Source organism: Aphis gossypii, chromosome X, assembly GCF_020184175.1.
Source record: "Aphis gossypii isolate Hap1 chromosome X, ASM2018417v2, whole genome shotgun sequence".
Taxonomy (NCBI): domain Eukaryota; kingdom Metazoa; phylum Arthropoda; class Insecta; order Hemiptera; family Aphididae; genus Aphis; species Aphis gossypii.
In genome coordinates, this window is record NC_065533.1 from 23,515,119 (window position 1) to 23,587,207 (window position 72,089).

The window sequence follows — 72,089 nt, forward strand, 5'->3', positions numbered from 1 at the left end:
ACTTAACCTTTTTCAGAATGGTATTTAGAGAATTATTTTTTTTTCTGAAAATTATGATGCTGAATTTATGATGTAGGTATAATTGTATTCACATACAATATACATACATGTGTGCAGTGATAATACTTCTAAAGAAATAAGTGCACTATTGTATTTAATTTCTTGTACACAACATTTGATATTTGAAATATGTAGTTTATATACAGCTTATTGAAAAATTGTTAAAGATGATTTTACAGACAATTGTGGATTGGTATGATAAAAAAAGTACTCGTCTATTTTATACCAGAATACAACAATAATTATAAAAATACTAATAATAAATAAATTTAGATCAATGTTTAATTTGCATTTTTTTTTTTTTGTGTAAAATACTTTCCTAAAAACGTTTTGAACACATTATAATAGTATAATATTTTACTATATATATAATAATATATACACAAACATATATATGTAATTCATTTTAACATTTATACTAAATCTTAAAATAATATTTATACACTTTACACTAAAGAAATAGAGAAAAGTTTTTGATTTTATACGCTTGAAGTTATCAAAATGCTAGATTATTAATTATACAAATACAGATAAATGCAACAATACAATTTGTTCATATGGACACATAATTGAATAGACATAAGTTAGTGAGATCTAAGAGATTTTAATATAACTAAGACAAGTAGGTGTACAGTATTTTAACAGTAAAGTTTTACTGCAAGGGTAAGTTTATGAAAGTATTGATACGAAAAAAAAATGTAATGCTTAAAATATTTTTAACATTGTCATAAGTTATAACTCAATGCGAGAAATGTACATTATTACTCTATCACTAAAATATAATTATTGTGCAACTGTTAAAATACTGTACATACATTATTGATTACTAATCGACAGAAATGTGAGGGATATATAAAATGAAACCATTAGTGTACATTAATCAGACCATAAATACATTAATAGATTAAATAGTTATCTAAAATGAATATTATACAAGTATAAATGCAATGTAAAATTATTGGGAAACAATTATAAAAAAAAAGCTGGACTATGCCAACATACATGAATTGAAGATACACAAGCAGATTCATATGTATTAAACGGGAACTGAACTTATTTAACACAATCATCTAAACATCAAAAATAATTGAAAAAAAAACATATACATATACTTAACTCAAATAAATTTTAATCAAAAATTATAAATAGTAACTTAAAATTAAACATTTATGTCAATACAATTTAAAAATTCACTTACAGACGGAGCAATGACAAAATGTTCATAAAGATTTAGCGTGTTTGAAAACACAATTTTTTTTAGAATATAATCTTTTATAATGTTTTTGCACTGTTTTCACATACTTTTAGCATGTTTATCAGGACGGAATCAGAAAAAAAAACTTATTACAATGTCATGTAAATTCTATTTGACCACACAAAAACATATTTTAACTTAATTATTAAATTATTATTTAGTTTATATAAGTAGTACAAAAGTAAGAAGCAAAAAATTATTTCAGTGTTTAATTAATGAATAATTAAAAAAAAATAATATTAAAAAGTAGTAATTATAGTAACAAAATTATGTTTACTAATTTGTACTTCCCTTATTTACAATTTGTTTTTAATAAATAAATTAAAATGTTTGAAAAAGTTTATTGAATTTATTACCAAAAAAATGTTTTTGATCAGAAAAATTACATTTATTTAACTGTTATATTTCATAAAGTATTTATTAGAAAAATTAAAAGTAATATAAAATAAATACATTTCTTGGTTGTGTTTCTAAAAAGTAATATTCAAAAAATAAGGGAATGTTAAAAAAAGAAGTTGCGTTAAGTTTTCATTATAATGATTCAATTATGTACATAAGCCAAGTCCGGTCTTTAGTGTTTTAGTGAAATAAAATTGTTTTGATCAGCTCAACAATAAAACAACTACAATATTAATTTAACAACCTAACAAGTATTAAGTCGTATAGATTTTGGTGGTCAATCATAAACTTAGGTTTGCCTAAATAGCAATTAATATTAAAAACATAATGTCTATATATATATATATATATGTGTATAATGTATATAAATATTATTAAAAAAGTCAATATAATTTCTACGTAATCTGTACACATTAAAACATCTTTATCACAGGATAGAGTCGCAAGTAAATAATCAGTCTACTGTCAGCATATGGCCGCTTCATCACCTTCAAGTGTCCCAGCCACCTTATTTAACTTATGACTGAGATTAATCTTTTGACAATAAGGATCTAATTCTAATGAATCCAAAATCTAGAAAATAATAAAATAAATTAATAACATTAAGATATAGTTTAAATTGATTAATTAAATTTCTCCATCAAAATAATAATAATAATAAGCAGTAAATTAATATTAATAATTAAGAATACAATCCAGTATATTCTTTTTTTGATATGTTTTAATTTGATGATAAAAAATAAAACATATTCATCTTTATTAAATTATAGGGAGTTGGTATTGGATATTTTGTAGGGTAATTAATTTAGTTATAATTTAATTACCCCAATTATAAAATAAAAAATTGAAAAATGATGTAACCTGAAAAAGCACGTATATTTCATAGCTATAAAAGTTTTATGAAAAGCAATTTTTATTTTGAATGAATGAAAACTTACCGCATCATTATATTTAGAAGCATAAATATACAGTTCTTTCAAAGCAGAAACTATGTGGAATTGGCCAAAATGAGAAACAGATAACTGTTGCATAGTTGTGCTTAGTTCTTGATCAGTTATTTGAGGTAATTTTTGAATATCACTATAGAATCTGAGTACAAAAAAAAATATATATATATATAAATACTTAGTATTAATTTGAAATATTATGTAAGTACTATTTATTTTTTAGTTAAAATTAGAAGTTATATCATCTAACTTATAACATAATATAAATACAATTAAACTATTAACATATATTTTTAAAATATTAGGTACATAATAAAATACATTATATTATAACATTAAAAATTATTATTACCTTAATACAGTCTCTCTGTACTGAGGTATATCTTTTGCAAAAAGTAGTTTATTTGATGGTGAATCTTTTCCTAATCTATGATCAGAAGTTGAACATGAATCCATAAATGTTTGAGCAATAACTGATAAACAAGAGTCTACAGTAGGAGTTTTGTCAATATCAAATATGAAATCTGGATTTTTGATGAAATTCACCCAAAACCTCAATGGAAGACTGTAAATTAAACATTTATCTAATTTAGTAAAACAATCATAAAAACTAAATTGAAATTTTAAGCATTCACATTATTTTGAAATAAAAATTGTTGCAATAACTCTTAAATAATATACAGGATTTTTAGTACCTATTGGACTTCCAAGAATGAACAACTTCTGGATCAATAATATTGTATTTTTTAGCAGCATCGTCAAATAAATCAAATAACCATTTCACAGCTGGCGGGAGAGTTTCATTAGCTGCTAAAATTGTTGAAAAAAAGTCATCAACAAATTTCTGAATTGTTCCTTTTGTAGACAATAATCTAGTTAGGAATATCTCTGGAATCGCCTTATGCGTTCTTTCTGGCATCTTATTTGTATGATATTGTTGCTGTGTATCAGTAGATCTAACAAGGTGATATACAGTACCAGTGGAACTAGAACCAGTCTCAATGCCTCCATTAGTTGTTGATATAATGGCACCAGAATAGTATCCAGATGTACCTAAATGTTTTAATTAATTATTTAAATGAATTTTTTAAAATTATAAGCAGATTATTTCTAAGTAATTACAATTATGGCACGATTGTAAACAAGATTTATTGTATGTGTCATGTTGGCGTGGAATAAGGGTCATTACAGCAGATTCTTTTACGCCATAATGTGCAAGGGTATTTAACTTTTTCCATCCACACAAATTTTTAGTAGTAACATCATAATCTTGAAGTGTAAGGTGACCTCCCCGTCCATGGCGCCATTCTAAAAAATTTACATTTGATGTTATTATTGATCAATTTATAAACAAGTTAAATTTTAATTATTCTTACCTAAATCTACATCATAAACAGATGGTCTAAGGGAGAAAGCAGTATTTTTATAAACAGCATCAAGAATTTTAGATTTAACTTGACTAATTGTATCACAGTCTAAGACTTTACATTGCACTTTATCATCTAATTCATCTTGCATAACATATAAATTCTGAAATATAAATCAAAGAAGTTAATATTAATAAAATATTAAACAAATATTATTTATTATATTGTTGAAATTATACTCACAACAACTCGATGATCTATTTGTTCTCGAAGTAAACGGTCTTCAGATAAACTATATCTAGCATCATATGTCAATGCATCAACTGGGCCTTTTTCTACTTGATGTTTAATGGCTTTATAAAGTAAAAACAATGATGACCCAGCATAATCTTTAAGATACTTATACATGTTTAGTGCCATCCAATTAGTTAACATTTTTTCAACAACAGATTCAGTTCTTCGAAGCATTAAATGAGGATGTTTAGACATAACTGATTTATCAATTAGTCTAAGCAATAAACTTCTTAACACATCAGTCGCATATTCCATTTTATTCATTAAAACAACCATAAGTAATGAAGCAACATTGACTCTAAAAATCAAAAATCAAAGTTATGTAAAATATAAAAATGTGTAGAAAGATCAGCTAAATTATAAGTACTCACTTGTCACGAATACTAAAAGTTTTTTGAGATTCAAGAGTATCAATGAATGATAATACAAAATGTTTATTATTTATAAGCTGCTCAAATTGCATCATAGCAGCATCATAATTTGTTGTTGATCCAGCAATAACAACCTATAATTACAATACATAGATAAATAAATAATAGTGTTTCTTTTAGGGTTAAATGTTATAATTACTCACTTTGGATTCATTCAAAATAGGATGATCTCGAACACCAGGGAAAAATACTTTTAAAATATATTCATTGTGATCTAATGTAGGTATACCAGAAGATTCTAAATCTGCAGTCAAGTCAGTCATATCAGTTTGTAATTCAGCAAAAGCTAAAATTCAAGAAACACAATTATTGTAAAAAAACCATAAAAATCAAATTTTTATTAAGAAAAAAAGCATTTAAATTCTTGGTATTAAGTTGTAATTGATAAAAATTCATCATTAAATACAAAATGCACCCAAATAAAAAATAAATACATATATATTATCAAAGATTAAAACAAAATAAAGAAATGTAATAGAACCTTGTTTACACTCAGAGCGGACATTGCTTTCTAATGTATCCATTTGAATTTGAATACGTTTATATTCTCTTTCAGCTTGTGTGGATTTTCTTCGGTATAAAAATAATATGATGAAAAATATTATAATTATACATAAGGCGCTTGTAACAGCACCAGCAATTGCTTCAGGCGAAAATGAATAAGTCGATAGCACATCGTATTGCAAGTATCCCACATTGAATCTTAGTTTTTTACCAACACGAACCTAAATATATAAATCATAAAAATAAATTTATGTGTGTAATATTATTAATATTATTCTATTTAGTTAAATAAATAATTAAAACTACACAATTAATATTAGTAATTTTATAACTATGTATACAAAATTATTACATTATGTAAATTGCATTTAGTTTTAAAGGATTACATTTCAAGCTTAGAATAATTATTTTATATGTATACATAATCATTCAAAATTTGATATACTATACTTAATTAAATATTTTGGATATGATATGTATGACATAATGACTGTTCTAAATTAATTTTAAATAATAAATTACTTAATTAACATGATATTTAACTAATGCATGAGAATTCTGAGCTTTGACTATTATAATGTATCTTATTATATTCAAAAAAATTTAAAATAATACTCACCACAACTAAAGGTAATCCTGTTTTGGTAGGCGAGCCAAAATCATCAATTGATTGTGGTTGATATTGAGGGGGGATACAAACTAGTTGTGTATTAGCCAAAGAAGTTACATTGCATACTTCCATTCCAATTGTTACATTAACATCAGATTCGTCACAAGCCAAATTTAAGTTTTCACCCTAATTAATAATTAAAATAAAGAATAAATATACTTCCATAAAATAATACAGATTAAAATATTGTAATAAAGAAAAAAATATAAAAAATAGTTCAATGGGTTGGTATAGATGATAAAATATTCAGGAATGAGTAATTTAAAGGAATCATATTAGGAAGTAAAATACATTTAACACTGTTAAATGAATAATATTACTTTTGTAATCTGTTTACTAACCTCTATAACTAATGTATCGCCTTTGTATGACTTAATAGTATTTGGGAACTGGAAATATTTTGGATCTTGCACATACACAATTTGTGACTGTAAAACTTTCAAATGTTTCTCTAAATCTTTGACAGCAGCAACATTGTCCATGATAAAACCAATTTTCAAAGTCAAATAAGAATCTAAGTATTTTCCATTAGTAGTGTGTCTTCTTCGCTTTCGATAACTCTTTATACTTTTTAAAAATTGGCCATTGGCGGAAGGAGATGGACATTCCATTTGAGCTGAATTAAGAACTATACATTCCTGTAAAAAAAAAAAAAATATTAGCTTTGTAGAGTATATCCATTTTTCTATTTTTATAAAATTATTAAAAATACACTTACAGTTTTATTAATGGGATGGATGAAATCAGAATCAACATAGATAACCATTTCTGGCTTTTGGATAATATCAAAATTTGTACCATGAACTGTTATCATTCTCCCTCCAGACAAAAAGCTGATTAATGGTTTAATTTCAGCAACAGTTGGATCACTTCGATAGGTAAAAGGTTTGGCTAATGTTCTATTAGAACCATCAATAATTAAATGCATTGAATTCACAGTCAATGGTCTATTGGCTGCCGAAGTTACACAAGTAAGTCTTGTGCTAGAAGCATGAGTTGTATTGACTGTGCATGGAAAATTATCAAGGAATGCAGTCACTGAGCTTCCAATGTTTAAATTATGTCCACTAATGGCTAAAAGTGTACCACCACTTTGGGGTCCCATGCCAGGAGTTACTTTATCAAGCTTAACACTCTGCAAAATATATGCAATTAATATTGAACAGATTTAAATATATTATATTGATTAAATATTATACCTTATAATTAAAATGTACAGATGATTCAGTCAAGCCAGCATTATTTCCAACAACAATAGAAGCAATCTTTTCAGTATTTGATGGCCCAGTTCTACAAACTATTTTTACAGATACTTCATAATCAACTAAATGGCACAAAATACCACCTATATGAATTTTTCCCCAAACATCTTCTCTATTTAGACCTAAATTACTTCCTTCAATAGTGACCATAGTACCGCCTTCAATTGGTCCACTAAGAGGTTTTATCTAAAAAAATAATTTAAAATTAATACTCATATAAAAAATAACTCTGACATTTTTTAATACCATGTCTATTCTTGGTTTTGGACATTCATTGCTAGATGTTTCTAAGCAGGTTTCTGCATACACGCAAGTACTTAAGCACCAAGTACATTGATATTTACGGTTGCGTGTAACACATAATGAACAATCAGGGTGTTCTCTATGAGATCCAAGAATATCACATTTATATAATGTCACATTTATTGTATCAACATGATGGTTTCTGTTCCAAACCATACTGACCATAGCATCATACTCTCCAGAATTAGTTTCATATGAGTACTAAAATATATAACAATAATATATATGATAAAAAATATTTTCTAATAAAATAGTATCTTAAATTATAAAAATATATAAATTTACAGTAGTTTTATCACAGACGATATATTTTTCTTCTACCCTCGCAGGAACCATGAGTTTAGCTCCTTCAATATTAATTATACATTGAAAACCTGTATGTCCAACTTGAGGATTTGGTAAATTTTCTACTTGTAAAACTATTTCTTTAGGAACACCATTAGGTAGTAATATTTTTTGAGCTGGTTGTACAAACCGTGGACAAAACATTGCGCCATGGCTTTTAAGACGAGTGGGGTTCTAAAGAAAAAAATGTGATTAATTAAATATAAATAAATATAATGCTGAAAATTTTAACTTACATTTTCACCGCTGATAATAATACGCTGACAACTGGATACGTTATTGGTACATTTATTTTCGTAGACACACCAATTACAAGCCCATTGGGATTTAACACACTCCATACATCTGGTATGAGCTGAACAATCATAGTAAGCAAAATTTCTGCTTACAAAGTCCTTATTTGTTTCAGAAGACCTCACTGACAAAGATACATATATATGATCTTGGTTTTTTGGAATTTTTGGACGTGACTGAATTGAAGGAGTTGAGCACTGTAATCCAAATTGTGTAACAACTGCATCTAATGGATCACTTTTGCCAAAAACACAACGATATTTTGCTCCAGCAGGTAATTCTGGTAGTGTTTTGATTACAAGTTGTAACTGAAAGAAAAATATAAAATAAAATAAATCTATATTTCATTCCACCACACATGTTACTATTTAGTGTATTTACATAAATAATGTGATTATAAAATACAAAACATTTTATTTTTAATAACAAATACAACCATTACCTTTGACATTTGATGAATTGGAATCCGATCTGGACTTATTTGTTCAAAATCAATACATTGTTGACCAGTACCAAGAGATAACCATCGTGGTGAACTATGGCTTGCTTTTTGACATGTACTTCTAACAGTACACCTAATATTTGGATTCATAAAATATAAATAATTAGTTTCAAGTTAACAGCACAATTATAAATATATATTTATACATGTATTTTTTGTTCAAGATATAATATATTAGTTATAAATTTATTGAACCAGTGAAATTAATTCCATATAGACATTTTAATTATTTATAATTGACTTATTTCTTTAAAAATAAATACTAAATAAACAGTAAATATATATAAATAATCAATGTTTAATATGTTTGTAAATTTAACTGTTAATTTTTCATCAATTAATTGACATTAATCATACATTTTTTTTTAACTGTTTTCAAACCATAAATTTTTAAAATAAAATAACTATGTCAAAAAAAATATATAATAATACAACTATACCTTCTTTCAAGAGAACACCAACCACAGTAAGGATCATTTGCTTCCAAACATGAGGAACAATTAGTAAAACTATAGCAATGCTCTACTCTTACTTTCATTACCTTAAAATAAACAATAAGAATTATTATATTATTATTCTTCTATTTAAACTATGAAAATATGTAAAAAAAAAAAGTAAATAAACTAAGTATATCAAAACTTACATTGCTTCGAGTTAACACATATAAATGTTCTCCATTAGTAGTAAGTGATGTATCTGGTAATATGGCATTTCCATTGTCCAAGACCAATTCTTCATAATTTACAGCATGTGTTGCAGATGATAATAATACCTATTAATCATAAATAGTAAAATATAATTTAATATACTTAAGTCCTAGCTAGTTAATTGTTAAATAAAAATAATTTGCTTATACTTTTTTCAGAATTCCTGTAGAAGTTCCTAAAAAAATAATGGTATTTCTTTCTGTTGTTGCTAATGTTATTGAAGAAATAAGATGATCGGGAAAACTTATTGCAGCTTGTGTAGTAATTGGCTCTGTTCCTGATATTTTTAAGCCAATTTCACAAAAGTTTAAAATATTTCCAGTTGACTATATAAAAATAATAATAATAGTTTAATTTAAATTGTTTAATTGATTTTTAATTTATAAGTACTCACCCCTGCAGTAGGACAATTTCCTTGCAATATTAACCCGGAAACATATGGCATATTACGATATTTGATTGTACCATTAAAACACATATGAATGTTTTCATTAAATTTAGATTCAATGTATTGCATACTAAATGCACATATTGCTGATTTAGGCATTGGTTCATTAGTAATACCTTGGCTTGGTGAAAAAGATCCAACTAAAACCTGGTCATTGGTATCAATACCAAGACTAGCTGCTAAGTCTTCACCGGCATTACTTAGCTTTAAGTCTTGAGCAAGTTTATAATTTACCAAATCATCAGAGTTGGATGTTTCTTTTACCATACATTGCAATGTAACTTCAGTGTAACTATCATAATTGGCATCATCTATACAAACTCTGGCTAATCTAGTAACATATCCTAATTCTTCTTGTCCTGGCAGTGGAGAATGTTTTTGAACAACAACAAAATATGCATAATCACTTGAATTGAATCCATAAATATATTTAACAAGAAAACGATCACGATAATTAACGTTAATGTTGAGTGAAGATTGTTTTAAAAATGAGGTTTCTGCTAAATTCAAAGTATAAAGACTACGACTTGAAATTGCTGGTACAGCATGTCTATAATCTCCATTGTTAGTAAAAGTGGTTCCAACATACAATACATTTGAATATCCCCAATTATTATAGTGTTCTGGTCCAATGAAAGCATACGTAGAAGCTTGTTCTGTATTAGCAGCAATACTCATAGGAATGAATTGTGCTGGTAATGACACATTAGACATTTTATACTTGTTACAAGCTCCTTGAAAAATAGAACCACATACTATTAACATTCGAGATTCTAAGTCGATGATTAGAATTTTGTTATAGTTGTCAGTAAGTGATGTTTCAATGGGTGGAGATGTCGGACAACCATTTGCTGGACATTGTGGACTATCTGAGAGTGGACCAGTATTGGCACATGTTTCTACAGTTAAATTAGACCCTTCTAGTTGTATTAATTTGTTTACTGCACCAATGTAAACTCGACCCCCTAAACTCTTGTCTACAGCCATGTGAAGTAGATGGTTTGAAAAACATTCTGACTGAGTATTCTGTGGGTATTTAGCTATAACTGACATCGCTAAACTGCATTTTAATGTTGTAGTTATTAGCAATAACACCAACACAAAACATAGTTTGGAATTCGGCATCACCAATTTTCCTAAAACAATACAATTATAATACATTTTTAATTTAATTAATATAGGTACTTTATAATACTAACTCTATTTTCAACTAATTTATTCATGACTTACCCACAGTAATAAATTTCCAATCCATTTAAATGATATCGGCATTTTCAAGAAATCAACAACAATAATTTTATGTTTTTAAACATGATCCTAAATGGAAAGCATTCATTTATCTATTAGTAGACGATCCATATTGTCTGTATCTATACATTCTAAAACAAATAAAAAATATTTTCAATAAATAATAATATAATACTAATGTAAATACAAAGTTTCCTTTAAAATAATAATTATAATAATAATAATATATTAGCAACAATAATACCTATAAAATCCATTTTTGATTATTTGATTGGTATACAATATTGTAGCACCCATTTAAATGTAAATTATGTTCAATAATATTATATTGAGAATGATGTCATTAATAATGTATTATTGTTATATTTACTATTTATTATTATATTAAATTAGTAATTAATATTTTGATACATTTTAACATTATCAACTCTTTATTTTATGTTATACAAATAGCAAAAAAAAAAAAAAAATGGCCTTATCCAACAGATCGAAAAAATGATAGAATTATACAGTCATTAAAGAAAAAGTTAATGCATACAAATTAATTTAATTATCTAATAATTTATTTCTCACAGTAAAAATAATAAATCATAAGCATAAAGAATACATGAGCATATTGTAATAAATATATTTGAAAAATAAGTATGAGGAATGAGTGGAAATATTCAATATTGAATTTAAATAATATTTAAGTGATAAAGAGAATAAATACAGGATGCTAATTATGTGTCATATCTATTAAAAGTTCATGCAATCATCGCATGATATTATCCTACTGAGAAAATTAAGTAAACCACGCACATAGAACATATATGTAAATATAATATAATGTTAAGTAGTATAATAGCATAAAACATGGATATCAAATTAATAAATGAATACCTACTACAAAGCCAAAATAAGTTGTAATAAGGGTTTTGTCTGTAGGCACCTAAAGATTGTATATTAGGAGTTTTCCGGAGTTCTATGAGTTTTCTAAATATAAGAATTTCATTAATGTCTAATGTTTAAAATATCATGGAAATTTTAGATCATTTAAATTACAGTAGATATAAATACCTAATAAAATAATTTAAGTAATTTGTATTCAAATATTTTTTTCGTTATAACTATTTATTATGTAGGTATTACCTATTTATTTATTTATTTACATACCTATATTATACAAGTTTTTAATTAAATTCAAATTCAAATAAATATTATCCTGAAAATTTTCTTTTATACAGTTTAGGTTTTTTATCTGTAATAATGTCAATCTTACTTTTTAAGAATAGGATTACATCTACATGAAAAATAAACATATACAAAGGCATGCAAGATATGTCCATCCGGGCATTTCTTATGAATTTTGGTAGGCCAAGAGGCCAATATTAAAATTATTAAGTTATTTATATTTATCCAACCAATTAATTATCATCATATGCTCCTTTAAAAATCTTTAAGTTAATTAAGAAAAGTACCAATTTTTAATTTTTACATTTTTAAATTTGATATATTTTTTTCTAAATTATAAGTATATAATATTTAAATATTGATACATTGATAAATAATAACAAACACATTATTTACCTAGATTACAGCATGTAATATTATTTATTACAAAACTACATTTATTATTTTTATTATCTTAATTTTAAATTATTTGATTATAATATCTAATAAGGTAGGTAAATATTTTAAAAAGATAAATCAATGAACCATAGTTGCAGCATGATCGTTTGTATACCTATATTTAATTATTTTACAAATAAGGTTTTTTTTTTTATAGTTTTTTAAGCATTTAAATTTGTGCTCTAATAAAAAATTTAAATTTAAAATTTTTTTAGAAAAATATAATGGTATTGGTACAATTAAATAACATTTAAATTGTGAAATATTTAAACTACAACAATCAATAGTAGGTAGGTATATTATAATAAATGTAGATATATTTAATTTGTCAGAATGTTATGAAATCAAATTATGTAAGTAGGTATTAACTAATATAATCTTAAAAATTTTCTGAAGTTAAATACATAGGTATAAAATACCTAACATATTCATATCATAAAAATATAACTATTTATATATTTTTAGGCCAGTTTCTGATTTCTTTTAAATTCAATATGGCTTGCCTACAGTGGCTGTTCATCGCAGAGTTTGAAAATGTAACCCTAAGTGAATTATTAAATAAACTGATAAATTTATATTGATTACCTAACAAATTTATCTTTAATCATTAATTTACTTATTTTTAATAATCAAAGTATATGTTAAAAATTTGGCCTCATCTTTTTCTTTGAAAAAATAAAATAAAATCACGTGTTGTATAAAAAATATTATTCAAACATTTTTCTTACTATTTTATTTTAATATTGGTACATATAAATAAAATTAATTTAAGTGTTATAATTTTATTCAATATTAAAAAGGGATAATACTATATCAGCAGTTCTTAACATTTTGGCAAGAGCCACCCCTTTGGCCAGAAAAATTACTCATTATCATACATTTATTATTTACTTGAGTGTTTTTAATAAATACGACTTATTTCATAGAAATTCTCAAATAAACAAAAAAAAAAAAAAATATGAATTTGACAAATAAATAAACTCAAAAATATGTAGGTACCTATATCATATACATTATATCTACATCTACTTAATATTTTAGTATACAGGTATATATTAAATTTAACTTCTTTTATAATTTTAGAAATATTGCTAAACAAGAAAAGACACAAAATAAGTAGAAAATAAGGTAAATTAAATATCATAATAGATAACTAAGTATAAGTATGAAATAAAATTTAAATTGTGCAATGTGAAAAGAAAATATTATCGTAGTACCTACCAGATTAATACAATATTGAATAGGTATGTATTGTGTAACAGACTTATTGACCAATGTTTTATTTATATTAGAAAATAGATATGTATTGTAAGTATAAAAAAAATGTTTAAGTAACAACAAAATGTTAACCTACCTATACCTAACTTATAAATGACAGTCATTCGTTCTAAAAAAGCGTTTATTTTTTAAGTCTTAACCACAATAATAGAAAAATCAATCTTTAAACCTTACAGTCGTTGATCCCGAACACAGCGCTAATCAAATAACAAATTACACATAGACCTAACCATAGCAGTTACCAATATAATTTACTAAATACATGAATGGGTAATAAAATATGCTGTTTAGGTGTTTTGATAGAAACTTTATACTAACAAAATAGCACACAACAATAGGATACCATAATTTAGTGGCAATGGATAATAGATAGATAGTTTCCACGATACTCCGCTACCGTTCATGTGACGGCGACAGAGATTAAGCAGGATTTCACGCACAGATGACGGTGGTGAACGTGAAATCTAACAGCTATCGAACGGACGACGAGGATAAAACAATCGAAAACGTTCAAGATCCACGCGCGTAAAGACTGCGCGTCGATCGAACAATGTATCCCCGTTACTGGCCGACAATACCTCGCTAGACGAGCGTGCGAAACGCCGCTCGGTGGTTGTTTCGGAAAAACGTCAACGCGAATGGTGCCACGGGCAGAGTGACACGGCGCATTGGACGCAATACAACCAAAAACCTACAGCAACAATTCATAGAGACGTAACTGTGCACGTACCTGGAACACGGGGTGGTGGTGGTGGCGGTCATAACGATGTCGGTCGTGCCCAGCGACGAGACGATTTGTGCGGACTAGAGATGACGAGTGGGTTTCGTCGAGTCGGAAACGTCCAATGTCGGCGTCGACTATCGGTCGCGTGTCGGCGGGGCCGCCACAACAAGACCGTCGCGCGTACGGCCCAACTAACCCTATGCGGCGCCTGCCGTGTGTTCACCGATAATCGTCGTCCGTCCGTCGGCGTTGGCTGTGGCGGCGACGGCAAGGCTGTTTAAACGCGGCTGCGGACGTTATGCAACTAGCGGGCGGAAACGGCGGACGGTGTTCCGTGTGTCGAACGGCAAATCAAACACAAAAACAATACATTTTCCAGGCCATTATGTTGTGTGCGAGTGAAATATTGTTAAGAATTTATGTTATTATCAATTGTATCAAACAAATTTCGATTTTGTTAGACACGGAGGCAGCGTTTGGCTTCCATCTTGGAACCTCGGACGCGGTCACTTTTACGCCGCGACCGTACCGCGGCTCCTACTGCCCGACGGTCATCACGGTCGACAGTGAGTCGTACAGGCAAGCTGTTGGCCCAATAACACACCACGTCATCCTGTTTAACGGCCATACAGCTATGTTATATTATATTGTTTTCAGATTTCAGGGCGTTTGTCTTCCTTTTTTAATCTATTCCGACACTTAACACATTTTAATAGAAGTGTTAAACGAGCCAATTTTGTTTTTCATCGTCAAGCCACTTTTTCACCTCCATGAAAATTTATATTTTTTGTGTACCTGTGATTGAAGGGTCATATTTTTAATACTTTAATAAATTAATAAAATTGGTAAAATTTTAAATTTAAAATAGTTTTTGTCATAGGTACATACTAATAATATACGTCTTTATAAATAATAAATATATACCTACATAAAATTACCTCCATATGACCATATATATAATATATAAATATTATTTTGTATTAGGTACCTATGTTATGTGCTTAATGGTATTCATTATATATTTTATCTTTTATCCATCAGCCAAAAACAAGATTGTTTTGTAAGTTAATGTTCTTTTTACTTTTCATGGATACTAATTAATATAAAACCATATTTCAAGTACTTAAAAATAATTATTTGAAATTTTTTTGATTCAATTTTTACTTTTATACTTTCCTGGAGCCCAACATACTTTTTGTTACTTTTTTGTAATATGTTATAATTTAGCTTCGTCGTTAGTATAAAGACAGTTTTGCATATTAAATATTTATATTTAATTGTAGTTTTTCTTACAGTTATTAATTAAAATTCATAATTTTCAAAAAAAATATTCAATGCAATTATTTTTTTAAGTTTTCAAGATCATATTTTTTAAAATAATTTAAAAATATATCAAATTTGATTTCATAAGAATATTATAGTTATAGTTATAACTATTAGGTATAGCTAGCTAAATTATTTACTAAATTTTAAACGCCTTATATTTCTATTTTCATTATTATTTTTCAGCTGCATCAAACTGTTTAAATTTGTTTTGAATGCTTACTCCAGCCTCCATGTACTAATGACGTACCAATTATGAACGTTATTTCGGAGCTATATTTCCAAAAAGATTAATAATGATATGATCAAATATTTTTATACACATTGATTTAAGTCTAAGTGGCCTATATTTTGCTCATTGACATTAACTAAGAGTTAAAATTAACTAGAAAATAAATTCAAAAAATCAATATTCTTCTTCTAAATCCTACTAGACACACGCTAGTACCCTACCCAATAAACAAATATACGAGTATTAAATATTTAAACTTATGTTATACGTATATGGTATATAACAATTACGTTGGTATAAAACACGTGAATATTTTATTGATTATTAATCTGATTTAGGTATAATTTTGGGTCAAAAGGTAGCTATTAAATGAATATTCTTCGTGTTTTATATACGTTACAAACTAAATTTATTCGGCGTATAAAATATACGTATACACAATATATACCAAACTACCAAAGTTATTATTTTTATAAACGTAGATTATATATATATATATATGCACAATTTGGTCGATTTCAATATTGATATTATTATATTTTTTTATTCGTTTTAATTATTAAATTTCATCATTTAATTTCTTGTATAGGTACATCGATATAAGTCAAAGTATATTTTAGTATTAAAATCTTATAATATAACATAAATATATAGGTTACAAATATCGATGACGTATTATTAGTGATTTATGCGGGATAGATCGGAGAAAAAATCAAAAATCAAAATACGTTTCAACTATGACATAATAATATCGAATTATACCTAGTGTATTACGATTTTAGCAGAATGAAAAAATACGATCGTGCAGCGATAAACCCGAAGTGTAAGACTGAAACTTTTCCGAGAAAAATTGGACGTATTTTATTGTTATAGTTGAGGCCTCGTGTGAAATAGTAGTATAGGTACCTATTTATCGACTATCGTATTCATCAGCTATAGGTACCTATTTTAAAAAAAAATAAATATCGACCGTTTTCATATTTTACCATACATAATAAAGATATCTTTATTATCTATGTATTTTACACGATTAAACGGATGATTATTAATTAATTGTTTTAACGGGCGCTGTGGAATAATTGGCGGAGTCCCCTCGGCGGGACCACCGTCGGCCAAAAGACGTGGGCGGGCGACGCACTGCAGCCAACACGTCTACAAACACCGACGACGAGGACGTACGCGGGAAGGCGAGTTTCGTCGGAAACGGGTAAGATCAAGGGGAACTACAACGGTGAACAGTAATCGCCGGACGGACCGCCGTCGGGCGAAACGATCGATCGGCCGAACGGGGCGGCGAGGGGGCGAAGGTCGCGCGGTGGCGGAAGCACTGCACGTGCACACACGGCCGCCGCGTCCGAAGTTACGCAACATGGACGACCGCGACGGTGGTTTCGAACACAAAAGACCGAACACGGTGAACACGGTCACCGCGGACCGCTCGCCACCGCCCGCCGTCGCCCACCGCGACACCAGCCGCGGTCGTGGTCGTCCGAGGGAATCGTCGTCGTCGTCGTCGTCGTCGTCGTCCGTTATCATCGTGTCACCGTCGCCCTTATCAGTCTCACACGCAATCGTTGTTATTATCAACGCCTGTGGGGGCTCTATCAGTTCTCATCGAACACAAATGGGCAGTAAAAAAAAAAAAAATAAAATAAAAATAAAAATAATATTTATGTATATATTATTATTATTCCGATGTGTATCTCTACTACTATATACACTATATCGTATGGGCCGTATGGGTACCACCTACGTTTAAAATTTTATTCCAACAGTGTCGTTCAACAGTCGGCGGTAGTCATCGCAATTAATAAATAGTATTTATAATAATAATGTATAATAATATCGTAATCGTTACAGATTAGAATATATATTATGTTATTGTTTTAAATTGCGTATTTGCGTGTTATCCAATCTCGACGACACATTAAGCTGTGCGCCCATCACGGTTTCAATATTACAATTGATATCGTTTATTCGTTTTTTTCTCCTCGATTTACCAACCGTTATTGTTTTGTTGTTTTACTAACCGTTATTCACGCATTGATCTTGACATGACGGTTCTTAAGAAAAAAAAACCTCAGGCCCTGTTAGAAGAATGCGAACCTTCGTCGAGCACGCACGGCCATGCCTTACCTCATCCGACGACCCAAACTCATTCTCAGGTAAACAATAATATTGTCTGCTGTGTTATTATATTCAGCACTTTGCCGCCTGTCTGTGTATTAAAATAAATCTGTTTGTCTAGTGTTTTGCCATACTGGATTTATATTTTGCTTTAGATGCACTAAATAAATACAACTTAGTAGTCATCATGTGTACTCACATTTAAGAAGCTACATTTTACATAAACAAATTTGAAAAATCGATAGGTATCATAAGACACGTATTGCCTTGTGTTTTTTTATAAATAATTAAATGAATTTTTATACTGCATTTTTTGAGTTTTTTAAGTCATTTTTGCATTTTTTGAGATTTTTAGGGGATTAAAATCCCAGCCTTAATAATAATTCAGAATATGCAACAAATGTTGTTTGAAGTATTAGTTAGGTTAGGTTAGTCAATAAATTGTGGTTTCCAATTAAAAACAACCGAAATAACTATTACTGTGTTCATATTGTTTTTTATGTTGTAATTGGTAAAGTAGTCTATTGAAAATATTATTATTCCATTATTGAGTGAAATATTATCACACACATATTATATTTTTGTTTGAATAGCATCAGCATAACATTATTGTGTTTAAAGCCATTTTTCCTGAACACATGGCTAGTGAGGTAAATACCCAGAAATTGTTTAGGTGATAAGTGGGTAGATAGGTGACTTCTTAATATATTATAGATATTATTATATAATGTAGTGTAACTATATAGTATACAGAATTATAGACAACTGATTTACAGTATTTGCTGTATTGCATTAATCAACTTAATTCAGTTAGCAGATATCACATTAAACGAGACATTAAATGAGTCATAAGAGTGGGTAGGTACCAAAAAAAAGAGTTAATCCCAGTGAATTAAATAAAGTTTGGTGTTACTGTATAGCGTAGGTAAAAATAATATTCATTTAATAATAAACATTTTTTACCAAGTAGTTGGAAGTTAAAACCAAAGATATAAAAAGAAAACCAATAGTGCTTATAAGTAAAAACAACTTCATCATAAAGTAGAAATGAAATAAAATTTATCAAAAATGGATACATTTTTAATTAAACATAATACAAATACTGAAATTACCATTATAGAAAATTCTAACTTGCATGATGATATGGGATACTATGGTATCAAATGAAAAACAATGTCACTCACAGCTAGGTTTATAATTGCAAAATATACCGAGTCTTCATTATTTTATTCATGTATACATTTAAAATATAAAAAAGGTACAATTACATCTATTTTGTGCCGCAACAAAATTATGAACCTATTAATGTTATAATTGGCTTAAAATAATAATTTAAGATTAATAAGTAGGTACTTATATTGTATTGATTATAGTCATTAGCCTTTAACTTTGATAAATAAAACTATAGATAAATAATGTAAATTAATGTAAACTGTTATTAATATTTCAGATAAATGCATTAGATGAGCGAATTAAGTCTCCTCAAAGATGGTCTGTGGAAAATATTGAAAATGTCTTAAGTTCAAAACAATCAAAACGTAGGATTCACCGTAGTCCCCATAGGTACTTGTAATTTAGTAATAGGTATGCTTTTAAATAAACTGAGAAAAATTGTATTTTGTACTAAAGATTTGTATATGTTGTTTATTCTCAGCATATTTTTTGTCTATTTATTTGATCATAATATGTACCCATTTCATATGTTTTGTCTAATAAGTTTTTAATAATTTTAAGAAATACAAGAAATGGTAAAGGATGGGACAATAGATTATCACAAAGTTCTGGTATTTGTCAGTGTGGAGCCACTGACATAAATGGTCACTGTAATTCAGACAATTGTGGATATAATAGTGAGGATGAATACGGTGAAATCCCAAAGCAATTTAATGACATGGAATGGGCTGAGGTAACTATAGATTTATAATTGTATTTTATAATATAAAATGTATTTACAAGTATTTATTACTCAACTTATTATTTACTGTATGATGCATGTAGTTATAATGTATTTATATAAATATATAATAAATAGATTGTGAGTACTTAAATTTACTTAAGCATAAATTAATTACATCTAGTAAAGGCTCACTTCATAAGGAAAATGCCCTTAAGGTTTTTTTGTGAATGTATTTAATCAATCATTTAGTGGTAGTTTAATTTCTAGCTTATCATAATACCTATTCATAATTCTTTTTAATTAATTCTTTTATTTTTAGTGGACATAAAATGACATTTTTATTAGATTTTTTCTATTTTTTAATTTTTTAATTAGTTATGAGTATAAATAGTGTTTTTACCTTTAAGTGATTGGTTTTAAGTTAATTTTCTCTAATATTAAAGCTAAAAAAACTAAACTAGTTCCACTGAATGTAAATTTACTTAACTATGTTGTACATTTGTAAGACGGAGATCACACATGTGTGTTGTTCTCATAAGTTTTAAACTATGAGCACTTAATAATATAAATTTATAAATTTCAGCAAGATCGTATCTTTGAAAAAAAGTTGAAGAAATGTGATTTGGTTTTGAAACAAATGAAAGATGACGGTGCATGTCTGTTTAGAGCTGTATCAGATCAATTATTTGGTGACCAAGATATGCATGATATAGTTCGTAAACAGTGCATGGATTATGTTGTGAGTAATTTAATAGTGTTGTAGTAAAATTAGTATTTTATATTTTATTTATCAAACTATATTTCTTAAACTTAAGTCAACAGTTTTTATAAAATAATTTTAAATCTTAATAATATTATTTTTATTTAAAAAAGGTACAGTTTTTTCTTCCTCTTTAAAAGTTCTAATGCTGTTGGATTTTTTCACCATAAATATTCTACTTGATAAAGAAATTAAATTAATCAATCATTAATCATTATATTTTCAAAATCCTACTTTTCTCTTTAAGTTCAACAATTTGTTTTAGGAATTAATTAAAATCTATTCATCTTAATTGTTAAACATATTTAACATCCATTAAATGTTATAAAAAAACTATCTTGTAAATGTTAAATACTTTTTAGTCAAGCAATAAAGATTACTATATGCAGTATGTCACTGAAGATTTCAATACATATATTGCTCGTAAAAGACTAGACCGAACTCACGGAAACCACGTAGAAATACATGCTATGTCTGAGTTATATAATCGTCCAATTGAGGTTTATTGTTATGAAATTGGTAAATCAATTTATTTAATTTTGAAGTTCTGAAATATCTTATGTCTTTAATTGTATTATTATTTTTTTTTTATTTAAGAACCAATAAATATCTTCAATAGAGCTAATGAATCAGAGTCTTCTAATCCACCAATTAGATTATCTTATCAAAGAGGAAGTCATTATAATAGTATTGTAGATCCACATAAAGCAACAATTGGTATAGGATTAGGATTACCAAGTTATTCACCTGGTTCAGCCGATAAAAAATTATTAACTGATGCTGTTCGTCAAAGCGAAGATTATTTGTTAGAGCAGGTATGTTTTCCATTACAGATTAAAGTATATTAAAATACATATTTTATTGGTACAGTATTTGATTATATCTAATTATTATGTAAAAACTATCTTTAAAACAATTTTATGATTTTTATTAGTTATTATTACTATTTTGCATAAAATTAAAATATTGATTAGTTTAGTACACCAATCATAGGCCGTGAAATTATGTTTAAGGAATAATAAATCATTATTGATTCATTAAATGTTTAGTGATAGCTTATACAAGCCTACATTAGTGTCTTGAATATACAAATTTATTATAATAAATATATATATAGTTTTTAGTTTGTTTAACAATGATTTCTTTTAATCTCAGATTTGAATCTCAGCTAAATAATAATTTCAATTAATTACCATTATAGTATCAAGACTTTTAAACAATATTTATTAATGACTTATATTTTTTCAAAAATATTTATAAACATCTGCTTAATTTTTGATGTAGAATATGTTTTTTTATTATTATATGATAAATCCATATTTCTTTTAATCACTCGGTAACTGCATCTCCTTGAGATCCAATTAAGGTGCTTATGCTAGAATTTATTTTAATTACAGACGACATGATGATGGGTTTTTTTAGGAGGTATTAATTAGAGTAGTTTCCTGCTGCTTTCGCCGATCGCAATATACCTCATTTTCAAGAGATATTGTCCAAGCCTAAATAAATTTATACTTGATACTAGTAGCGCAGTTTCCCTCTACTATATTCCCTTTAGTTGCCTCTTATGATGAGCACTGACTACTGAGGGTGTATTCTGGTCCCCACCTACAGGGATAAAATCTATTAATATATATATATATCCATGTACAATAATAAAATTATTTTGATATGTACAGACAATGTTAGAAGATAAACTTAGAGCTACAGATTGGGAAGCTACCAATGATACAATTGAAGAACAAATAGCACGTGAAAGTTATTTACAATTCTTAAAAGACAATGAAAAAAGAAATAAAGTATATTTAAAATTTTAAAATTTAAATATAGAATATGGTTGAAATTATTAAAATTATAATTAATTACAGAAAGATAAAGAGTCATCAGCATCTTCAACTGCAACTTCTGCATCTATTGTCAAATCATATCAATCTCGAACTTCGCCCCCCAGATATTCAGTTGGACCTAAAACTCCACCTAATTTATCTCCTTGCAGAGATTATTCAGAATTAGAAAATCCATCATTTGTCACATTACCTCCACATCTTTTTGGTAAATATTTTTACTTACATAAATTATTACTAAAGCTTATACTTTACTTTTTAATCACTTAGGCATGTCTAAATGGGAAGATATTGGTATCTTAACAAAAGTTTTGGCCACTTCTCAACAAGAATATCTCGACAGTTTGAAAAGACAACGTGATGAACATAAAGAAGAAGGAGATAAGAAATGCTCATATGATACAGACAAACCGTCTACTTCTCAATGAAATTTTAAATAATGATAATTTTGATAAGATATACATTATGCATTATTATTAAGATCAACATATTTTTTTAAAAATTATTATTTAATCCAACATGAGCCACTATTATCTAGCTTGGGTAGCTTCAAAAAGTACCTCATTGTTTATATACTTTTCGTTCAAACTAATTTCATATTAATATAAATAATTCTTTATTCATTTTAATTGTTTATTATGTAATTAAAACTTAAAATACTTGAATAGTATAATTCAATTTATTTTAATTAAACTAATTTTTCAGAAAAGTAAAAGTTTGAATAAGAAAAATGAGTTTTGTTTTTAATAGCTTTTGTGGTTTCCGAGATTATAGAGTACTAACAAACTCGATCTTTTTTGTATAATATTATATGATTACAATATAATATTATATATTTTAATTAAATATGTGTATTAATAAAAATTATAAAGAGGTAGTGAAGCTACTCATGGTGGACTAGTGTATGTAGTCTTACTTAATTTAATTGATTTTTATCTACCTTGGTAATTAGTTATATATTTTTTTAATATTCTGTATTATTAAAACACTTGCTGTGCTTGTTAATAAATTGCATAACTAAGATAAAATAATGGGGGTTTTTACCCACTTAGATTTTAACACAATTAGGAACATATTGATTTTCCATTGAAAATTTAAAGTCTATTAATTTAAAATTGTTTGACATTGAAATAAAAACCGTTCTATATTTTCTCCAGTAGTATAATTAAGAAAGATCAGAGAGGAGCCTAAACAATAGGACCTGAGTTAATTTTTTTTAAATTTCACTATTGTATTTGATTTGTCTTAAAGATTTTTATATTTTATCAATATTTGATATCAATTTTCCCTGTTTCAGAAATTCTATTTAAAATATTATTATACTCAGTGACCGAATTATTCACAAGTGACTTAACTACACATCAGCAGGGCCTTATTATCAAATTCTAAATTCCTGTACCAAATATATTTTCCAAAACTTCTTTTAATCAAATTTACTATAAATTATTAAAAAAAGTCAAATTCATAAGCAATTTGATAAGAATAATGTCTTTATTTTGTTATTACAATATTATTATACATAAAAAAGTATATTTTAATTTGACTAAATTGAGAAAATATACTTTTTTTAAAATGACATTTTTTATGGGTGTTAAAAAGCCCAGCAAATTTAGTTATGACATTGTTAAAATTTATTTTTAAGGCCAATACATCTCCAAAGATAAAATAGCAAGTGAATTTAATTGTTCTTGATTTGTTGATCTTTGTCATGTCTTCAGTGAATTTTCTTATAACCAGACCTTTTTGCTTCTGCTGTGTTACCAAGTTTATTTATGAAATTGATGGATTTGACGATTCGGATTTTGGTGTATTACACAATACTCAATAATTCTAGCTTGTTGCCTAGGTCGCTAGATTTAAAATATAAAGATCTAATTAATCTAATCGAAAATAGTTACAATCCATTACAAGTGATGCAGTAGATCTAAACATGATATTTTCTAGGTAATCAATAGTTAACCTTCATCTTAGAACAGGGGTCTCCAACCTACGGCCCGCCGGCCAGATCCAGCCCGCCAAGCTAATTAATGTTTTGATTGTTTTGAAATATAAAACAAATTTTGAATTATAAAATAAAAAATTATATAAATAAACATACATTTTTTTAAATAAATCTTATCTATTCTTATTTATTTCTCAATTTCATAACCTATCTATTCCTAGATAGACAACAATTTTTTTTTTTTTTTTTAACAACACATTTCTAAAAATGTTGGCCCGCGATGCCAAAGCATATACCAAATTTGGCCCACTGTAAAAGAAAGGTTGGAAACCCCTGTCTTAGAATATCAAAATGACCGTCTATAATATATTGTAAAATATTATTTTATAATATTATTAAATATAAAATAAGTATAAATTAATTACAACAAGCTCACAAGCTCCTAAAATTGCTTGGCCCCTGTACTCTAGATTCAACAGCTCTCTGTTGTGAGGGCCATGTACAGCAGGAATGTAGATGTGATTCATTTGATGAATTACTTAAATACAGTAGAAATTATTTATAATGACGTTCAAGGGACTAAGAAAAATAGGTAATAATAACCAAAATGATGAAAAAAAAATTGTAACCAATACATATAGAAAAAAAGTAAAGATACAACATTTTATTTATTTAAATTAATTAATTAAATTGTTATTTTAGTATTATTAAATTTACAACATTTTGTTAAAAAAAAATCTGTTTTTTTAGATAGAATTTTATATAAAAATCACACTTTATTTTTTTCTAGTCCTTCAAAATTGAATTTGGACAAGATTTTTCCAATGTAACCAAAAATAACAGTCATAACATCCGTATACTCTTCAATTATCATACAGACATCATAACAATCGATACAAATTAGTACATACAAATATACAATATAGGAGTTTTGCAGGGACCTTCAATCTAAAGTCTTTACACCCAATATGTTGTTTCAACTGGTTTTATTATAAACGGTTTCTACTGTACTTTAAATTTGAATAAACAAATTATTAAATTTATAAAAAAAAAAACAAAAACCTTTTAATTTTTTTTTAAGTTATTAATTTTCACCAACTAACTGTTATCAATGCTAGGAATTTGGGAATTTCAAGAATTAACTTATTTTCTAGCTTTGTTAGTTTTTTTTTAACTTTGTTTACCTAGCTTAGCTTAAACTAAATTGAAAAAAAAATTTAATTAGCCCACCTTTAGCTCTAATGTATTTTTATTTTGAGTGAAGTATAATTAATATTTTATATTGATTTATATTGATTAACTTTGTTTTTTATTATAACTCACAAGTATTGCCTTATTAGCTTTATTTTAGTTTTGCCTTTGTATTTAGTTATCGATGGGTCATAAGTTCATGTACTAAAAAACACTTAGATATATATGCAACTATGCTTCTAAAAATGTTCAAATATGCAGTAAAAATCGTTTATTATCTCGTTAAAATTTAGACTCATTGACACTTTCTTGACAAATATGTTTACCTGTATGACATTTCTATCCAATACACTACATTGATTGGTTTCAAAGTTCTTACAACTACACATTTGTTACTATATATATTTTTTGTTATTAATACTGAAAGTCATTATTAGTGTAAAAACCAAAAATACACTGTTAAACTTATAGTGAACCCATTTTTCGTTACTTATTATTTTATTTGCAATGTAATTTAAGAAAATTTTATATAATATTATGTCTTTAAATAATGTAAACAATTCTGAAGGAAAAGATCTATTAATGTTCACAGAGCATACTTTTAAAAAGATCACACAAAAAATAAAAAAATTTTTTTTTTGGAAATAACCTACACTATACTGGCATATGCTATAGAAGGCACTTACAAAAAATAATAAGCTATTTTCTTATTATATTTTTATTTACATTATCTATATATCAATTTATTTTTATATATTTTAAATTAATTTTATTATCTTTACGAATTAAGTCGATTTAAATTTTAAAAATATAATGTATTGGATGGGAAAATATAATATAAAACGGAGAAATACCTTATGAGGAAATGTTCTAACATTGTACTAAAAACTTAGATATGTATGCAATCATGCTCCTTAAAGCACTGAAATATGCAGTAAGTATATTTTATTATACTTTAAAAACTTGTAAATCTATAAAAACCATTATTTTTAAATAATAACTCATCTTTTTTCTATCTCAAAACAATTGTTCTATGGTTGGTATATAAAAATCACCTATTTTAATTGCAGTTTGTAAATAACTTTTTTAAGTACTTTATTTATATAACTATAATTAAAATAACTACAATTTGAGCTATGACTATGTATTTTAATATTAGTATGAAATGAATGTAAAATTGTAGTATTTATTATAGTATTACTTAGATTGTGTTAATAAACGTGATGATAGTAATAATCATGTTACTACTATGAAAATATTATCTTATGTGCCTAGTTACATAAATAATCACTCGATCAATGAATCAATAAGTTACTGATCACTAAAATATGAAAACATGATTAAAGGACTCACAATTTGTCTTTTATATTTAGTGGGCATTATTCAATTTTTTATGCAACTCTGTGTTAAAAAATACAACAAGGCCATAGTGACATATACACGAGAGGGAAGAGTTTTAACATGCATGGTCCGTATATTATGGCATACTTATACATATTTTCTAAAATATCAGGTGTTTGACAAGTTAGCAAGAAAATCCATAAAATAAAATATTGTTCTATAAAAAAGTATCTCTGTAAACAATATTATAAATAACATATTTTGAAATATATATTATTAAATATAATCCTTTCCTCCATTAATTATTCAAAATATCTATGTATGTCACTATGAGGATGTAAAACTTTAGGTATAATACAATGATACATTTTAAATTTTGAGATATAAATGACACTAGAATACAATTATGGTATTGGAAGTACTTTTATGTCAGACTACGGACTGTCTACGGTCTAATTTTATTTATTTGTATGTATTATGAAACTATGTTGGGTTTCTGTAATATTAACTAAAAATAATAATATAATATTGTGATAATAATAATAATTTTGGATTATAATATAGGTTAGTATAATTATAATTTATAATACATATTATGCTGGGTTGTATAAAAAAATTGATTTATTAAATAATAAGTGGTTGTTCATGTGACCTGGTAATAGTGTAATTTTATTGATACATTTTTCTAGAGATATATGTATTTTTGATAAAGGTAATTTTATGTTTGTTTTGTTTTGAGTTATTTGTCATGTATTTATAGTGAATGTTTAGTTCTAAACATCACAATGTTATTATTAATTATGCATAAAAATACACAATAGTATTTATAACCAGAGTTGGGCGTTATTCGAATGAAATTTTATCTAAATGATTATATAGATAAAATTTTATTCGAATAATTATCTAGATAAAATTTTGCACAACTCAATTTTTGTACAACAAAATTGTACAAAAAAAAGTACATAATACTGTCGATTTTTGATATTAGAAATAGAATTCGAAAGTGGCAGTGCTGGCGAAACGGACCTGTAGCAGAGTTGTGCAAAATTTTATCTAGATAATTATTCGAATAAAATTTTATCTATATAATCATTTAGATAAAATTTCATTCGAATAACGCCCAACTCTGTTTATAACAAATTAAATATCATGTATTTGGTTATGTTTTATGTGATATGTGTTTAATACTTAAATTCATAGTATAACCAGTAAAAGAGTTCTACAAGAACGCTTATTATAATCTGCCTGGAATTATCACAATCTGTCAGTTGATGGCTAAGTGTAGGTATAAGGTTGTATTAAGGAAGAGATGACTTATTAAAAATTATGAATTATTTTTTTCTGAATAAACAAATTTCAAATAGGTACTTAAATATTTTACATTAAATATGTATGTTAATGAATTGCATTAATTCATTGGTAGTATTTTATAAATTCTTACATAATATTCTATTTAATATGTACAATATACATTAAAAATAACAAAATAAACTAACTACACACTTAAAAAAACAATTCAAAATGGATTTTGTGTGTTTTTTTTATAAATAAATAATTGAGACATTTATTGGTAGGTATATTGTTAATACATTTTTTTTTATTAATTCTTACCTAATTACAGAAATTTGAAATTTAAAACAATTCATGTTTATAAGTATGTGTAATGTATATTATATTATGTAATACCTATATGCCCATCAGTGTTTATATAATTATCTAAAGTGTAAAGAATATCAATTCAGTTTGTTATTTTTTGCTGATTTTAACAAATCTATTTGATTCTGAGCAGAAAAATGTATAGATTTTACAAGTGTTATTATTTTATTATTATTTTTTTTTTGTGTGGGTTTTATACCATTTTTCTGCAGGAAAGTGAATTTAATTGGTTCTTTGGGATCAAAGATAAGTAATTCAAAGTTATTTCCTTAATATAAATATTTGGGAAACGCAAGACCATAGTTTTCAATAAAAATCGATTTTTTTTGCAACTCAAAACAAATTGCGATTAAATAATTTATTTGTTTATCAAATAATTATATTAGAAAATTCTGCACATGGTATAATTTTAAAAATGATGCATTTATTTTTGTACTATCAATAGATATATGAAAATTTAGATTTTTTTCCAAACATTGTCAAAAAAATATACACTTGGTCAAAAATCTTGAATATTTAATAGGTATAAAGTTCATTTTAAGTTATAATTACTTGAATCAATTAAAAAAAATTAATATAAATTCACAATTTTTTTTAAAAAGCATTTGAAGTTAAAGTTTGACAATATCACAAATATTTGCAAATTATTTTCTAGTCGAACACGCTAGAATATTCAATTTAAATACATACCTATAGCTAATGTTTGAAAATTAAAATTCAAGGGGCCTCTTAAATATTTCTTATCGAAATTTAAAGATTTAATAAATATATAAGCGTTGCAATTTCTTTGTAGACATTTGAATTTTAAATTCAGGAAAAATTTATCACCTAGGTACTTAAACTTAGGTATTTTAACTGTTAAATTTTCATAAATATCATTCGTGGATCTTTTATTGACACTATTAACTAACATATTATATAAACACAATGATATTATTAAATACAATGTTATATTGTTATCTGTAAACATTAATTCGACCTACCTACTGCATATTACTATAATTGTGAAATAAATTATTATTAAAGTAATATTAATTCATCATTTGATACCTATTATAATATTATGTATTTATGGATTTACATTGTAATGACGTAATGTAGGCTGCAGGCACGGCACTAGAATTTTTTTCCTGGGGAGGCAGAGTGGGGCAAATATTTTTTTTACGTGGGCTAAAATTTTTCAACAAATACTGATGTTATTTTAATGAAATATAAATATTTTCGTATCATATAACATAATATAGCTATTATCTTTATAGTACATACGTTTTATATTGTATGCTCTAAGAGTCTAAACAGATAATATATAGGTACAAACTTTTGAATAGTTAAAAATGTTTTAAGAATAATGTCAAATATTTTTTTTTGTACCTTATGTAATAAAATGTCTAATCACAGACCTTCAACAACTATATTCATAATGATGACATGATACACAAAAATGATAAGTTCTTTATGACTTTAATATTACATACCTTTGTGAATGAATAATTATGTTTCTTTTACTTACCTACATTTCATAAATATAAATTAAAGTAATTGAGTTTAGTAATGAACAATTTGTTTCAATCATCTTTAATGCAATGATTTGGGATACGTTTATTTGTTCATTTTCATCTAGTAATTAGTACTCAATAAAGGTAATAAAAAATAAATAAAAGATTTTTTCTTATTTTACAAATTTCAAAACACATTTTATTGAAATTGTAGTAAATTTTTTCCTTATTAGACAAATAATAAATTTAATTTATTCCTCAATTTTTTTAGTTGTGACAAATATATTATATAAGCTAAATATTGATATTTTACACAATATCTATCGTACATATTTTTTAGTGGGGGGGCTGGCGAAGGGGCTGATCTGTTTTCTGGGGGGGCTAGAGCCCCACCTTGCCCCCCCTTGGCGCCGTGCCTGGTAGGCTGACAGGCTATCTTCACTTAGAACAGTATTTTGTATTCAATGATTTATCATTGAATACAAATTTAACACAATTGTAGTGGTCTACAGTGACCTACCCAATGACGAGGTATTCGATTCATACTGTATAGAAGAAGACTGTTATTTAATTTCGTTCTTTTTTTAATAGGTAGTCATACATTAGTCATCATTATTCACAATACTTATGGAAGAAAAGAAAAAAAATTATTTATAAATCAATAATCTAAAGAAAAACCCGGCAATTTATTACCTAGGTATTTTTAGCCTGTAAAACATTCGATATTTGAATAATAAAAAAATGGCTAACCACTAATATAGGTAGGTTGTTAGTACGTATAGTTACTATAACCATATTCATGTAGATATCACCAATATGCTAATTTATAAGTGGCTGGTGGCTATATGAGTAGGTACCTATATGACTAGGTATTGACTATGGATAGAAATGGTACATAGGACGTAGGTATTTATGTTCAAGGTATTCGCTATTAATAAAAATTAAAGTTAAAAAAAAATTACAAACAACATTGTAAAAAGTTTATAATAATATTAACTATTAAATTATTACAGGTATTTTTTAAATATAATTTTAGTATTTATAATCATACATTGTGACTTAAAATATAAAATATAAATATAGTGAGTAAGTAAATTTGGTATTATGGGTACCTATACTACTAAATATTTACTCAATGAAATAAATAAATGGAGAACTGAATTGAATTTTAAAATTTTGAATTGATACTACAATACTAGCACTCACAAATATCTGTAGTTATCTTTAATTATATTATGTACGTACCAATACTTGTTGAACAAATTTTATGATGCCTATAATTACATTTTATATACACAATACAACAAATATTTTAATTTTTAAGTTATTCAATTCAATAATATAAGTTTAAAACAAATTAAGCTTTATCGATTTTTGAAGCAAAAGTATCTCGCCAATAATCAGCTGATTTCTGTGGCAACATCCTGAAAAACAAAACAATTATTAACATGTTATATTATAATAGTTAGATAAATATAAAATAAATACAATTTTTTTTAAATCATATTTATGTGGTATAATAATACTCATAATATGTTATCAAATAATATTATTTATTAAATTAATATAAGGACATAAGGTAATGTTAACTATTTTTAACTAGATGATTTTAAACGAATAGGTAATATAATTTATAGGTTAAGACACTACCCAGTAGACTATTTTTTTTTTAACCACAGTATTCTGTATTAATATTAATATACAGTTTTGATTGAAATGTGCCGATAAACTTAAAATTTTACCATATTTTATCTTACTAAATATTTTGGAATATTTATAGAATTTTACAATAATGTCTTATGACAATTTGTAAATCGTAAATGGAAAAAAAATGGAAAGCTATTCAGCTAAATGGTTAGATATGATAATAAATTTTAAATTTCTAGATTCGGTATCTTATAGTTTTTAAGGAAATTTAAAAAAAGTTAAATTTTATAACATGGTTATTGGTAGATATTAGATATAAAAGTTTATTATTTACTTTAATGTGTTAATGTGTCATGTCCTAACTAAAATTGAGTTTGTTATGTTATTGTCCGGGTCTCATTAGTCTTTATTCACTATCTGCCTTACTTAACTATTTCGTAATAATACTTAAGTATAATTTATTTATTTATAATTGCCTAAATGCTTACCATAACATGTGCATGCTCAGTCTTAACGATTCTGGAACGGTTACAATGGCGTCTTCTCTTTTAATGCCTTGAATTGCTGCTTGGGCAACTTGTGGAATCGAAACAATTGGCAATACTGACCTTTTTTAACAATAAAAGTTAGCTTTGATTAATGTTATTCAATTATTACTCAGCTATGTCTGACAAAATCTCAAGTAAAATGTATCTAGGCATTGTCTATATTATTATAACTTATAAGAATTTAAAAAACTGAAATTGGAAACTTATAAGAAAAAAAAACTAGTATGGTAACTATTATATTTTATTAATAACTATTACATATTTCATGAGTATTCTTTGGTGATAATCAATACTATTTTAGGTGTAAATAATATTCTACAGATTACGATTAAAGAAGTATATAGGCACTATTAATCACTATATATAGTCACTAATAAACTGAAGTTCATTTTCAATTTTCCTTAGTTTAAAATGTATTAATTTGGTTCAATATCATTAATTTTATTCATTGTTATATTTCCAGATAAATCTATTGGGATTCGTCACCATTTCCGGTGTGTCCAAGGTAGGTATCGGAATAATTCGGGTTCTAAGTCTTAAAAAAAGTAGCCGTTAGGCATAAGACTGCAAGTCATTATTGAGATGTATTATGTAGTCTTGAAAAGTGCAGATAGAGTTAATTTTCAGTTTATACAAAAACCAAAAAATGCAATACCACTAATACCAGCACTTTGTTGCAGCCATAGGTATATAGCTGAATAATTGTATGGATATAATAACATAATATATTTTACTCACTTGACTTCCCAGTGTTTGACGTTTATCGGGGCTGAGTCCAAAAAGAACGGGTGAACAGTAGTGGTTTTTATGTTGTTTGACGGGTTGCCCCTGAGTTCTTCTCTGAAACTGGCCATCAAACCTGCACAGACGGAAAAAAAGTTAAGCATAAATCACGCGCACAATAAAATATAATAATACAAAGTAGCAGTTAGCTCCTTGTTTTATTTTTTAGTGTCAAAAAAAAAAAAAAAAAAATGAACCATTTATCAATTCGATAAAATATCCAAATGTCGAAATGTCCCATTAGTTCTTACTCATTATCGTATCATAATATATAACTATTATAACTGTACAGGTAATGGGCATATTATGAGTAAAAGTTAACTTAAGACTTATTATGATAGTCTTACCAGTGACACCGTATTTGGTGGCTGCGTAAGGCACGATGTTAGCCGCACACGTGAACGCCGCCGCCGAGGACGTTGCCACGATGTGACCTTCGTTGCGTTTCTGCATGGCCGGCAAAAAGGCGCGTATCATCTGAAAATATAGAAAAAAGACAAATTAAAAATAATACTGTCTGGGCAAAACGATCGGGTAATGCGGAACTAAACTGGTCGAGGGGCATAAAATAATGACGGATGTAAATGGTATATATATGTAGTTCAAATGTTGAACAATATTGGCTCAAGAGATATATTATAAATAGGTATAGGTATGCGTAGATAATATTATGTTATTTGATTCCGATTGCGTGTCCGATATAGGTGTACCTAGCAAACGTAGAACTCGAAAACAAAAATAAGGGTTAAAAGCCGACTATTATTATTTTAAATTGCCATACAAACTTTTTTATGTTGACTATATGCACAAAGAAAATAAGAATACTATATATTTACTCGTATATAGATAAATTTTATTTTTCCGTATAGATACACATCTAAGTATGTTATTTTATGGAACCTCGACCGCGAGTTGTTGGTAACCGACTCCGGTATTCTAAGTGCAGAAGATAAACTTTTACCAAACTCAAATACAGTATGGACAGAGGCGTATTTATAGGAGGGACAAGGGCGGACTATTTCCCCTTTAAACGAACAAAGGATTAAAGAATGACGAGTTTTATGAATATACCCCTATCAGTATAATAGCCATATTGTTCATAACTATAAAACATCAATCGATTTATACAAATCATCTATTGTTCTCTACTCGAGTTTTTGTTCAAATTAGTTGTTTTAGATTCTACAGGGCGGAGCAGTGAAATGTATTGGTATTGTACAGCAGTACAGCGAGGAATATTTTTTTCTTTTGCAATGATTTTTTGAATTCAAAATTTTACTCGTCCATTACAGTGCTATGCTTCTCTCGGTTTTTAGATTCTGAGAACGAGAGACGATGAATGTATTGAATTTACAATGATGTGTGTATGACTTTTTTTTTTGTGTTTGATCACCTTTTGAAACAGTACAAATGCCCCAATTTTCGAAAGTGGTTTTTGATATTAAATTGAATTGAAATATTAAATTTATTAAAACTATTAAGTATAATAACTATTAAATTTTTCAACTGCATTAATTATGTCTAAAAAATAAAAGTAGATTTTAAAATGTTTATTAATTATTGATATTGCCATTTTATAGACTTAATAAAATTATTTTTTAAATTGTTTCTAGTGGTTTTTAAACTATATTTATAAACGTTATATATTTTCAACTTTTAAAATTTTTTTTAAATGAATATTATGTCGATATTTATTTGGTTAAAAAGCTTTACAATTTATGCAAGGTTTTTCATAGGTTATTCTTACTGCGTCATTAAATTATTATCAAAAATACATAGTCAATAAGTATGAGTACAATATTAAATAAAAATAATTATTATTTTTCAAACGATTTATTGTTATTTTATTGAAATTAAAGAAACACCTGTTCAACTGTACTGGTCTACTTATATACAATTGTTTAGGAAGTTGTACACAGTTGTACATCATAAATTACACGCACAAAAAAGTACCCATGTTTTGGAAACGCTCGAGTACCTATTGCTAAAATATTTTTTTTAATTTACGACGCATATGCACGCAGTACATCGACTAAATGGTACATGCAGGCACGAGCACGCGTTGCGGAGATTATAATTCACTCGTACTTATACATATATGTTATTATAAAATAATCGGTCGTGTAGTACTCGTGGGGGGGAAGTATTCTGCTTATTCGACTTATATAATATTATAGCAAGTATATCGTTATTTTTTTTCGCACGCGCACACCGGACGGAAGCGAATCGTTTTCCATTCATATATTATAGATATTTTAACGACAGTTGTAAACGTGCGTTTTAATATAATATAGGATATAATAGGTGAACATAACGTTTCGTTCCGAAAGTCGTGTCCGAAAGTTATCGTACCGGAGACGCGCGTGGTTTCGTTTTATGACCCCATATTCAAAATTACGGGAAACCGTATACTTTTATGAGCAACGTCGAGACTTATTTTCCGAGTGTGTTTCGAATGCGACCATTGGGATTTAAATACATCCGGATGATACCTGTATATTATATATAATATATAGTGGTTTTGTTTCTACGGCAATGAGCTCGTAAGCGTTTCCGTTTCGCGAGCTTTTATCATATTCCTGTGGGTACGTTTTTACTACTGCAGTTGCGGGAGTTTTACATATTATTATTATGTTTTGGACGTCACGTGTTACATTCGAAATGTAAATTTAATGGAACGCCCCATGTATATTTATCGCGTTCCGCGTAATGTTCCGAGATAATATAATGTCATTTTTTTTTTTTTAAACATATACGTCGATTTTCTTTTCTATTCGTTCACGTTACATATATACAAATAGATATTTAAGCAAAGGTTACAAAGGCATATCTATACGTATAGATTATACATGACGGGCACTCTTCCTCGAGTGTGCTGTTAAACTTTATATACGAGCCCGTCATAGGATTAAACACCATCGGGCTATACATAATATACATATTATTATATTTATTACTGTGAAACCTCTCTATAGTGGGCACCAAAAGGCAATTAAGATATGTCCGCCAATATGAGGGATATTTTACCACGGATATTTACTCTTGAAAGTTGAAAGTTTGTTATTAAGCTATTAAGGCGGCGTCTTCGTAAACAGATATTACGCACCATGTCATTATCATTATTATTATTGTACGTAACAGATATATATATCTATGCTATATATGCTATATCTATGCTATATCTACCTATATATAGGTACACGAGCATAGGCGCCCGCAGAAGTTTTTTTAGGAGGGGGCAATGTTAGGATTTGTTATATAATAAATAGTAATTTATCTGTAAACATTCAATTTAAAACATATTTTTGAAAAGCTAGGGGGGGCAAATTCCCCAGCTTGCCCCCCCCTTGCGGGTGCCTATGTACACGAGTCGTGTATACAGAGTAGTGTTCTTTTACGTAATATATATTTAATTGAATTTGTTAACCGATGACCGTGACTTTTTTAACGACTTGCCGCGTTTCTAAATAAAATATTATATAGGTAGTTATATAGCTGCCGTGTGCGGTACACCTATTGGCGATGAGACTTTAGATGGGTATCTACCAATATATTATCTGCTATAAACTTACACGTGTTCGAGTAATCAATTTAAAACTGAAATCTCATCGAATGTGGGCAATAAACATTGCAAATAATTATAATATTATCACAGCTGTAGACATACGTTATCGGTTTTCAATTTAAAAATTTTGTCCGTCATCGTATATAAAACTATATAAGTGCGAGTGTTACATTAGTAGGTACATTGCTGTTTACAATGATTACAAACGCACTTTATAATGCGTGCCTATCAGCTATGAACTGTTATACAATTACTAATGACAGATCATTATATAATATTGACTATATTATGTATTAAGCTATGATAGGGTGACAACAAAAAGTTCTCATCACGATTAAAAATGAACAGATAGTATTTTACTACTATAAATATTATTATGTTTACGTGATATATAATAATAGTAATAATATTGTGATTTACGAATAAATTAAAGTGGTAATATATCTCAAAACACAATACTTTTCTATGCACCTATATTGGTTATTGGTATTATTTAATGTGCCTATTATTAAATATGTATGTTTGTTTTTTTTATTGATAAACGATCACCACAATAAAATATTTATTATTTTTCTTTTTATTGGACAAATATCATGTACTTATCAAGACGATGGTCATCATTAAATTTTGTCACATCTAAAATTTACATTTCGTAACTTAAGGTGTTAAAAATATAAGTAGGTATATTCTCGGCGGACGAAAATCACCGTAGCTATTAACGATTTTTTTATAAGCACACTAACACGTCATTGTTGTTTGGCCGTCGATGATTGTGTATTTGGTTCAATATCCGATCGTGTTTTTTAAAGAAAGAAAAATATACATAAATAGGTACTTTAACACCGTGTTTGGGTTTAAACATACCGTCAAAAAATGATCAGGGTCATCACGATTGTCGGCAATATAGAATAATGAGCATTTGAACTTGGCTCATCGCACACGATATCACGTAGATACTCTAATATAAGTAATGGCTCATAAAACTATTATATAGTTGTACGCGAACCTACATAGCCGCACGGACTGACGCGCATCATATACATGTATTATATTTATTCTGCCATTTGTGAAAAGGCTAGCGTTTAAACGATTTAATTTAACAGTTTCGTGCGACTCGGTAATAATAATAGTTAAATAATCATATAATTGTCTTTGCACTAATGACAAATATAATTACCGCGAGGTAGGTAGATAAACCTACCTCCCGTATCTACCTATTTTTCGACAACGAGTTCCACAACAATATTGCATTTAATGTAATTGCCGCGTACACAATTAATTACGAGTTATAATATTTTTCATTTAATTTTCCACATTACACTTATATAACATATTATGTGAACTCGTTGTGTCATAGTACGTCGTTTTTTAACGAAAGGTTATAAAACATAGGTATTATTTACCAAATGGACGTTTGATTATGTATCTAATAATTAAAGATCGGATTTATATGCATTTAAAATTTTAAAATATGCATTAAAAAAAGTCAAAATATGATAGAGAAAGATGCAAAACATGCAGAATAAAATTTCAATTTGTATTACATCTCATATTTGATTTTAATTTTGCAGTGATAATTGATAATTTATTTATAATTTTTATTAATATTTTAATAAACAAAAAGTAAGATGTATAATATAACGAATATGCAATACAAAAATTTAATTTGTTAAATTGTAATTTAATTTTAAATCATTGATACGTTGTAAAAAAATATTTTATTAATATTAAACAGTAGATCAATTGGTGATATACTGATACAAGTAGGAAAAAAGTATAAAAAATGTAATGTCGTATATTAATTGGAAAAACAATAACCTAGGTATGGAAATTAAGTAACCTATTTTTAGCGTCCTAGATTTGATTTATGCAATTAAATTACTGCGTAACTTTAAGATTTTATTATGTCAAAATCAAATGTACGTTACAACGGGGTAAAAATCCACACATTTTTTTTTATTTTTCACTATTAAAATATTTATTTTGCTGAGTCATAAATGATGAGATGTTAGTATCCATATTTTTCACCTTTTTCCACAGACACACACACATATGTCATATATATATATATATATATATACAGTAAATTAGTAAAAATCTCTAGATTAGTAATCCGCGTTGGTGAGTCCGACATTTTTCACTACCTAATGTTTACTTTATACTTGTATATTAATCACAATATTATTATACTTTAACTTAAAAATTAATAATTATTAGGTACAATATTAACTGCTTCTAGTATAATAAAAATATAGTGTTAAAACACGACGGTTTTTTTCCTGGGGCCCAACAAGGGTAATACTTATGATTTTTAACATTTGAATCTAATTAACCTAATATTTAAATCTGAGGTAACCCAACTATATTTTCTATATAGGTATATGCACCGCCGCATGAGTATAATTTGACCGTCGACAGCGATTGCAGGGATTCTCGTGGAAATCTATATCTTTCGCACTTTGGCTTTATTAGTTTTGGTAACAGTCTTGTCGTTACCCGCGAGTTCAATACGGCGTGTATATAGTATTAAATAGATTAGCACAAGGAAAAAGCTTAAATTATCTGAGGGGTGACTTATGGGTTTGCGGCTCACGATATTATAAAAACCTTTTATTATACGACGGAAAAATATAATATCGACTCCTGCGTTCAAGACGAAGTATAAGTGACTAGAGGAGAGGGGCGGTAAATTCGTTTCTGTTTTCGGCGGAGAGTATATTGTCATACTATACGCGATTGTATGACTTTGGTTATATGATTGCGATACTCACCCAAAAGTGCGAAATCAGGTTGACGTCGATCATGCGCTTGATTTGATCGTCGGTGGTGTCCATCAAAGGCGCGCTGGCCACAATACCCGCGTTGTTGATCAGCACGTCCACCTTGCCCCATTTATCTTCCACGGCTTTGGCCAGTTCGTTAACCTGGCTCGGCTCGGCCACGTTAGTCGTGTAAAAGTCGGCTACAGCGTCCTCGCCCGTCCGGCCGCCGTTGATCACTTCCGCCGTCTCCTTGACGCCTTCCGCGTTTATGTCCACGCACACCACTTTTGCACCCTCCTTGGCCAGCTGGTAGCTCATCTCCCGGCCAAGTCCTCTGCCGGCGCCAGTCACCTGTTGGCGTGAACGTTTCAACACGTTTGTTACGATACATTCGATAAGTGTTGTGACATTATCAATTAGTCACTATTATTACCCATTAAAACAAGTGTAGTAAATTTTTATGGTCAAATCTTAACACCGACAAATTTCCTATGTACCTACTTTGCCCGTCAAAAATATGTAGGTACGTGCTAACAATCGCAACGCAATATGAATATGTACCGAAGAATTTAAAATTTTCACTTCCGATTTTTTAAATAATTACACTTAAAATATAAGTGTTTATAAATTGTTGGAAAATATAAATTAGTTATATTAATGTTATTATTATATTATATAGACATTTACATATTGTAGTAATTGATGATTATATAAGACGTCAACCACAATATGTTGTAAAAAGAATATAGATAGGTAAGTATTTTTCCGACAAATTAAGTTATAAAACATTATAGGTACATAATACTTGTGTACGTCGTGATTTTTTAACAAGTAAAAATAAAATTTAACTTTCTATTAATATTATTAAATCATTAATTAATTTTTTTTAAGTATATTTTAATAAAACATATTATTGTTTATAAAAATTACAACTTTAGGTAGAACTTATCTAGTTACCAGTAAAAATTAAATTCTTTAAAGTAATTTAAACAGTCTAAAGTAATTGTCGTAAAATGTTCGAATGTATATACTTGTAAGGTACTTCTTATATATTAAAAGACATAAACTACCTAGCTAATAATGAATTTTATTATGTTTTGGATTTTATATACTTACAAGTACGACTTTATCTTTTAAAGATTTTTCTACTGGATATATGCTGGCAAATGCTAGGTTGATGAATGCGTATATCGTATGAAGAATTCCTACTAAAATTCTCGTGATCAATGGTAAACAATCTAATAAAATGTTTGATGCTGTTCGTACTCCTGAAAAACAATAACATTAATAATTTTATGACTTAATGAAATATTGAAATGTTATAAGACTGAAATAGGTTTATTGAGTTGACTTTGTTGATCCTTTAAGTCTTAATTAGTTTTATAATATAACATTTTAAACGAATTGGTTTAATACAAAAATATTAAAACAATAAATTGACATAGGCGTACAACTAGTTATTATTTAGGTAAAATTTTGATTGTATTTCTAATTATATTTTATAAAATATGTTAAAAATTGTTCAACCAAGTGCATTTTGACAGACCAATCTAACTTTATTCTGTTGAAATGCTTTAATTACTTCTTGAGACATATTTATTTATGAGAGTCCCAAATAAACTATTTTATAGATAAATTAAAAAAAAAATAATGATAATATAGTATATTATAAATTATAATATTGTTGGTTAATAATCATAAACCTTTAAAAAATAAAACAGATAAATAAAGTTGTTAATTTTAAGCCAAATTGGTTTTCATTGTAACAAATTATTAATTTATTTAAATATACTTAAAAGTATATTTTTTTTAAGGATTTCTAACTACGAAATAATTTGCATATTTTTAAATTTTTTCGAATTTCGTCAAAACTCTAATTTTAAATGTTCATAAAATAATGTTCTAATTATGTATTTTTGATATTTTTTAATTGGTAAATGAACAACTTCTAAAAAACTTATACAACATGTTTGAGTATTTTTATTCAACAAAATATTTTTTATCGATATTCATAGAAAAAAACTCATTATTATAACTCACTATTCATAAAAAAAATAGAAACTGAACAAATGTCGTTAAATAGTTAAAAAAAAAATTCAGAATATTTAGAAAATAATATTATATGCAGGAAATTCTATTATATACATTTATATATATTTGGCAAGACTTTAAACTATATATGAGTATTTGTTTTTGAATTACTCCAGTATTATTAACTAGATCCAATTGTCTAAACCAGGAGCCACCTCCAAAGTTGAAAATCAAAACATTCGTTAAAGGCGATGAAGGACAAAAAAACACATACATTATTGTAAAATCAATACATATTCATAGGTAAGTCCACTCAGAATCGAAAGATACTTATATTATTGTTAAGCAGGTTCATGAAATTGCAAAATTTAAATTTAATTTAAATTTGGCATTGTTTAAATGACAAAATCAATACCTAATAAGTAATATTAGGTAATGAACTATTGAGTATAATAACACAAGTATAATGCCATTAAACACGTAATACCTCGATTATATTTTAAAATATGGTGTAAACTTAAAATGTTCTCGTGAGATTTTCAATGAAGACTTATAGTTATCGATACTGAAACGTTTGAATAAACATACATACCTACATCAGTTGAAAAGTGAGGGACGAGATATAGAGTTGACGTATGTACACAGCATCAAGCCATCATATTATACATAAATATATTCGCGTGAGTATCAGAAATGACATATTTAACATAGGGTTGAGTCGGGGGAAAAGTTTAGACCTTATATATAACATGAATGAAATCTGAATAGAGGGTTTGTTGCGATACGACTGGGGATAAAAAATATGTCCGTCTCTTGTTAAAATTCGCAGAACCTCATCGGGTGTGTGGGCATCCGTGCCAAACAATAATATATGAATATATATTTCTCGATAACCCCAAGGGAATGGTTTTTTATTCGTTTCGACGATATTGTGAAAAGAAAAATTAGAATAGTGTATTTTGAACATTTACTGGTTACTGCTATAATATATATAGTCGCAGCCAGGGCCGGTTACTGTTTGAAAATTAAAAGTTAGTCTCCCGGGATATGCCTCGAGGGGGACATACTGATGGTCTTAAATGTGTATATATACTTGCTCCTTATACGATTGGCGATCTATCTAACGGCATTGGACCCAATCCTCCGGGGTCCGACCTTTCGCGAAAAAACACCACATAATACGTACCTAACATTTTAAAAATAAATGAAAACTAAATTTACTTTTTCTTTGTCGAATTGCTTATACTTAATGACCTTTATAATGTTTATATATTTATAACTTACCTATACATGTTTACGATAGGTATTCAATGTATTAGCATCGACTTTACCCAGTGCTTTTGTTCATTTAGGTATCTATCTATCTATTCTATGATTGGGCTAACTTTAAATATAAAAAATTTAATTAAAAATACTAATTTAAAACGATTAATATTAGCAATAAAAAAGTAATAGATACATTCACCAAAGAAATATTAAAAACATGTGATTTAAAAAACATGTAAACCATAGAATAGATTAGGAAGTACCTATTGAAAATTAATGATGGTTCGTAAAAAAAATAATAATATATTATTATATAATAAAAAATAATTAATAAATAATTATTTAATATGTAAGTTCAAAAGTATAGGAAAAGTGCCAAACAATATGCTTAAATCCTAACGATTGTAAAAAAAAAATTTATTTATATTACCTATATTTTAATTGTTTGTTTTTCAATTTTACATCGTTATAATACATGTCTATACATGGGAACCTGGTATGCATATACCTATAGTAGGTTAGGTATATACCAGTCTCTTTGTGCGTTAAATTGCATTGCTTTACTATTTTCAACATCAAATTGTTCATAAAATCCATTTTATATTTTTGTTTCAAATATTTTGAAATTATTTCTAATTATTTATTTCTTTACAAATGCGTGTATATAGATTTGAAGTGCACAAAATAAATGAGCATGAATAAAGATATTATCAATTAGTTATATTAAAAAAAACCAACAACCATTGTATATATATATATATATATATTATATTGTTAACATTATTTGCAATTGGGGTTTCTTTTAATTAAAATAAAACTATTAAATCCTAAAGTATTTATTCTTAGATTTACTAAACTACTCTAGTATTTATGCTAAGTACATATTACGTCAAGTTTAAAACATACGGATTAAATAAATTTATAATGTCTTTATTTAAAAATATAGTCTTATTTACTGGAATCGGTAAAATATAATTTTCATCTGTGTTAATTAAAACGTTTTATTGTTCCACAAGTAATGCCTTGTTAAACGACTTTTTTTACTTATGTTTTAGATTTTGAGTAATGCAAAGTTTTCCGATAGGTAATATGTGCGAACTTATCTATAGCAAATTTTTTTATTTAGAAAATATCAACTAGTTAAAAATTTAACTAAATAATTATTTACTTTTCCAGAAATTTTCTTTTACTCTAAACTTAAAAATCATACAACAAATCACAAAATAAAAATAAATACGAAATTTAAACCTAGCACAATATTTTTAATAGAAACAATTTTTTTTTTTTTTTGGTAACTTAGAAAATAATTAATATTCTTAAAAATCTGATATTTTTTAACTCATTGCCATTTTAAAAAGTATAAATATATTTATAGATAAGATATAAATAATTATATAACACATCATTATAATTAAGTATATATTTATATACACAATTTATATACAGTTATCAACATTATAATATTATTACATACATGAAATAGGTACTATAATATGTTTATATTTAAAATATTTATAGAAGTAAGTGGTTTGACGTTATAAGTTATAATAACACATAATAATATTATTATTATTACTTATTTGTATTATAATTATTTGATTGGAGACATATTGTAAAGTACTTAAGTCTTAATGTTAGTGTAACAGGCAAAACATTTCTAGTTTGTATTTCCAGGGTAAACAAGACAACCAAAGACAATAAACTGGTTCGACATTCAACAACTTTCAATATATCTATCTTAACGTATAGTAAGCGTGTAATGCGTACTGTGTACAAACCTATTGCGTAGTTTTCAAGTTAGTTCGTATTATAATCTAAAAATGCTTTTAATTTAATAAACTAATTGTATATTGAACAACATTATTATGACTTAGGCACCGGGGCCAGATACAACTACACGTTTTTCACATTTCATAATAATGTATATAGGACATAGGTATAGATGAGGTATATCTGTTTGAGTTAATTAAGTAAATAGTCACCGAATTCACTGGAAGTACAGTGCACAATTATAAGCTTAAAACGTTCATTGTACTCGTATTACAATTAATTTAATTAAAATATTAAAATTCGTAAGCAGTTTTTTACTTAAAATATAATATTATAGTATGTAGGTATTAACTATACTAACCTACTCCACTATTTATGTATGTGTTAGGTTTAATTCACACGAATTAATTATAAATTATAGTTTATACTATATTAAATTTTATCAATATTAAAGAAATTTAACAATAGGATTTTGATTAGTGATTGCATCTTGTAAATATTTAATGCTGTGCTATTTAACTTTAATATTATTGTGTAATATTGTACATCACTGTTCACTATTAAAGAGTGTTATGATCTCTCTATTTATTAGTTATTTTATAATTTAATATTATGTGATAATGTCTAGTATTATAAAATATTGGAGTTTACCGATTTCTCAAAACAAAGGTTTAAATAACGAGTGGTAGATTGAATTTCGTCATTTTAAATTTCTTTATGAAAATCAGATGTTTATGTCCATGAACGAAATTAAGTAATAACTAAAGACCGGGTTTTTGTGCATCAAACACTAAAAAACATGCAATTAAATTGTAAAAATATGCAAAATTGCGTAAAATCAGATTATTCATTATATAGGTACAATACCAATTTTATTTTTAATGCTATTTATTGTTTATAATATTATTATTTACCAGTTAGCATTAACTATTAAGTATTTTATTAAAATATAAAATTAAAAAAAAAAATTAATTATATTAAATTTAAATAAAATAATAATAAACTGATTTACAATATTTGATTACAATTTATTATCATTTATATATCCAAGTTTTTTTCTGTAAAATTAATATATTGAACACTAGTTGACTACAGCTGCTGAAAATATACTGTAGTACTGTATGTGTATGTATAATTAATAAAAGTAGTAGTATTGTTATTATCTGAATTATTTCGTAGTATATCGATATATTATATAAGATTGTATTATTGGATATAAAAGTCCAATACTTCATGTAATAACATAATATTGCAGTGATAAAATAGATAGATTTTATAATATATATCATGGGGCAAAAATATTTATATAAAAGTAATAATTAGTAAATTTTTATAAAAAAAAAAAATCTGAAACGTGTAATTTTGTGCGAAATAAAACTTCTTTAAAATTAATCTACATCTCTTTATTTGGATTTATAACTTTTTTCTATAGTATTTAGAACACGTCATAAAAATATACAACTGCAAAGGACTCCGGTCTCTAGTAATAACTATACTATGAGGGATTTATGTTGCTTTTTTAATTTACGATTAACTATAAAGGTAAATAGACATCAACTATTGCTATATAAAAAAAAAAAGAAAAGATAGGTATGTGCACAATATTATAGTACGATACGATTTAAAATTCTTCAACAAACATACCCATAATTATTATTACTGTGTTATAAAATCATGAGACATCGATACAATTTCTTATTGAATTCAATAATAATATTATTGTCGCCGGTTCTAAAAAAATAAAACGGTTCTGCAAGGACCGCGAGATGAGATTTTATTTAAACATTACTACCAATAATAGTTGTAGCTATATCTGATTTATTGTCGGTACCGCCGTGAGAGTTACTAAAATAATTAGTAGGTACAGATGTTGTCGCACCGATACGATTTAAACGACTAGTAATATAATAATATTAAAAAAAAAAACAATATTATATATTATTAATAAACGCATTATGTTGTGCGCTTACCGTTCGACGAGGGTCTGTTATCGGGCCGTTGTCCTGTTTCCATTTTGGCTGTTCGTTTTATCCTATCGGTCGCGATGTGTTTTTTTTTGTCGTTGTTTCTGTTGCGATCGCGGTTTTGACAATGTTGACGACGGCGTATCAGTGACTGAGATACGACAAACGCGTACCTGTCTACTGCGCTCGCGGTGAAAATCGCATGAGGGGCCGTTCAAGAACGCCGAGTATGATCCATACTGCGCCGCAGTAGTCGAATAATTAACCTCTACGATCGCAGAAGATCACCTTGGTGTTCATTCAGGTCTCATAACGACAGATGCTATACCGGCGTCTTTTCGATAAATTTATAATAATCATAATATGCATTACACTCCTCCGTCAAACGCGTAGACCCGGTTTTCGGGTGTTTGGGCGCGCGTGGACATAAACGCGACCGCATGTACTATAGGTACCTAATAAATTCGAAACGAGTAGACGCGAAAAATATTATAAATATGTGCACTGCGTTTGATCGTTTGTGTTACAGATCGTGTCATTTACACAACACGTTCTACGACGAAGGTAACGCGAAGTGTATTATGCCGAATGCTCGGCCCTTCAATGTTTTTCGGGTTTATTTTATTTATAATGCGATAAATGTAAGTCCTTATACCTTTATCTAAATTGCACTTACCTTTTTTTCTTTTAGCATATTCGTTGTAAAACAAACTTTTAAAAGTTTAAGTACAATATTTTTAAAAGTACATAGGTAACTACTTATCAATAGGTATATAAACTCTGAACTTCAAACTAGTATCCATAGCAAGTCAATTATAATAGTATTTAACGATTAGAATTATTAGATGATCAGAGTTGTAGACAAACATTTTTCGATAGTCTCCAGTGTTACTCTAGTCAGTTTTTATAAACTTAAATACTTATTACAGTTAATACTATACCGTCTATATTCGTTGGAAAATCAAATTTTTACGTATCGAAAGACTCATGAAAAGTATTCTTTTTCTGAATATGGAAATAAAAATGTATGTTGGTATTAAAGAAAAAAAAACGATGACAATAAAAAATTATAAAACCCTTTTTTTTTTATCGAAAACGCCGTTTCGTCAATCGCCATTTGATAAAATTATGTTAAAATATAATAATTTAAAGAAAAGTAGATAACACTTTTTATAAAATAATAATTGTGTATACATTAATGGATCACCTTGTATATAATATTATACATACAGTATATTATTAGTTATTGCTCATGTATAATGTATAATATTTTTAGATTTCGTGGAAACTGTAAATTGTATTGGTAGCCAACAGCTAACTATATAGTCTGTAAAACACAAGTGACAAGTGTATTATTGATTTTCCATGTTAATCCGTTTTATTTTTTTTTTTTTAAATACTGTTAGTTATAATCTAATTAATTTAATTATAATATTTCAGCGGAAGTATTGCGAAGACAGTTCCCGCGGCATCGTCGGTTCAAACAGAAAAACAAATTATAATATTTAATAAGCGTAAATAAAAACAGATTAAGAGAGTTTAGTAAAGTTAGCAATAGTTGCCGGTCGTATTTAAAAAGGTAGGTACAAATTATTAGTTGTGCACAACTACATTTTACTATAAAACAACTTATTTTATTTTTGAATTTATAGAGGAATATAACTTTATAGGTAGGTAAACATTACTCATTCGTATTATTAGGAATTTTTTTAAGTAGCTAGGTGATGGCTAATGGTGCTTACACTTATATCTCAACGCTCAAAAATGTAAATAATTTTCGTAACTTGCATAGGTGAAACTAGACTATTTTGACAGGTCCTTTTATGACAGGTCGAGTATATTTTAGTATATTTTTAGTTTGTATTTTAAATTCTACTTATTACTTTAGTCAGTATGATACTATGATATTCAGTCATTGACCATATTGACCATATTTTTTTTTTTTTTTTTAGTTTCACCTACGGACACCTTGTATAGTACCTAATATTGATGTGTCGTATATAAATAGTCCAATGTCCGTGTTAGGTATATTGTAGATGTAAAATAAACGTTTCTCAAGAATAATTTTTGTAAATTCATATTTAAAATTTAATATTATCAACCAGAGTAATGTTTTTATTTTAAAACCTTAATACGTTAATCTATTAAGCATTTTATCTATTCAACGTTTTACCGGTTATGTTTGCATACCTATTTATGGTCACTGAAGAATAATTTAAAATTGTATTAATAACTGAATCGCCAAAACAATTGTGTGTAAATGTGTAATTCTAATATAAACAGTAAAAACTAACAGTGTTTACTAATAGTGTTATACTATATGAATTATTAATAAATTTAAATAACTATACAATTTATAGTGCAAAATTCACTAATTACTGTCTACCGTGTTATGTTGGATAGCTTTTGTTTAAGACTTTAAACGAACAAATGATTTTGTTGACCTTGTCACGACTATATTATAATCTAAAAGTGAATTAAATTGTTTTTATTCGCAAAATTAATTAAATTTATATAATATTCATTCATCGCTAATAACTTATAAATAAATAATATTCATGATGTGTAGTTAAAAAATATAGTTTAATGTAAAACTTAATATATTTTTTTTATGACTTTATGAGTGATTGAAGTTTAATTTTAGACATAATTACTAGAAAATAAAAATTATTTATACTCAATCAAAATATTTTGTTTGATTGAAACTTTAACTTAAATTATCATTTTTTTTATATATTTTGAAATGTTTAAAATATTTAGACTCATGTTAAGTTATTTATTATAGCGTCTCACATTTTAGACTTTTTTTGGTTGGTCGCTCCGCTTCACATAAATCGAAAATATCTCTCGACTTGCTATGCAAATCCATCTCAAGTAGGTAACAAGGTACTTACAGACCAATGCTGAATAACTACTTGGTCGAGTACACGTTATATTTGAGGTGGATTTACATAGCAAGTCGAGAGATATTTCGATCAAATTATAATCAAGTCCTTTTTAAACATCAGTTTTTTCAGCGATTTTCTCATCGTGAGCAATCTGCATCACATAATATCTTTCACTTCTCGCGTGTTTTGTAGGCAATATGATGACAATTTTAATAATTTTATGTACAGCATGGTTATAAATTTATGTATTGGCTGATAGCTGTATAGTGCCATTATAACTTGCACTTTTTGGTCATTAATTAACTACAAGTTAATTTATTTTTAGATTTTTAACTTAACTAGTTAATTCATATAGGTACCTATAATTAACTTAAGAGCTATAACTAGTTTAAATGCAGACTATTGAAATAGCAAACTTAGTTTTTTTCTATTGATTTAAAAATAATTAAGTAAAAATTGTTTTTAAAATTTTTAATTTTAATAGTATATAATATAATATACTTAATACTGTACATAGTGTTAACATTTTAAACAAACATGATGTTATACAATAATAAATAATTGGTGAATGTGTACTATAAATTTATATTCTGTTTCTAGATAAAATAATATCTCACATATAATATATAAACAAAATATTCTGTGTGATCTAAGCACTAATCAAAAAGTTAATTATTTTTTTTTTTCAATCGAATTACGTTAATAGTTTTTTCAATATTAATTTTAAACTTGGTAATGTAAATTTTTTATTTGTTAACCATTGACGATCTTGTGTTTATTTTACTTAACTTGAGTTGATTGTTTTTATTAATTTGCCATCTTTGAAAATGTGTCTCATATTTTGAAGCCAAACACTTAGTATGCAAATATTATAAACAGTTGTTTAAAAGTAGCAAAAATTTACACCTTGACAAAGCATACTATATTCTTTGAAATAAAATTATGCAGACCCAAACAATACATAATTCGGCCTTGATCTATCTGCAATCCTTATGAACTAAAATATAATTAAAATATATATTTACTATAATCAAAATATTATATTCAATCAACTCCGCATAGTTTATAAAAATATACTCACAAAGTGGTGATACCCGAACTACGTACAGTTATGATTACTTTAGTTAACATTTATTTAAACTTTAAACATGAAGTTATTTCAAAGAGTCTGTATTAGGTATTGTAAAAGTAAAAATAATTGTTTAATGGAATATGACGAGAATTATAAATTATAATATTTATTTAAAATAACTTGGAACATTGGCACATATATTACTATATTCACCTAACCTTCAAGTTTATTTTTCATATTAAAAATTGTAAATATTGATAATATTATATTATTTTAAAATCATTTGTACGAGATATGTACTCAACTGGACAAACTGTATACTTTATGATTTTATTGATATTATAAGCTAGATGTATAATGATACTATCACTAAAATGAAAAAATTAAATAACATTGAATAGGTATTTTTTTTTTAAATTCAAATAATTTTTTTTTTAACTGTTAAGTATTACGCGTTGATTATTATAAAGAATTTGTTAGGTATATCATTGAAAACAATAGGGTTCATTTATAAGAGCTCACTATAGATACTCCGACATCTATTATTTGTCTGCTGTACTAACTTATTTTATCTGTAACCATTTTTATAAAATTCTCTAGTTTTTGCTTTTTTTTTTCGTCGTTTTTCTCGTAGGGCCACTAAATATTATCAACATTTCTTTTTTCAATACTTATGATATTGCAGAAGAATTCAAAACTAATGTTAAATAAATAAGCATGTAGTTTTCTGACAATATATTATTATAATTATAGAATAAAATACCATTAGAAAAAAAATTAAAAAAATTAAAATGCCAATTAATAACACCCAATATTTTAGTAATTATTTTGAATTTATGTTGACCATACTTATAGTACATGGTACTTTCTATAGTTGAACATCTTTTACATGCAATTGTATTATTGTATATTTAATAAATTCTGTGATCAACATAATAACACTTTATTTAATGTTCATATCAATTTTTTCATTTTGTTATCATTTTTTGAATACTTTATTGTTTTAACTTTATGAACAGGCCCCTGAAATCTACGACCCTGAGAATTCGTGTTCTTTACACTCCACACACTCTGTTGACACTGAACAAGTTTATAAGACACGATGACTCAAAAAATGGCCAACTATATTATAATATTACTTATTGTTTTATTAATAAATCTATTTTACCTGAACATAATTTATTAAAAACGTTTATTTTCTGTAAAGTGTTAGACGCACAATGGATATATTATTACAAATAATTTTTTCCTAAATCTCGACATTTTATATTGTACAAATTTGTTCATAATTTGTATACACTATAAGTATTCCAATAATATAAACATATAACTATGTTAACACGGAATATAAGTAAGGTATTATTAATATTTCCTACGTTAATTTGTCGTAATAGCAGCTATACAAAGACATAAGCAAAACCGGTCCTCACTTCCCTACCGCGAAAAATTAACTAGACATTTCTTCAATGTTGCAATAATCATTAATATATTGGAACACGACGACCTCCTGTTTCCGCCGACTCGGTGCATCATGGCATGGTTTAAAAGTGTACAAATAGTATGTACAGCAAGGAGAACAAACATTCATAGGTATAGGTATACATTTCTATAAAAAATATTTCTGTTTCGTACTATGTTTGATGTAAAACTTCTCATCAATAAAACATCACAATAGTAGGTATAATTATAAATTATTATATATAGCGGTTTTTTCGACAACTAAAGAAGTAATGAATATTTTATACTTTTAATCACTCATATGACCAAAATATCAACTATGATAAATTTGAAACCAAGTCCATAATCCATTCTCAGTGTCGAATATTGAAAAATATATTCCGTTTTAAAAAGTGTCATCAGACAAAAAAAAAAAATAATAAAAATAAATATATAATACATATTATTAACTACTATTGTACTTTAACTAATACCAACTTCAATCATTCCACTCAGAATCTAAAATAACAACGAATTAAATACAATTAATTATTTTTAATCGATGTTTAATGTTACATTTATAATGTTCAATATTATCGTTTTTACCTTGTGTTTCTTACTGAATGATTAACCTAAATTGTTAAGCATTTCAGCCCTTCGTTTTAATATTGGTACAGTAGTTATTAAAATTCTTAAAAAAAATAAAATTTAAATGAAAATCCTTAGTAATTCTGAAAAAGTGAAAATAGTAAAAATATACGATATGTTTTAATAGTCAGTATAGTTACAAAGCGCAACAAAATCTCAATTCGATTAAGTTTATTAGGTAACAATTTTTTTTTATTTTTCTTATATAGTACTATCTATGTTTATGGGTTTTTTTTTTATTATTAAGGTGTTTTTAAAGAGTTTCTTGAGATTTATTATCATTGGATTAGATTTTATTACTACGTGTTTATTGGCAATAGCAGGTATACAAGTTTTCTTAAATAGTATTTTTTTAAGTATACACGTAATTTTTTAGTAGAACATTTAAAAATTGTTTTAGATAATTCTACAGGTCATGAAAAAAATCGGCTCATTAGCAAATAAGACCGGAGTAAGACAATCATCCAACACCCACAACCACACTTTCGTGCCAAATCAGTATAAAGAAAATAAATATACACATTGCTAAGATGTAGAAACCATCATACTCGTAGAATGAAATATCAATACAACCTAAAGTTAAAGGTCCTTTAACGAATTAAACAGAACATAAATAATAGTGGCATTTACTTTTCCTAACGTTTATCTCCCTATTCGGACATAATTACCATACTAGTAATAGTATGTAATAGGTTGTACACTGATAATTCACTCATATAATATATTATAATTAATGATGTAAATTAGATAATAATAATAAATGTCTAGACAATATCATTATAATGTCAAACACTATTAGACGATAGCATCGTCAATGCCTACCTATACATTAACAGACTATACATAAAATTTTCTAAAAATTAAATATATCATAAATACATTTATATATTATATGTATGATATACAGAGCCGTATTTACCGTATTTGTATTCTCAGGTACAAAATTCTTTACATCCATTTTCAAAATATTTTTTTTTTTTTTTAATATCATACTATATACAACAGTGGTGGCCAACATTTTTTTCTCCAGATGCCATAAAATAAATTCATTTTAGATTATAAGCGGAGCGACGAATGTATTGATTTTACAATGATTTTTCATGTATCATAATATATGTATGTGTGTGAGAACTGAAAAGTCAAAATAAAAAATCAGTGTTTTACAAAATAATCGGAAAAAAATGAAGGAAAAACGGGAATTCTTATATGCAAATCAAATTTTTGACAAAATCTTTAATAAAAATATTTGTAATAGGTATTCAATTTTGTTTTAGAAAAGTATTCGATCTCAAGTAATAACATGCTGTATGTTATACAACTTTGGTTTAGAATTTAAAATGTATAATGTTTATGAGTTATTATAATTTAAGGTAACATGTAGGAGGAGTCCTTTGAGTTAATGACCAAAGGATAAATTAATATACCTCCTCAAAAACTTAAATACGCTACTACGATGAACAACCATATTAAAGTTAATATGATAAACCCCTTTATAAAACTAACACATAATAGTTCAACATTTCCTGAAAATCACCATTGCAAAAAGCATGTAAACGTTGTAAATCCCCTTTCAACAAGAAAAAACACCCAATAAATTTATAGCTTTTTCTGAACCATCGGCATTGATAGTTAGTACAACATTTGAAATTATAATAAATAATATAAATAAATGTAAAATAAAAAATATTTAACAATTGTAATATTATGTTTCTATAACTTAGTTAAAAATATAATGTTGATGTAAAAGTAAAGCTGAAAAAAATTTTATTCTTTATAAATATATATAAACAATTATATGATATAATAGAAATGGACAATTACTTTTTTCATAAGCTCATGATACAATATATGATGGATTTATTTTACTAGTTTTATAATTATCTATAAAATAAGAAAAATTGATGTATTAATTATAGAATTCTTTATAATTTATTGATGATACTGTTAGTGACGAATTTACCTAACAAATATTTCATAGTAGGTATAACATATTACAATTTATCCATTATCCATAATATATTATTTACAATTATAAAAGTATTGTTATATTTTTAATATAAGAAATGTTTTACCCTCTGATTGTAACAACTAATAACTCATACAAAATATGATTTAAAAAATAAATATAATTTGAGTTTTTGTTTAATGAGAAAAGAAGCTCTTTAAAAGTTGTTACTAGGATTTATAAACATTATTTGGTATGTTTTTTTTTGTGCAACGTCCTTTTACAAATTATATTAGTAGTATCCTCAAATCTCCCCTTATAAGTACGATACAAATAATATTTTATACTTTGCATACAATAACAATAAACATTAAAAGTTTAAAAATACATATTTCGCACTAGAATATAAACGAAAGTGTAATTTAATGGCTAGATTATAGTACGTCAAATACAAATAGATTTAATTTAATAAACGTAGTGATTACTAGTTTGACGCAAATAAAAATTATTTAGCTTGCATAAAAAGTAACTTCGGTATTTTTTCTCAATTTATTTTAAAATTTGTTGATGCTTCTCACTTTCATTTAATGGTGATAAATATTTTAAAATACTATGTGATTAGCAATATTTTATACTGTATACTTAATTATATATGTTATGTATAGATGTATAGTAGAGCATACAGTTTGACATTTCATATCATACTTCAATAATAAATTTGAGTCTTAAAGTAGATATTTTTCATTTATTTGAAAAAACACATTTGGCAATGTTCAAAGTCAAGATTATTTCAATAACAGATTGAATTCTTATAAAATATGGGTTTAATTTAATGTTTACCGTTCACCGAATTATAAGTCCTACAAAGATAATACTAGGTATGTAGGATTCACGTTATGTCTTTATAGCTAGAATGCATAAAGCATGTTCACCTCGTTTTATCCTTTAGTAATGTATATTTTATTAAAGTTTTGATTATTGGAATTTTTATAAATACTTAAAAACCATAATATTTCAGGTACCTACTTAGTTTTTTTTTCATACCAAGAGTAGTATTCTGTAGCTGAATGTATTTATTTGTATCTGTATTTAAATACAATTTTAAAAGTAATATTTACAAGATTGTAGTTATGAATTACAATCAATATTATCATTTTAATATTTTATTTCATTTATCATAATTTACATTACATAAATTAGAAGGCATTAAACATTTACTGAATATCATGAAATATAGGTATAAATCTAAAACTGCTATTAGAGAAGTATTTTCTTGTCCATTTAGAAAAGGTAGTCATTAAATTGCACATAGGCAAGAAACTTAAAATAGAACATTCTACCATCAATTCTAGCTCAACGCTATGGTGTGATTGATGATCGTCATTGATGGTATTAAACTGGCTACTGCGGATTACTATTCAGTCATTTGGTGTACTCTCGAAGGGTGTTCCGTTGGTGAGCAATACCATATGCTACTATACAAGCACCGCAAGTGAATGGTGATCCATTATTAGTGTCTACTCTTGTTATTTAGAAGTCTTAATTGTTTAAAAACACGATTTTTACATAATTTGATGACAATGCAAAACAACATTTTGAAAAAAAGATTATGTAGTTATTCATAATAATTAATTGTTATTTTTTTTAATATTCGGAAGTAGGATATTTTTTGAAGCATTTTAATTCATTCAAATTTAAATTATGTTTTAAATAGCCGGTACTTAATTAATGTCCTATGAGAAAAAACCTAATTAATAAGTTATTATAATTATAATTTTGAAAAATGAATAGTTAAATAGTTATAAGTTATAGATAAAAATTATATTTTACTTAATTATAAGAAAAAAAATTAATAATAATAATAATTTATTAACTCATTCAAAAATAATTTAAATTTGTATTTTTTTAAAATAATCCATAATTATAACTTATAATTTTATTAGCTGATTTAATTTTTAACGCTTTATGTGCACTAAAAATTGGGAAATAATATGTAAAATTAAATTTTCTTTTTAATACTTCTAATTTTACTATTTGTATATTATTATGTCTATACATACATTTTGTGGGTTCCACGGTGATACTCTACTCCACTTGTCTAAACTAATAATTTATCTATATAAATGCTCTGAAAAATATTCTATTGAGAAATATGAAATTAAATATATCATCATTCGTAACAGAAAACAATAGAAAACTTAAATTGATTATTTTAATTTGGTTTTAAAAAATTTTGTTAGTATTGTTTGTAATGTCATTAGGTACATAAAATTATGTTATAAGAATATTACCAAAAAGTTTAAAAAGTTATTATGAATCATATTGTGTTCTTATGCTAAAATATTAAATAATATATTTTAATTAATTTTATGCTAATGTTCATAAAATGAAAAATAATAAAATAGTAAAATAAATGTTGTTTTATCTGACATAATTATTGCATTGCATGCCATTTTGAAATATCCAACAAACATTTGAATGTACCTATAAGGCTACTATTATACCTGCCTATAATTAATATTAACTATCTATATTTTAATATTAAACAACATAATATACAATTTAGTTTATATCACTAAATTCAATGTGAAAAAATAGTTCATATGTTATTCAATTTATATTATTTTTATTTTTTTATCTACTATGCTGATATTTTTGTAATGAGCTTTCATATAATGTAGTTATCAGTAGTAGTTAGCACAATTGGTTTGATTTTTTTAAAGAAAATTGTTTAATAATAGATCAATAGTTACTTCTGATACATTTATCTATATTAATGTTTCCATAAAAATAAAATATAAATATCTATATAGGTATTACCAACCTATTAATTGTATATGGTATTAAGAAAACCAGGTTTTATTGGTGATCTTAAATGCTACTATTTGTCTTAATTGTTTCAAAAATAATTATTTGATCATGTTGACATAAACTCACGTATTGGGTATAAATTTAGGGAGTTCTGGAATAATTAATGGTACACAGGTCCTACGTTCTCCTATACTAATATGTATATTAACTCCATTGCAATTATTTTAAATTTTTATAATTGATATAAGAAAATACAAATAAATATTTAAAAGTATTTATATAATAAATTATAATATTATGTAATCACTAACATTAAACAAGCTTTAATTTTCTGTTGAAATACTTGGTAATATTTCTAATTTACTAAATAATATTAATTAATTAAGATTAATAATTTTTAAATTTTATTCCTACCAATCATGATATTATTTATTAAATCTAAATAAATAACATGAATAATGTATTTATATAATAATAATATATTAATTAGTGTGATCAATGAAAAAAATTTCACAAACAGAAATCAATTTATTATATTACGATTATTTTTGTTTAGCAAGAAAATTAACAGACTTTTGTTGGTCAGGTGTAGTGGATCGAGAAGTGTTGTTTAAATTGGAACAATTAAAGCTTTACAAGTATGTTATTATTTTACTTTTATTTTTTCTGCTTAGCATTTTATTATACAATAAAATATATTTGTATTTTTTGTTAGTTGGGAAAATGGTATTTCTATACATTATGTGATTGCTGGTATGAATATCTACCCATATGCGATTTAGTGGAAGTTGTATGGTGTAGCAAAAGATATGTTATGGGAATGATACTATAGACATTTATAGCTGATAGCTGTTGGAATGCCGAATGAGGTTTAAAAAGATATTTATGCATTTTAATTAAGTTTGGAATAATATAATATAAAGGACGATTCCTTGAATAAATTATTTACATTATGTAGTAATTTGTCATAAATAATAATAATTATTGTTTTTTTTTTTTAAAAAAGTAATAATTTCATCGAAAATATTGCAATTCTCATCCTTGTTGAAAAGCTCAACAATTTTATCGGTAATTTTTTGTTTATTACTATGGATACTTGACTTTAATAGACTTAATTATGTAACTATAAATTTATGAACTTAAGTTTGTACCTAACTATTAACATAAAATAAAGTAGTATACGTTCGAACTAGAGGTTTGAAGAAACACCAAAACTATTATAAATTTATTGATAAATATTGAAAAAGTATATAATATGAAGTACAATGTTTATGATACCTAACTATCAATGTTATCTTTTTTTTTATCTAAACTATTTTACATTATTCACTACAGTATTATAGGAAATTATATTTACACACGATATATATAGCATAATATAACAGTATTAATGATGTGCTGGATTTTTAAATTTTGAAATAATAGCTAACAACATTCGAAACGTATAAAAAATACAAATTCAATATACTACCTAGTATGCCATTGTTTATTATTTTAGATTCTGAACGAAATAATGAGTGTATTGATTTTACATTGATGTGTGTTTTGTTTGTTTTTTTTTGTGTCTGTGTACAGCATAACTTGTCGAAATAAATGCTTCAATTTTAAATTTCGAGGGTGGTTTCCGATGGCAAAGTGAATATCGTTGGTGCATTATAGAGGTCAAAAGTAAATATTTTCTAATAGTTTTCAAAAAAATCGAGAAAAACAAAAAGAAAAGTGGTGGAAAAATGGGATTTTTTTCGTAAAACCAGTTTTTGACCAAATCGATTATTGTAACTCATAAACTAATCACTGTAAATACTTGAAATTGCCACCAAATTTTTATATTAGTGTTATCTATATGCAGTTAAATTTAAAAAATATTTTGACAGTTTTTGAGCTATTTATAGATCACTGAAATTTTCGATTTTTCTGAGAATTTTTTTAAGGTGTCGATAAAAAAATTTTGGATGACCAATAAAACTTAAAAAATTTAATAGAAGGTTATGAGTTATTCTTAATGTAGTTAAAAAAATTAAAAATCGTAAGTCACAATATTTTTTTATGAGCGTTTATATTTCAAATTTTTACAAAATCGCGAAAATTTGCAAGTAATTTTGTAGGTAGTTAAAAAACTATAAATTTTTTTGTGTTTGTATTTATGGTTAAATTTTCAACACTAATTTTACATTAAATTTTCCATACGTTTTTCTTCAAGTAGTTATAACGAAAACTCAAAGTATCATTATAGGAAAAATTTTAAGTTCGTTTGAATTTTAAATTATTATGTAATTGCGTAACGATAACGATTTATCCTCAAACGATTTTAAATATTTGTTATTATTCAATAAGTATGAGTCGTAGGTACTTGAAAATGTCACCAGTTATTTAGATTAAAATTTTTTTACATAGGTAATTTAATTTGAAATTATTGTTCTTTCCAAAATTTAAATTAAAGTTCTTATTTTCGTGGCCTATATAAACATTAAATGTTGGTGAGATGTGGAAACAAAAAAATGAAAAATTAAGAATTAAGAATATAAATTCTAATATTTCTATAAAAAGTATTTCTTTCGCATAAACGCAGCTTATGTTTTACAATCCGTATAAGCAAAAAAATTAAATAATTTTATGAATAAGTATACACTTGGTAATATTATATAGGTAGGTAAGTCATTTAGTTTTCGAATCAGTTATAAATCCCGTCAAGGTGACCCACTGCAGTCTAGGTGCTTAGATATCCAACAAAATAGTTACAAATTCAGGAAATATATACATTATTTGACATTTATAAGTATTTAATATATTAGACAAGGTTATGTACTTAAATTAATAATTTATAAATATTTCAATAAGGACCAGTTATGTTCATGCTATTATTAAAAACTGGCTTTCAGAATTGATCGGATTCGGAAACTACTTGGCGTTAAAATATTTACTCTTCTATTATTATCCGGTACAATTTTGTTCTTCGTGTTTTGTACATTAATAGGTGGGTATTTAAAGTTAATAATTTATTTTTCTCTCTGTTCAATACGACGTGAGCCCTCCGTTTATATATTCTCTGGGGAATGAGCGATGACTGTAACCAATAATACCGAGAAGGGAAGCTTCGACAAACTTTTTTTTCTAGATTCACATTAACCATTTGCCTGGAAAAACGTTCCTGACATTTATCGGACCCCATAATAAATTTAACGAATGAGTTTGGCCGGTTTGGGTTAAATAATTGTAAACACGTTTATACATTCTGAGTATTGGCAAATATTTTTTTATTGATTTTCAAAAATGTGTAAATGGAGAGTTTTTTTTTTAACAATTTGTATCTGGTATTATTGAATTATTTATAGGTACTATGAATGGCGTATATGACTAAAGATGATACTTGATATTTTGTACGCTTTGTATTTAATTTATATAGAAACCATTACACGAATCCCTAACTGGTAAAGTCGGTTGTTATTAAAACTTTTTGTGTAGATATATGTACCTTGGTATATATCTGTGAAACTTTTAAAAGAGCTACAGACTGCAAATAGAGCTAAATAGTAAACTTTGTATTCGAAAATGATGAAAAAAAATATATAAAAACTGGCTACGAGTATATTGCAGTATTTCTGGCAACGATTTTTAAAAGAAAACTTTTCTTGAAACGATTTGTTGGTTTTTAAATTTAATTGTTGAACTTCTCCAAGATTCCGGTAATTATATCTAGAATCTACTAATATACTTCACTATAAAACTTAACATGTGCACAACTATTTAATAACACTAGTTCATACTATATAGTAATATAGTATATTAAATGGTCTGATAATATTTTAGGAATTAAAAATATAGTATATGAAATATCATAAAATTATTTCGTTCGAACAATCAATACCGTTGTGCGAAACATAATATATATTATACAGATATATACACCGAACAGCTTGTTAAGGGATCTATTTACAAAAATATTATTTATACTCGTAATAACTAATAAAAATAAGCAGTGTGTTAAAATATATTATATGTGTAATGTATATATTCATATAATTACGTCTACATTAAATGTTGAAAATATTTTTTAAATAATAAAAGTTTTTTTTTGTCATTATTGTATTTTTAACATACTTATGACCGAATTATTTTTACCACGATAATTTTTGGTTTGACAAAAAATAAAAAATTCCCTCCCTGAAATATTGACGCAGCCCTCCTGCTCTGATTGTAGATAAATATTCGATATATATTGATAATGTTATTGGCTGTATATTGATTGTGTTGTATTAAATATACTGAAAATATGAAAACTATTTTGATAGTCATTACGAGTACCTACCTATTCATTGACAATAATATTAATTATAGAATAAAATTGGTCTTACCGACATGGAGCATGGGTCACTTTAAGAAATCAAAAGGAACGTGGCTTGAGATGGCTGTCAATAGCCACTACTAGGAACTTTTTCGTGAATTCGTTCGAATATGTTCTTGAATTAATTTATTGTACAGTGATAATAGTATACCAAAAAAAAAAAAAAAACAATTATCATTATCATTTTCAAATAATAGTTATCACGTGTTATATCATCTAGCAGTATACCAAGGCCGTAACTGAAAAAAATTCAGAGGTGTCTGGACCTCTGAACCCCTCAGTTACGGCCTTGCAGTGCACTATATCTTGTAATAATACTTATGTAATTGGTAACTAATAAATAACTTAAAACCATTTTGAAATGTAGAATTTTTTATTATCAGCAAATTGGTATCGACAATTTTTGAGTAACTAAACAAACGTTTTTAGTACCTTCACTGTACTCTAAACCAATGTATATTAATATACATTTAAATATTTTAAATTAATATCGTATTGATAATTGATATGATTATCAATTATTTTATCATATACGATTTACGGATGTTAAGATGTATACCTATGTCTACAACTTGTCGCACTGGCATTCATTTTCAAAACATTATAATTATTTAATAATAATTTTAAATCAAAAAAAGTTATATAATCAAAATATGTACAAATAACAATAGAATTGTAGTCAAATTGAATGGACATCGAAAACACCGACTAGGTCGGTCGTAAATAGGTGAATAAACTGAATATATTATTAGTTATTCGAGTATTCGAATGTTATTCAACATAAACAATATAAATTATAAAGTACTAAAGTAGGATTCCTGATTATTCACGATTAGGTTATTATAACCTTATTGTTTTTACAAGAGCTTTATTTGAGATTAATAATTATTTTTTGATGGGGGACTTGACAAATCAACATTAATTCAAAACATTTACACGCGTACATACAAATCTTGTCTAAAAACTTAATTAAACATTAAACACCCGATAGATACAGATAATATGCACATATTTTTATTTATGATTTACTCACGCATTTTATCCCAACATTGTTTTTGTTTTCTTACCTATTTTTAATAGTAAAATCAGTTTGAGTATAATCCCTACTGTATTTTATCTGGAAATAGTATAATAATTTAGATAACAATTTAATAATTAGGCACCGGGAAAAACTATAAAATTTCTTTTATGATTTAAAAACACAAAAAATGTCTCAAATATTATATAAAAAATTCAAAAACATTTTGTTTTTGTTATTACCGTCACTATTTAGACGTATCAAAATTTACATTGCACTATACCTACTTTATATACTTAAATAGTTATAATGATAATATCTTATATTATGTATTATCAATTTGGGCGAAATATAATAATGAAAAATGATGTACACGTGTTTTTTTTTTCATTTCAATTTCCCCGAATTGGTAAAAAATACCCTAAAACTTTTATAAATGACCTAAAATGTTACAAAAATTACCTAAAACCGAAAATAAACACAAGTCAATTAACAGTCTGACACTATATGTATAATATAGTTAATAAATAATAATCCATTTAATTAGAAATTAACTATACATTATATTCGATATGAAAGTAACAGAATATAATATAATATTTCTATCCTGTAATAAATTTTCGATATCGATAATAGTAATACAATAATACTTAATAGTGTATAATATTGTTCCTACAATAAAATTATATTTATCTTAGGAAATGGATTTTTGTTCTTGTTTTAGCCAAAATAATAAGCTATCTATATAATGTCTGTTATAATGTTAAAATATTATTTAAAAAAAACTAGCTGGGTGTTGTGCTCACATCTATGCTTACAATATTATTAGCCGTTGCTTCGTCCAGGTCTCAAAATCGAAAATATAATTTCAATAGGTACTTGTCGAGAGTGTTACCTACGTTTAATATAGCAATAGAGTATACAATGACAGCGGGTTATTGTTTTTATATTTACGTTATATAATATCAGTGAATAAAATATAAATCGTGTCTCGGTTTCGATAGAAAGCTGTTAGACCATTTTGCTAACACGAAAAAAAATGTGTGGCTAATAATTTACCTATTTTACAAGGTGATAGAATCACGTAATATTTTATACCAAAACACGTTATTGTTATATTATACAAAAAAAAAAAAACGGATTTATTTGAGTTTATAATCGAATCAGATTAAAATATTATTCCGTCTTGAATCACCGTTGTACACCTCATATCCAATGATTATATTACCTATCTAATATTATTAATATATTTAGAGAATATTATATTATTTTACCCGACACGATGTATATGGTATATGCAATTTGTTTTTAAATATTTATCGAATACCTATCGTAAACGCATAGAACCCGCGTGTACCGCCGCGGTCGACAAGATGACCATTTTTTCATTACGATCCCCTTCGACGTCCGTTTCACCAAAGGATATAACTGCAGGTTTCCACCGCGGTGTATTTATTATTTATATTAAATCGTTATCATAATATTATGGTGATATCGTCGTCGATGAGCCCCGGAAACGTTTTTCCCCAGGGACTTGGCGTGACCGCCAGCTCACTGTACGTCCTTCTATATTCGGTTGCGCAGTACAAAGTACAAGTCCAATAATGTAAAATACCTTTACTGCGATGTCGGCCGACGGTCCGACCGACGAGATGACTCGCGCGTGCAAACGAGATAATATAGCGTTTCGGCGTCGGCCCAACGGTCGTATGTGCCGTGAGGCAGCGGCCCCCGGGGGGGGGGGGGGCGAATAAAAATAAATTCGAAGCTTTTGAGCGCGTGCACACAAATCTTGTTTAAAAATTCAATTAAACGCCCGACGGTTATACCTATACTTGTGTGCGTGTGTGAGTTAGCGGATCCGACTGCGGAAGTGGACAGAAAAAAAAAATAAAAACGCCGTCGATGCGTGTGTGTGCGTGCTCGCGCACGTATATAATTTCCCCTTGGGCATAGCGTGTCGAAGGTTACGGGCACACTTAGCGCGGGAAACTCGTCCGCTGGGAATTATCGGCGGCGGCGTTGGCCGCGCACAGCAGTGTCCGCCGGCCGTATATAACTATATAATATCATCGTACTTAGAGGTCCGACTTCGTGTACGAGCCGGGTACTGCGAACGCGTACCTAATACACATATACATAATATATGTTATTATGTTATGTTATGGTGTACAGAGCGATTCGCAGAGCTATTCATCCTAGCCGTCGCCGCGGTTTTCGTAAATAGTATTTTGATTCGACGACCGATTAACTTACAAAATATTGAGGATTTTAAAATTTCTAAAAACGTTATATACGTCATCATCGTCACCTGCAGAGACTTGACACGATATTTTACCTCTGTAGTGATACAAACTTCTTCATTTCATTTTTTTTCAAACGAGAACCGAAACTTTTCGACTGTATATTATTATGCAGTCGTTTTTTCATTTTTCTCGAACGTTTCGACGACAGTTTCTTGCAGATTCTCAAAAATTCGAACAAATAACGGCGTATTGCAAGAGTTATTAAAATCTAAACGATAAGGAATCAAGGACAGAAAACGTAATCGCATTTCTCGAAAACGATTTTGAAAAACTATAAAATACATGTAACGTTTAATCGAGTACTTAACTACGTTTCAGACATTGTTTACAGAGTGAATAATATCTAATATATTATTATACGTCAATTTTATAAATGATATACGAATTATCAACGGGTCCTTTTCAGTGTACAAATGGTACAAAATGTAAAATAGATATAATTACTCGTTCGAAATTCGGTTTGAATACACACGTCGCGTCCGCTCATACTTCCTCGCCCGTCATCCCTCGTCGTCTTCCCTTCGCCCGGATCGCTCTGTATGCACGTACGCTCACACCACTATTGCGTCCGTTCTGCTTTTGTCGGAATTCCAACAGTTGTTAGCATCGTTTTCGACGGCGGAAACCATACACGCACAGACACACACACACACACACATACTACTCACATAAATATACAGCCCATGGGACGTATAATCAGTGGCCGCGCCGCAAGGGCAGAGGGTCGAAATTGTATAATATATATATATCGAACCGCGTATTGATCATGTCGTATAACTATATCGTCTATATATCGTACGGGTCGGCGAAAGGCAATTCAATTTTAAAACAGGTACATATACACACGCATAATATTATACAACGTACTATATAATATCGTATAGTAAATAGTAATATAAATATATTATTTAGTAGTACATACTGCTATTATATGGAGGACGACCCGTGTGCGAATATATGTTTTTGCCGTGAATCCGCGGAGCCTATAAATGATTTATGGGGTGCACTGCAAGGGGTGGCGAAACATATTTTATTCAAAATTGGTTTAGGTATTAAGTAAGTATACGCTATTATAAAAATAAACAATCAATATTATTATAAATGTCCTAAAATGGTTTTAAGTTCGGAGGAGCACAAGTCATATTATCATAACAATGATGTAGACAATGATGCTGTTTGAGATCTTTATAACAGTGAAGGTATAGCTGCACACACATTTGTGTTATAAACACGCATAATATGGATGTATAGGTATAACAGCTTTTATATAATCTGAGTTTATAATAGAACAATACAAATCTGTAAAATTGAAATCCACCATGTACATGATATTCTATAAAATATTATCACGAGAATCGTACATATATTTAATAAGATTTAATAAGATATACAGTTAAATTAAAAATAGTTTAATTAATTTATACATGTATATAAAAGTAAAATAGAATGAGATCGTGTAGTGATCTATTTGTAAAATTTTCTTATAACAGATAATATAATACGCTATATTTATTTGTTATTATTAGGGTATTAAAACACAAGCACTGTACCTATAACTTTTCGATTTTTAACGTCACACACAATAACAATTATTATTTATTGGTAATCGGAAGTTGAACTAAAATCTTGTTCTTATAAAAGTTAAAAATAAACCCCGTTTTTAGTATCAAACGACAAACCTTGGGTAGATATTTTGCATAAATATTTATGCACACTTTAAAATATTGCTGTTTAAAAACGGTTTTTGAGTATCATACTATCATATTCAATAAAGCTATATAAAGTTGCCCTTTTCGACACTCGCCCACGTTTGTTGTTATATAGCAAATACGTGACTTTGAGCTATATTTTGTATTTCATACGTCAGAAACAACATAAAAGCAATATAGTTTCTGTACCCTACAATATTGATTCACAATATATATGAAATAAATTTAAAAAGAAATTGTTTAAATTTACTTATTTTTATAACACGAGATTATAAATATATTTATAAAACAGCTTATGTAAATTTAATTAGGCATATAGGTACATTTAATTCACTTTATTGATTAAGTTGCACATGGCTAATATTTTAATTTAATTTTTAGTAGCCTTGTGTTTTAATAGTTGAATATATCATAAGAAAAATTTTTTGTAGGTAAGTAAAAAAAAAAATATATTATTTGAAAGTTACAGAAATAAGCTTGAGTTAATTTATTATATTTTTTATTAAAATAACAATAATTTATATAGGTAGTTACGTGAAGTAAACTTGACTATTATCAAGTTGATTTATATGCTAAATTATATAAAGACCGCATAATTAGAAGTAATTATTACAACACACACACACATATATATATATGTATGATACATGTACTCGTATATCCGTCGAAAAATTGTTTTCCAATTAGTAGTAAGTACGATTTATATTATCCACCGAAAATATTAGGTACCTAATTAAATATCACAAGAGGAAAAAATGTGACATACTTTTGAAACGTCAGTGTTTAATATTATTTAAATGCGTAAATGGAACACTGCAATATTATACACGCTCATAATAATGGCGAATTGAGTTTGCTAAAAAAAAAAATATATATATATATAAAATTATTATGATGAATACTTACATTTTTTTATAATAAATATTAAATTCAAGAAAGTTAATCAACAACTTTTCTCGTGAAGCCATTGCTGCAGGACAACCCATAACTCTCGTTTAATAGAGTTTTTCTTTATTTCTCTTTCGTTCGCTCCCTTTTTTCTCCTCGAAACGAACTTTAACGTTTATTTAAGACATTCAAATATCACGTTTATGTGTTCAGATATTGGGTACGGCGTTGACCCTGTCAAACGGAGGGAAACTGACGTTGTTTAAGAATGCGCGTGGGACGGGAACACGCGGGATAGGCGTAAAAAGCCGAAAGAAAAAAAATGAAAAATTGGGCAATCTATTTGACATCTAAGTGATTCCACACAAAATGTATTTTAACAGTGGCTTTTTTCCGATGTTTATTTTTTTTTCAGTTTTGTTTTCGGTCGCTCACTTTTTTTCCTACCAGACGAAAACATTAAAAAAGTGATGTATCGGCCCGCGTCATTTTGCGTGCAAAGACAAATTTCTTCGCTCCAAATGCTAAACTCGGCTTGTTTCCTTTCCGCCTCGTACGTGACAACGTTTTATTTTTTCGCAATTTATTCTTCGCTTCTGGCGGGTCACTGATGTTATGAGTTCACACACTACCGACATGCATTTTTCTCCGTAATCTGTTCAAATTTCTATCCGACAACATACCAAAAGTGTATCGTAAATAAAATATACCTGAGACTAAGAAACTAAATAAGTTATATATAATATATATACTTTTATACGTATGTTATAAAGTTCATGCATTATAGATACTGTCAGCAAAAAACTACTTTTTTTTGTACATATTATAAACTGTTAAAATTATTATTTTTTCTTTGTAACGGATGGAAAGTATCTAATAATATACAAAATTTCAAACAAGTATTTAACTAGTATAGCTACATGTACGCTTATCAGTAATAAGTTATTAATTAGGTACTTGCACTAAATTTGTAAATGTTGGGTAAATCAAAATAAAGAAAAAAAATTCTTAAAAAAGTATATTAATATCATTTTGTAATGACTCCTAATATTTTAATACAAGAGTATTAAAATATTGAAAAAGACTACTGTATTATGCAAATAAAAATCAACCCAAAAAAAGTTTATGTATTTAAAACAATTGTATATTAACTTTTAAAAGAATCACCTTGTATACCGTAACCACCGTGAATATTGCATTGCATTACTATATTGAAGTTTATGTGGTCATTAAAAAAAATTGGAGTGGATTTTTAGTACATTTTATTGTAGGTATATTCGTGTTATTTATCATAAGTGCCTACTAACTATTAATTAATAAATGAATTAAAATAGTGATGATATTTCTGAATTTTATATAACGAATTAACAAATGACGCACTTATTCTATAAAAGGAAAACTTCAGTGATACATACTTTAGAAAGTTAAATCACTTGTAATTAGTAGATTTTTAGATAAATAATATAGTTTTGTGCTATTGTTGTTCGTTTTGAACAGTGGATGTAAAATAAATACTTATTTGTAGGTTAGATATTATTCATATTATCTCTCTCTCAAAATTAATTTTGATCACGATATTTGGGTTGATAGAATTTAGAAATTTAATTAAACAATTTATATAGGTACGTACCTAATCTAACTCTGGGTACACACATTAATTAATTACATTTTAATTTTAATTAACTTTAAAAGTAATTTTTATAAATTTTAATACATCACGCAATTAGTGTTTTCGGTGTTAATAGTTTATAGTTATTAATAATTGTTTTTATATATTAATATAACGTCGTATAAATGTAGCCATTATTCTTATTTTTATTTGATACAATATACAAACTACATTAATTATTAGTCATAATGACATTGACATTATAACATTTTCGAAGGTTTTAGAAATCCCAATTCATTTATATAATATTTTAAAAATATTATTTTTTATTTTATTGAATCATCAGAGTTTATTAAATAACAATTATTACTTATATTTTAATAATTTTTAATAAAAAAAAAAAAAAAAAATGTATTAAATATTATTAAAACAATAAACATATATTTTGTGATTTGAAACATACTTACCTTCAATCTTCATAATTAAAACAAAAATAAACTCAAGTGTTATGAATTTCAATTTTCTATTAGTTTCCATGTGAATTAATAAAATTTCATAAAATTATTATATTGCAAATTATTTTATTTTAATATTAATTAAAATTAAAAACTAAAAATACAATTTAATATTATATGTACTGTACTTATACTCCTACAAAGTAAAACATAGAAGTGAATACTAAACCTTCAATGTATTTTAAGTTGCGTTTTGTACGGCGTATATTTAGTTTTATTAAAATAAATATTATTGCGTTAAATAAAAATGTTGCATTATAAAAAGTATTATGATTTTTTTTGCTTATTTATTATATAATAATAATGCTTTTAACTATAAAATAATAAATTTTGTAAAGCTTAAATATTTTTATAACAAATACAGCAATACAATAACATTATATTAATAAAATAAATACTGTATCTTTGTAGTTTGTAAGTGTATTTTAATATATCAAAATTAAACTAGAATTTTGCAAATAAAATATATATATGATAGTAATATGAGTGAAATCTACAGTAACTGATTTTTACTTAAGATTTTATTTAATATTTATAAAAAAACTATTTATTTGTATATTATAATATTATTATTATATATTATTATTTGCATTTTATATTTCTTACATTTATGACCAACGTCCGATGATGGCAGATAGTGTGAAAATGATAATTTGAAAAATTTAATATATTATGGTACACTGCCTGAACACAGTAAGAAAATAATCGGAAAATTATGCTTTGCTCAGAGTTTATTGAATTGGGGTAATTAATAATGTACAGTCGCTGTACAGTGTACAATGTACATATTACAAGTAGCTTTTTGTGTAGGAATAAGATACACAAGAATTTTTTTAGTACAGTTGTAAAAAGTTCTGGATGATTTAAAAAATCTAATTAATCAAAAAAAAATTATGATTATAGTTATCTATCTCGTATAAAGTATTTAATTTAATTTAATATGATATTTTAAATTCCTTATTATATGCGCAGAATTCTGTACTGTCCACACAGTTGTAAGTGTATCTATATGGTAATATGCAGTTTATATAAATTATAAATAAATGGTATTATATACGTGATTTTTAAAATTATTACTTGATTGAAAACGGTTATACTAGTCATAAATTACAAAAATGGTTTGTATTATATAAAATAATATAAGGCACTTTTAAAAATTATAATAATATTTTTAACTTATTTTGTTTATTAAAATTAAATAATAGGTACTCTGTTAAGAAATTTTTTTTTCATTTTAATATTCTATCGAGAGATAGTAAACTGCGGCATGATTACACTATTTCCAAAACTCGAAATGTAAATTGCAACAAATATAAATTTAACATTATGCAATCTGCGAAAAACCCGATAAGATAGGAAATTATACTATATACCTACTAATCTGCTATATGTCTATAATATATTCTAAATATATACTATATTTACATATAAATACAATAATTATTTACTTTAATTTATTTAACATTTTGTTGTTTATTTTCAAAGTTTGTATAATGATCTTATCGGTTTTGTCGCAGATTGTATAATGTACAATTTTTTTTGCCACAATTTACATATTGACTTTTCGAAAAAGGGTAATTTTTATACAGCTTACCTGAAATCATTTTATCCACCTTACCTTTTTTTTATTTGGTTACAGACCATAGTGTACTTACAATACTCACAGAAAATTGAAATTTTTTCCTATCTTGACTACTTAAATCAATACATAAATTGTGCATAGTACTCGATTTCCTGCGTTGATTGTAACATAATATATGAATAAGTTAAATCATTATTAATTTTTGTACTCAATGTTTCTTCATGTTTTTACTATTATTTATTGCACGATGAAAAAAAAATATATTAAAACATAATCTTTTTTTTTTGATATTTAAAAAAAGTAATATTTAAGTTAAAAAACCTAAGCCATTTCATCCGAATGAATGTAAATTGGACATTATTAATCTTGAAATTTAAAAGCAAATATTTGCACAACAATATTATATTGAATTTAATTAATTATTGTTATTTCTATGCGAGTATACAAATTTAATATCGTTTGAGTGTTAGGTACATCCATTAACTGTCAATAACTCAGTTAATGATTACTCACCCTAACGAACGA

At 26.6% G+C, this 72,089-nt stretch overlaps 3 protein-coding genes across 3 annotated transcripts; 1 reads left to right on the forward strand and 2 right to left on the reverse strand.

Annotated features, from left to right (window-relative positions):
- Positions 1 to 2,052: 2,052 nt before the first annotated feature.
- Positions 2,053 to 15,065, reverse strand: LOC114121254 (plexin-B). The gene is made up of 24 exons (XM_027983502.2): positions 14,656 to 15,065; positions 11,019 to 11,167; positions 9,735 to 10,924; positions 9,490 to 9,666; positions 9,277 to 9,405; positions 9,074 to 9,174; positions 8,574 to 8,706; positions 8,074 to 8,439; positions 7,778 to 8,011; positions 7,436 to 7,693; positions 7,127 to 7,375; positions 6,646 to 7,062; positions 6,269 to 6,565; positions 5,877 to 6,053; positions 5,235 to 5,478; positions 4,897 to 5,039; positions 4,694 to 4,827; positions 4,272 to 4,620; positions 4,038 to 4,191; positions 3,784 to 3,969; positions 3,357 to 3,714; positions 3,014 to 3,226; positions 2,653 to 2,803; positions 2,053 to 2,287 (listed from the first exon to the last, which is right to left on the reverse strand). The coding sequence occupies exons 2-24, from the start codon at positions 11,041 to 11,043 to the stop codon at positions 2,180 to 2,182; spliced, it is 5,793 nt and encodes a 1,930-aa protein (XP_027839303.2). The 5' UTR covers positions 11,044 to 11,167; positions 14,656 to 15,065; the 3' UTR covers positions 2,053 to 2,179.
- A 2,753-nt stretch (positions 15,066 to 17,818) lies between these two features.
- Positions 17,819 to 28,137, forward strand: LOC114121262 (OTU domain-containing protein 5-A-like). Its single transcript, XM_027983517.2, has 9 exons — positions 17,819 to 18,369; positions 19,782 to 19,894; positions 20,066 to 20,237; positions 20,812 to 20,967; positions 21,351 to 21,507; positions 21,586 to 21,803; positions 22,668 to 22,787; positions 22,857 to 23,040; positions 23,103 to 28,137. Exons 1-9 carry the CDS (start codon positions 18,259 to 18,261, stop codon positions 23,258 to 23,260), a joined length of 1,389 nt encoding a protein of 462 aa, XP_027839318.2. The 5' UTR covers positions 17,819 to 18,258; the 3' UTR covers positions 23,261 to 28,137.
- Positions 28,138 to 31,427: 3,290 nt separating this feature from the next.
- On the reverse strand, positions 31,428 to 47,025 carry LOC114121263 (estradiol 17-beta-dehydrogenase 11-like). The gene is made up of 7 exons (XM_027983518.2): positions 46,801 to 47,025; positions 40,880 to 41,031; positions 39,773 to 40,114; positions 33,784 to 33,913; positions 33,392 to 33,512; positions 32,594 to 32,713; positions 31,428 to 31,882 (listed from the first exon to the last, which is right to left on the reverse strand). The coding sequence occupies exons 1-7, from the start codon at positions 46,841 to 46,843 to the stop codon at positions 31,816 to 31,818; spliced, it is 975 nt and encodes a 324-aa protein (XP_027839319.2). The 5' UTR covers positions 46,844 to 47,025; the 3' UTR covers positions 31,428 to 31,815.
- Positions 47,026 to 72,089: the final 25,064 nt, after the last annotated feature.

What these genes read in the sequence shown, in the direction of transcription:
- LOC114121254 (XM_027983502.2), bottom strand. Translation starts at nt 11,043, where the DNA reads ATGGATTGGAAATTTATTACTGTGG. An exon ending in TCCATCCCATTAATAAAACT is followed by an intron (nt 6,566 to 6,645) that starts GTAAGTGTATTT and finishes TTTTTTTTACAG; the next exon opens with GAATGTATAGTTCTTAATTC. An exon ending in CCGCTCTGAGTGTAAACAAG is followed by an intron (nt 5,040 to 5,234) that starts GTTCTATTACAT and finishes CTTGAATTTTAG; the next exon opens with CTTTTGCTGAATTACAAACT.
- LOC114121262 (XM_027983517.2), top strand. Translation starts at nt 18,259, where the DNA reads ATGACGGTTCTTAAGAAAAAAAAACCTCAGGCCCTGTTAGAAGAATGC. An exon ending in AACAGTGCATGGATTATGTT is followed by an intron (nt 20,968 to 21,350) that starts GTGAGTAATTTA and finishes AATACTTTTTAG; the next exon opens with TCAAGCAATAAAGATTACTA. An exon ending in AAGATTATTTGTTAGAGCAG is followed by an intron (nt 21,804 to 22,667) that starts GTATGTTTTCCA and finishes TGATATGTACAG; the next exon opens with ACAATGTTAGAAGATAAACT.
- LOC114121263 (XM_027983518.2), bottom strand. Translation starts at nt 46,843, where the DNA reads ATGGAAACAGGACAACGGCCCGATAACAGACCCTCGTCGAACG. An exon ending in ACCTGATTTCGCACTTTTGG is followed by an intron (nt 33,914 to 39,772) that starts GTGAGTATCGCA and finishes CTATATTTTCAG; the next exon opens with ATGATACGCGCCTTTTTGCC. An exon ending in CACCAAATACGGTGTCACTG is followed by an intron (nt 33,513 to 33,783) that starts GTAAGACTATCA and finishes CCGTCTGTGCAG; the next exon opens with GTTTGATGGCCAGTTTCAGA.